This window comes from Mus caroli, unplaced genomic scaffold (genome assembly GCF_978045245.1).
Source record: "Mus caroli unplaced genomic scaffold, Mus_caroli_1 scaffold_9, whole genome shotgun sequence".
NCBI lineage: Eukaryota > Metazoa > Chordata > Mammalia > Rodentia > Muridae > Mus > Mus caroli.
In genome coordinates this window covers 69,740,412-69,812,500 of record NW_028227264.1, presented here as the reverse complement: position 1 = coordinate 69,812,500, position 72,089 = coordinate 69,740,412, and the positions used below count along the sequence as shown (strand labels likewise).

General features: G+C 43.5%; 1 pseudogene; it reads right to left on the bottom strand.

Annotated features, from left to right (window-relative positions):
• Nucleotides 1-23,836: 23,836 nt before the first annotated feature.
• LOC110302701 (proteolipid protein 2 pseudogene) lies at nt 23,837-42,618 on the bottom strand (annotated as a pseudogene).
• Between the last annotated feature and the right edge of the window lie 29,471 nt (nt 42,619-72,089).

The following is a 72,089-nucleotide window of genomic DNA, read 5'->3' as shown; positions in this document are numbered from 1 at the left end:
CAGTGAAATGACGACCAGCGAAGACTTGAGACCAACGGTGAGTTGCATGGCTATCTATGCAAGCCCCCCATCACTGTCCATTGAGTCCCACTTACACTCTCTCCAAACATGACTTGTCCTCCCACCAGCAAAACACCACAAGAGTCTGCATCACATGACACAACCAGGAACTTCCACTTGGACTGTGGGGGTGGTACAGTGTTCAAAGTGGAGGTTAGATGAGATACGATTCGTCAAGGTGCTAGATCTTCTGTCCACATTGTCAATAGAAGTCATTTTAAAATATTTAAAGGACAGATGGTTCAGTGGTTCGGAACACTGGCTGCTCTTCCAAAGGATCTGGGGTTAATTCCCAGCACCCACATCGTGGCTCACAACTGTCTGTGACTCCGGTTCCTGGGTATCTTATGGCTTTTCTGTCCCCCACAGGCCGTGCTTGCACATGGTGCGCAGACATACAAGCAGGTAAAACATCCATATACACAATCAATAAATAATGAGAGCAAAAGTTTAAAACTATATTAAATTATTGTAAATTGTGTCATTTAATGTATAAACTATATTTTTATACCCTGCTTTTTTTAAAGAAATAAAGAAAGCTAGTCTCACTTTTAATTATGTCTGTGGGGTGGGAGTGTTCTGTGTATCAGTGTATCTGTGTATGTCTGGGGGAGGTTAGTGTGTGCATGTGAATTGGGGTTTTCTGTGGGGGGAGTCTGTGTATCAATGTGTAAGTATGTGTCTGGGAGGGAGATGATTGTGTGCATGTGAATAGGGTTTGCCTAGAGCTGGAGTTACAAGAGATTTTTAGCCAGATGCTATGGGCTGAACTCAGATCCTCTTCAGGAGCTCTTTTCAAGCCAAAATGTGAGCAGCTATGATGCTCTCTGTAAGGTGAATATTCAGAATTTTCATTACAAAATAACATAGAACTTTTTAAGATATGACTTTATCCTCCTTAAAGCATTGGGGAAATTATTCAATATTCAAAAATCAACAAAGGAACAAATCTACGAGGTGGTGGTGACATATCCCTTTAATCGCAGCACCCCAGAGGCAGAGGCAGATGGATCTCTGTGAATTTGAGGCCAGCTTGGTATACAGAGTGAGTTCCAGGACAGCCAGGACTACACAGAGAAACCCTGTCTTGGAGACAGAAAAAAGAAGGAAGGAAGGAAGGAAGGAAGGAAGGAAGGAAGGAAGGAAGGAAGGGAGGGAGGGAGGGAGGGAGGGAGGGAGGGAGGGAGGGAGGGAGGAAGGAAGGAAGGAAGGAAGGAAGGAAGGAAGGAAGGAAGGAAGGAAGGAAGGAAGGAAGGAAGGAAGGAAGGAAGGAAGGAAGGGAAAGAGGAAGAGGGAGAGAGAGAGAGAGAGAGAGAGAGAGAGAGAGAGAGAGAGAGAGAGAGAAAGCTGCCACTATAGAAGAGTTCAGATAATTCTGTGAAAATCTTCACATTTGATCCTAACTAAAAGGCTCAGGTGTGATGTGGGAATCTTTAGTTTTCTGCTAAAAGGAGACAAAAACAAATATTTAGGAATGTGCTAAAAATAATGATCCTTTACTTTGGCTTGTATTCTTTAGGCTTCCGAATCTATGTCTTTCAGGGCTGTGATCCATTTGGGTGGAGGGACAGGTAAAGCTGAAAGGAGAAAAGGGTCACCATCAAGGCCAGCACAGGCAGATGCCCCTTCCTCCCATCCTCAGCTCTCAGAAAGTAATCTGAGCTCTGAGCTTATTGTCTGAGAAATGGAATGTCCATCTTCCTTTGCTTCGTTTATGAACTAAATGGATGGTTTTCAGTTGTTGATCACCCTGGGGCGGGGGGAAGCACTTTGTCCATTTTTCAGCAATTAAGAGTGGTAATTTCTCCAGGGCCATTTGTTCCCCTTTCTGTTTCTTTACTGAGAGGACAGCAATGTGACCTCACTGCCTGTGCCCTCTGTGAGTCCCTGAGGAGACAGCACACCAGGGACACGCTCCATTTTGACAGCAATTTTCTCACTGAGACTGCCTTGGCTGCAGGCTAAATTAGCCATGAGATCAATAACCCCCAAGTGACAGTCTCTTCAGAAACCCTCCTTGGAGATGTATGACAGAATTTGAGCAACAGAGACTAGAGATGGTTAGCACTGACCCATTGCCCAGACATCAGACTCCGTTCCTGGTAGGTTGGAAACCTATGCAGGGCATTGCTTAGGACTTGGGACAGAGAAAAAGGAATGAATTCTTGTCTAAAATACATGCGTGTTTAACTTAATAACACCAAGTGACAGCTTAAAATTTTATAGTAGATCTAAAGTATGGGATATGACATAGCCTCTAAAAGTGTTTATGAAAAGGTGTGCCAGTGTGTATGTTTGCAGACACACAAACCTGCATCCAAGTAGAGTCCAGAAGATGGTTTTAAGTGTCCTGCTCCATCCCTCTCCCCACTTGTTCCCTTGAGGAAAGGTCTCTCAGTGAACTTGGAGCTAGACTAGCAGCCAACAAGCCCTGATAGCCATTCTTCAGTCTCCATCTCGGATAGCTCTGGGGTTACAGGTGCACAGCCATACCCAGCCTTTTGTGTGTGTGTTGGGGATTTGAACTCAGGTCTTCTTACCCACTGAGCATCTTCCCAGCCCTTCTGTGGTGGGTTTGCATTGGTAGAGATGCACTAATGGGGTAACATTAAACAGAGAGAGCTGGGCCGGAACTCACTTTACATACTGAGAAGGAAATGTTATCAGTGAGACTAAGTGATAACATCAAGCCAAGTTTCTATTATTTCTTGAGAGTTTTGGGGGGTGGGGGGTTCCACAAAGAAAAATAATCATTTCTGTTGTAAGCCAGCTAATTCTCATAATGCACATGTATGGGCAACAGCACACATGACTCTAAGAATCACTCTTCTCTCATGAAATTTTCGCTCTCTCTCTCTCTCTCTCTGTGTGTGTGTGTGTGTGTGTGTGTGTGTGTGTGTGTGTGTGTGTGTGTGTGTGTTGGGAGGGGGGGTTCTGTCTCATTCCTCTACTGAAACAAACTAATTCACAAAGAAATTCTTTCCTTGAATGGATCTGTAGAGAAAACTAGGTCACTCACAGAAGCACTGAAGACTGAGAAGACAGGTCCTCTGTCTTAAAGAACTGAAGAAAGCCTTTCACCACTGAAGTGGGCACTTGAGAAATGACCCAGTCCCTGCTAGCTTACACATATGCTTGGACTTCACATCCAACCCTAGGGAATTAAGAGCCCACCTCAAACAAGACTTTTCTCCTTGTAACTTCAGCTTTTAAACTCTCCCTTAAGTATGTCATCCATTAGTCCCAACTGTCTTCTACTACACATCAGTAGATAGCCAGAATACCAGACAATTAGCATCCTGGGCACATTTCATGATTTTCCAATCATTCACTAGATGTGCAGAGGCTGAGATTACAGGGTGAACTTTCCAAACCAATGTTATTTGAGGAAAACAGACCTAAATAAACTCCTTCATGCTTGGCCTTCTGAGGGTCACTAATGGAAAGGGGACTAAAATATTTAACCACAAAAAGCTCTTCTCTTGAGACTCTAAAGTTCTAAGGGGACCAGTTTGGCAAATAACAACCTGAAGGGTTTCATCTGCCTGTGAGGTAGTGAAGTGACCCTCCTTCTGGCAGGTGATCAGATGTGCAATCCTATTCCAAAAGGAAGCCAGTAGCCTAGGCAACAGCACTCGGCCAGACGGGTCAGACTCCAATAGCGAAAGATCAAGCAACAGACCAAGGAGAAAGTGTCTGAGTCTCCCTTGCTATGTGTTTATATGACACGCCCCTACAGGTGAAACCCTGCAAGGGCCACAGAGATCCCATAATGCACTGCACTCTCTACCATTCCAGTGTCCCTGCTCCCCGGCCTGAGAAGATCATTGTGGTGGCTTGGGTGAGAAATGTCCCCCACAGGCTCTGGTATTTGAATACTTTATCCCCAGTTGGTGGCAATGTTTAGGGAGGAGGTACAGCCTTGCTGGAGGAAGTTATGTCACTGGGGAGTAGGCTTCCATAGCATACCCTCACTTTGAGTTTGCACCCTTCACTTCCTGCATGTGAATGGTGTTACAAGCTCTAGGCTTCCGGCAGCCATTGGACTCTCCCTCTGGAACTGTAAACCCAAATAAATTCTTCTTCTAGAAGTTGCTTCAGTCCACAGTGCTTCATCAGAACAACAGAAAAGTAACTGGTACCATTATGACAAAAGTGCTCTCAACTAAGAACTCTTGATCACTAAGAGAATCTCAGAACCCACAGGTTTGCTGGACTGGTAATATGGCCTGCTGAGGTAAGGAATTTGGGCTAACCTGCAGCAGCTGTAGCCACTCAACTGCTCCAGTAATGGCTTACATGTGAGAAGCCGTGGATTCCCACATGGCTTGGGGTTTGAAGGACAAGGGGAGTAGACTGTCACGGTGTCATGTGACACACACAGTTCTGAGCCCCACAGCTAGCCATTCACACTACCAAATTAGGCTTCTTTGACCTTTGGTTGAATTTTATTGGAATGATTACATATGAATTCCAGTGTATGTGAAGTAAAATGTATCCAAAAAATTTGTCTGCTCTCTATATTCAGCAAATGTCAGTTGGACTATGGCATTTTTAAAAAGGAAGGAATCTAAGATCTGGAAAAATGGCTCAGTGGTTAAGAGCACTGACTGCTCTTCTGAAGGTCCTGAGTTCAAATTCCAGCAACCACATGTTGGCTCACAACCACCCATAATGAGGTCTGATGCCTTCTTCTGGTTCATCTGAAGACAACTACAGTGTACTTATTTATAATAATAAATAAATCTTTGGGTCAGAGTGAGCAAGGATGGAGTGAACTGGGCCAACCAGAGCAAGTAGAGTTGACCAGAGCGAGCAGAGGTCCTAAAATCAATTCCCAACAACCACATTCATAAAGGCTCACAACTACAGTGTATACATATGAGTAGAGTACTACGGCATACTCATATACATAAAAAATAAATAAATCTTTAAGAAAAAAAGGAAGGAATCATTACATATTGTCCTTTTGATATCTTAACTGGTAGGATTGAATTGTAACACAAGGAAAAGAGTTGAGTAATACTCCAGTCACAAATTGATTAATCGCACAGCTTAAGCCAAGTTTATCTTTTTTGCGAAGAAGGAACATGAGAATCTACTAACTTTAAGGACAATTTAAGGACAATGTTAAAATGGTCAAATTAAGAGAGAGGGCAGGGAGAGAGAGAGAGAGAGAGAGAGAGAGAGAGAGAGAGAGAGAGAGAGAGAGAGAGAGAGAGAGACGTCTTTTACTGATGGAAAAGAAACAAGTCTGGTCCATCTCAACATTAACGATGCCTAAGTGGAGAAGCCATAATTAGGTGTTAGACTGTCTGCAGAACTGGTATGAGAAAGGTAGGGTTTCTATTTTCACTAGTAATTCCTGCTACCTTCCAACAGAACAGAAGGTTCTGAAACCAGCTGAGAAGTTATGCAAAATCTATAAGACACAATAAATACTTCCAAAACATTGAATTCTTCAGCAAACCTGAAACAGATGAAAATTTTCCTACAGCTTGCAATTGCCCATTCAACAGTGCCCCCAACAAGCTATGAAGGAAGGAAAGAAGGAAGGGAGAGAGGAAGGAAGAAAGGAAAGAAGGGAGGGAAGGGAGGAGGGAGGGAAGAAGCAGAAAAAAATCTAGTCTTCCTCATTAAAATATTAGCCACTAGGGCTGAGAGATGGTTCCGTGATTTAAAAACTCAGGCCATTCTTCCAGAAAACCCAGGTTAGATTCCTAGTATCCACATGGAGGCTGTCTTAGTCAGAGTTTCTATTCCTGCACAAACATGACCAAGAAGCAAGTTGGGAAGGAAAGAGTTTATTCAGCTTACACTCCCACATTGCTATTCATCACCAAAGGAAGTCACGAACTTACACAGGGCAGAAACTTGGAAGCAGGAGCTGATGCAGAGGCCCTGGAGGGGTGCTACTACTGGATGGCTTCCCCTGGCTTGCTCGGCTTGCTTTCTTATAGAACCTAGGACTATTGGCCCAGGGATGGCACCACCCACAGTAGGCTGGACCTTCACCCCTGCCCCATTAGTAATTGAGCAAATGCCTTCCAGCTGGATCTCATGGAGGCCTTTCCTCAGTGGAAGCTCCTTTCTCTGTGATAACTCCAGTTTGTGTCAAGTTGACACACAAAACAAGCCAGTACAGAGGCTCATGACTACCATATGGCACTCCTGTTCTGTGTGATCAGACATATCCTCTGGCCTCCACAGGTACCAGGCACACATGTGGCACAGGGACACACATGCAGGAAAAGGAACAGTTACATAAAAAATTCATTACATTGAAAAGTTATGGGCCACTAAGTGACACTGAAATATAACTGTCAAAAGCAGTGTGTTAGCTGACTACATCTAGGCTCTGTAATCTAGGGATTTTTAATACTAAGGCCAAGGCCAAGTAATAACCTTTGCAAAGCATGACATTAGACCTCCAAAACAGAGAACTAACTCAGATTGCTGTCCAAGCAGCAGTAAGTAACAATCCCCCCCAAAGAAAACAATTAAGGAAAGTAAATATCAAAATATTCAACCTCACCAGCCAAATATTTGGGTCATGAAAGAATTCATAGCCACCTAAGATGCAAAAAGAGATTGATTTATAAAATAAAATTCTGCATGCAAAACAAAACCCAGCTGCTTACATTGAAGGGATATTTTTATATAAACATATGATATAAGGCATAAAGTATGTGTGTAAATTTACACATGCATTCTACAAGCACATTTATATAGCTACTTCCTATAATGTACCTCAGGACTTTCCTCCTGATATTTCCCCACAAACATTGCATTGCTAAGGACCTTTAGAGTTATAAAAAGAACAAAATTTCCCACTTCTTGTTTTTCTTGCTTAAGTCTTCATTTGAAAATTTCATATGTCTGAGGGGTGAAAAAGAGCTCAAGCCAGTTCTCAATCCATGGCCATCCCTGACAGCAAACATGAGCATCTTTCTCCACGCTGTCTTTTCCATTCTTTCTCCCCCTCTGAGACTTCAAAGTGGAGAACGAAGACCAATCAAGAGCAGAAGCAACTCCTGCTTCTGCTGATCAACATGCATTCTCCATGCCCGTCATCAAGTATGCTGGACCGCAGAGACATCAAAGAGAACTCCCTGGCCTGAAAGAGATGGACATCTGTCTCCTGCTAAGGCCTCCCGAGAAGTCACATTCTTTCTGTCCTTCTCACACTGGATGACCATGGTCCCTTGAAAGTTGACAGGTGGAGTTAATGTTTCATTTCGTTTTATCCCTGGGCCCTTTTCTTCTCCATGATTCACACTGACAGTTTAAAGAGAACACGTTCTATGCAAAATTCTTTCTAGGGCAAAATTATCCATGGTTCTTAGCTAAAAAGTGAATTTTATGACAAAGTCCGATCATGCAATTTGCTCGGGTTCAAACTGGCAGCTGGATATATTTTCAGTGAGACATGCATCTGATGTCAACTGTCCCAGTCACATGACTCTAATATCACTTATGATTGGAGTGACTATACATGCCAGCACACTGATATTTTGGTCAAGCCCCTTAGAGGAGACAACAGAGATTTTGGCTCTGGTATGTGCCTATCAGACTCTAACAGGCTTCAGTCTTGAAAGTCTCAGAGTGAGCTGCTGTCTTGCTCTTGAGCAACTATGACGAATCTGTACTATATTTCTGCCCTTTTGCATTATTTAATTTATTTTCCTTTTATTTTTCTGGTAGGCTGTCTTGACCAAATGGATGTGAATAGAGGAAAGTTCACACTGAAATTCACATCCTGAAGACCTTTTTAAAATTATGTTATTTGGAAGATATGGCAAAGTATTTCAATGACCAAATACATCATGAGAAGATTGCTACTTCAAGCAAGTTAGCAATATACTTACCTCACTTAGGTGTACATGTGTGTGTGTGCATGTGTGTATGTGTATGTGTGTGTTACAAGAAACAAAGATTACTCTCAGGGAGAGACAGAGAGACAGAAGTGTGTGTGTGTGTGTGTGTGTGTGTGTGTGTGTGTGTGGTGTAAATGCACATGGAAACCAAAGAACAATCTTGACTATTGTTCCTCATGTGCCATCCACCATTTTTCTTTTCCTAGTCACTAAGTAGATTGTGCTGGCTGGCCAGCAAATTCCAGGAACCATCTTGGTTTTCCATCTTCCCAGCATGTACTACTGCACCTGGCTTTTTACAGGGGTAATGGTGACTGACTGAAGACTCAGGTCTTCATGCAAATATACCTAATACTTTACGGACAGAGCCATCGTCACGGTCCCAAATATGCATTAATCCCTTGTGTTGTGCATTATTCTCCAGATGTTTCTTGATGTAACTCTGTGCCCTTAACCCCTTCTCTGGATTTCTTCTACTCCTGCTTCACCGGCCCCTGTTCCTCTCCTTCGGGCTCCTTACATGGCTACGGCCACACTCTGTTTCTGAAGACACACATCTTGTCCTGATGACTAGGTCACACAGCATTTGTTGTTCAGTGTCTGACAGTTTCATTTACTGTAATGTTTATCCATGTTTTCACAAACAGCAGAGTCTCCTTTACCAAAGGTTAAATGACATCCATTGTGTATATTCATAACCTTTCTTTTTGTCCATTTGCCCTGCAGTGATTTTGAATAAGAACGACCCCCAGTAGGTTGCTATATTTGTGTGCTTAGTCACCAAGGAGTGGAACTCTTTTAAAGAATTAGAAGGATTATGAGAAGCTGGGCGGTGGTGGCAGCACACACCTTTAATCCCAGCACTTGGGAGGCAGAGGCAGGTGGATTTCTGAGTTCGAGGCCAGCCTGGTCTACAGAGTGAGTTCCAGGACAGCCAGGGCTACACAGAGAAACCCTGTCTCAAAAAAAGCAAAAAGAAGGAGGAGGAGGAGGAGGAGAAGGACGACGAGGAGGAGGAGGATTATGAGGTGTGGCCTTGTTTGAGGAAGTATGTCACTGGGAGTGGGCTTTGAGGTTTCAAAAGCTCATGCCAGGGCCACTCTGTCTCTTTCTACCTACAGATCAGGATGTAGCTACTGATCCAGTGCCTGCCTGTGTACCACCATACTCCTCACCATAACAATGAACTAAACTGAAACTGTAAGCAAGCCCCAATTAAATGTTTTCTTTCTTAAGAGTTGCCTTGGTCATGGTGTCTTTTCACACCAAAAGGACAGTGACTAAGACATACTCACTGGTAGTTTTATAAGTTCTTTCACACACAACTTGGCTCTGATACATAACACTACAATCAATGTGGAAAAAAGGTATCTTTACAAGGTGGCGACTTCATTTCCTTTGTGTTTATAAAGAGAAAAGGGACTCCTGGGTCTTCACCACCAAGCAAAGTGGTCAAACTGGGAAGACACGGATTCTATCTTCTTTTGCACAGAATCAGGGAGCTGGGTAGAATATCAGGCCCCCAGCACCTAGAGCTTATGCAATCAGGATCCACAAAGTAACAATTCCCCCAGAATTTCCCAGCAGAGTCAAACATGTGTTAAGTGCAAGGAATCCTATTCTCGATGCATTGATTAATAAATACATTGCTTATGTTAAACTGTTCAGGTTTTGATATTTAACAGACAGACTGTGCACCTATTTGTCTTTTACAGCATGATGCTGGGTTACATACAGTCAGGTTTGGGGATTGGAAAAGAGTTAAAGAATTCTAACTTTTGGTGTGTTTCGTTCTACCTACAGAAAACAAACAGGACAAAACTTAACCTGGATCCAGAGAAGACATCAGATTAGCTGATAGCCAACCAGTGCTTCAGCACAGAGCCAGAAAAGCCAGGCCTGCTAACTAGGTCAGGTGAAGTCTAACAATAATGCCAATTCCCACCATGTTGGCCAAAAGTGGACCCCCTATAACAGAAGCAGGGCTGACAAGGACCAAGTGATGGCTCTGTCTCGCTAACTCACTCACTCTTTGTATCTTTCCTCATTTAATCTTGACAATGGAAATGCAGTGCTAATCAGACTATTGTTCACTCTCCAAAAACTGAAGCATGAAGGAAATAATGTGTTATTTACTTCACGTGTTAAAGAGTAGCATTCCCTGCTGCAAGAGAGGCATCGGCTCCATGCCATTGATCCTGCACATTTTCTGAGATTCTTGTTCACTCTCTACTTCCCTTGAGCTACACTGTCCAGCATACTTGCTGTTAAGATCTATTATAACTTATTCTAAGGATATACATAGTTTTTCCAATGTAACATTCCCTCACAGCCTACTTCCTTTGTGATTCCTGATGGATACAAGCACCAGGGAATCGATACTGAAGTAAATTACCCTAAGGAGAGCTGCCTGTCTCGTGGATCTGTTATTCTGTATTTCTAGGCAAAGGGTCACAGAAGCCTCACTTGAAGCAATGGCTCATCACATCAGCTGTAAGCAGAAGCCATGATTATTATTTTCTTTGCGTGTCATACAAATGGAGCAGTCAACATCTGGCAACATCAAATCTGTCTTCATAGGAATTCTACTTTGTATTTAAGACTCGCATAAAACAGGCCTCAGGAGGGCCATGCAGAGGGAGGACCAGATAACTCTGGAGTACACGGAAGGGCGGAGGAGGATGTACTCCTAAATCAAATGATTCACAAGGATTTGCTCCAGGAAATATTAAGAAACAGTCTGGTAGCTGAGACATAGAAAAATGGCATCTGGTGGCAGATTTGGTATAAATCCCACATCCTAATAAAAGTCTTTGTCATACTCCCCGGATCTTTCATGAATAATCCTGACATCTATAAAAATCCACACATATCAAGTCAGGGGCTTATTTTTCAGCCTTTGAAATGTGGACTTTGGCACAAAAAAAGAGAAATGTGCAACATATTAACATCATACTATGTTCTCGAGTTCTCCAAAAACAATTACATTAAAAATTCTAAGATGGTTTTCATTATGATGTTTTTAATCATAAAATCATAAAAAGGAGTTATGCGGATTTAGAATTGAAGATTTCCAGCATGCAACTGTATCTTTCAAGGCCTAACTGGTAGTCAAAGCTCTTCTAAGTGATAAATATTTAACCCCTTCTGACTCCCAGGAGGGTTGGATCTCATTTGACTCTCACTCATCCTGATGATTAGAAAAATCTTACTGTTTGAGAAATCTCCTTTGAGGGCTGTGATCACCTGTACTATGTAAGTGGGAAGCATCCAATGGTCATGATCTTTGTTAAGACCTAAAAATCCCATGCGTTCCTTCATAGAGCATCCATGACATATCTGCATAAACAGAGAGAAAATCACTGGATGTGCAGAATGCTTGCACAAAGCCCCCTCTAGCACTGTGTAATTTTTCTCCTGCAGAAAAATAGAAACTCACTGTTGTGATTAGAAAAAGATAAAGAGGCATAGAATATGTTCTGTGGGGATGTAGTGAGGTTGGGGAAGGGGGTGTCTCAGCAGGCCCATGCTGAGGCATCCCTTCCCCCTGAGAGACCAGTCACACAACTATATAGTATAGAAAAGAGTTTATTCAGGGTATGGGGAGGGGAGTTAAGAGGGTAGTAGAGGCAGAGAAAGGCAGAGAGAGGGAAAGAACAGAGAAGTAGAGGCTGGCCATGACCACATGGAGAGAAGGGGGTAGGGGAGGGGGAATGGAAAAGCCCAAGAGGGCAAGAGAGAAGCAAGTGGGAAGCAGGAGTAAGAGAGAGAGGAGGAGGCAAGCAGCCCCTTTTATAGTGGGCCAGGCCTACCTCACTGTTGCCAGGTAACTGTGGGGAGGAGCATACCTGGCTGTTGCCAGGTAACTCTGGGGCGGGGCTTAGACAGAATGCTAAGACTCACTGTTGTAGCTCAAATGTGAAAGATCCTCTTTGGGCTCCTGAGTTTGAACTAGGTCCCTACATGGTGCTGCTATCGAGTGGGGGCTATGGATCTCTTTGAGGGGAAACCTCACTGGAAAAAGTAGATTCTAGGATAGGACCTAAAGGATATATATACACAAGCCCAAGTTCGTGCCTCAGCTCTCCCTCCAGGATGTCCCCTACCACAAGGTCTTGCCTCCAAGGACAGAGCCACAGCCATCATGCTTTCCCCACCATGATGGAGCTTTAGAACGACGAGGCAAAAGGAGAATGTTCCTTCTTTGAGCTGTCTGTCAAGCATTTGGTCAGGGCAGAAGAGAACAGAAACTAATATATTTGGGTTTCAGTTTCCCAAATAGGGCCGTGTCTGGTGGTGTTATGAGCTCCTACCTTGAGAAGGGGAAGCCAAGGTCACAATGTGTTATATGAAGAAAAAAAAATATTTTCAATTGAAAATGATAACCCAATCTTTATTCAAGGGATGGTGGTACTGGAGAACCATAAACCAGGAATAGAACACTGTATCCCAGGCAAAACATGACCCTACTAACAGAATTAAAGGAGACAAATACCACTCATTTTCTCTCATTTGTGATCCCTGGATTTTACACGGATATATAAACTCAATTATGTGAGGTAGACGTGGAAGGACATATTCAACATTATCACACAGCTATATGAAAATATCCTATGTAACACAATACCATGTACAATCATTATACACAATGACAATTTAAATATATAGATAAATAAAAGTTGGTCCCACCATAGTTTTTTTTTTTTTTTTTACAACAGTTCTTGCCAATGACACACACCTCCCTCTTCTGGTGCAGTGGTCAAAACTATATGCCTGGACTCCTCTATTTCAAGGAGGTTGTAACAAGCAACCTTCTAAATTCCAAGTTCCAGAAAATGAGAACTGGATACCACTGGGCTGGACTGATGATTGTCTCACGCCATATCTTCAAATGATTTTATATACCATCTCCACAGCCAGTAAGTTTTTTGCTTGCCCTTCCATTGGTCACCTCTATTTTATGTGCCTTTGGCCTGTATCTATAAACCCTTCTGTCTTAGCTGGAAGGGTTAGTTAGTTGCTGTGAAGAGACGCCAGGACCAAGGTAACTCTTATTAAAAAAAAAAAAAAATTTAACTGGGGTTGGCTTACAGTTCAGAGGTTCAGTCCATTATCATATTGAGAAGTATGGCAGCAGCATCCAGGCAGACATGGTGCTGGAGGAGCTGAGAATTCTACATCTTGACCCTCAAGCAGCAAGAGGAGACTGACTCCTGCAGGCAGTCAAGAGAAGAGTTGACTACAACACTGGGCAGAGTTTGAGCTTACGAGCCCTCTAAGCCCGCCTCCACAATGGTACACTTCCTCCAACAAGACCACATCCACTCCAACAAGGCCACACCTCCTAATAGTGCCACTCAGCATGGGTCAAGCATATTCAAACACATGAGCCTATGGGAGTCATATATATTCAAACCTCTATACCCTCAAAATCATATATGAATTTTGTGATGTGGACAAGGGATATATCCTCCAGAGGCACTGGACTTAGAAAATGTAAAAATCGGCGCTTTAATTCATCATCTTTTCATCTGAGGATCACTCCCAGCAATGTTAGAGTTTCATAGAAACATGAGAAGACACAACATTTTGATGATTAAAAAGTTGTGCTGGTTGGCTTTTGTCAACTTGGCACAAGCTAGAGTCATCTGGGAAGAGGGAACTCCAAGAGGGAGGAATTGCCTCCATCAGTTTGCCTGTGGGGAAGTCTGTGGGGCATTTCTTAACCAATTATTAATGTGAGAGGGCCCCAGTCTCTGTGGGTGGTACAATAGTACTGGGAGCTATAAGAAAACAAGCCAAGCAAGCCATGGAGAACAAATTAGCCGCATTCTCTCATGGTCTCTGGTTCAGTTCCTGCTTCCAGGCTCCTGTCTTGAGTTACTGTCCTGAATTCCCACAATGATTGGACTACAAGCAGTAAGTTGAAATGAACCCTCTCCTCTCCAAGCTGCTTTTGGTTATGGTCTTTATCACACTAGCAGAGAGCAAATTAGAACATTGGCCCAGCCATGGATTCATACTTCTTTATCAGTATACTGGACCACACTGACTTCATGGGTGAATACATCCCTCAAGTGTGTGCCCCTTCAACCTCTGCCAAGCCATGTATTAACAATCCTGAGCTGAGGCAAACTCTGGGATTCTTTTAGATATTTCTTAGCTACCTATTCGATGATACCTTAACACTTCAGACTCAATGTTTACATCTGTGTAAGTGATGAATGTGTACAAATATGGGGAGTGTTCCCATGTGCACAGGTACATGCGTGTGTATGCTGGAGTGCGTATGTCTGCATGTGGAGTCTAGAGGTCAATCTAAGGTGTTCCTCAGGTGCCACCCATCTTCCTTTACAGACAGGTCTCTCACTGGCCTGATACTCAACAAATAGACTAGATTGGTTCATCAGGGAGTCCCAGATGTCTGCCTGTCTCCATTTCCCTAGGGCCGGGATTACTGAACACCACACCTGAATTTTTCACATGGGGTCTACGTAGCAAACTCAGATTCTCCTGCATGCAAGGCTATCACTCTACCAATTGAGTGATCCTCCGAGCTCCATGGATAAATGATTTGCAACCTTAATTCTGTCATTATGCAGATCCTTTCCGCTCCTACTCTGAGTCGTCAAAATCAGCTACACGGACGACGAAGAAGACAGTTCAGTACAGAGGATGAAAACACACAGGGTGGAAACTTGGAGGACTCATCATCTCCCCGTTCTGCATCTCTATCAGGTGTGGCAGTATCTATGAGCATGTGTAATCCGCTAACACAGAATACTGCCCTGCCCTTCTGTTAGAGTCTCCGCGGACATGAGCCAGTGTCTGAGGCCATCCCTGAGAATCCCAATGATCACCTCAATGCAGAGTGGGTGCTTGATTTTTTTTTCTTTGTTTTGTTTATTTTTTTCTCAAAGTTCCTTCACTTAAAGTATGCTTAAATATTCTAGACACAGTTTTTATATCTTCTGTAAATTTAATCCACTTAATGACTCATAGTAATGACAAATAAAGTTCAGAGCCCCCTTGCAAATTGAGAACTATAAAATACTCAGAGTCTGCTTGAGATCATCAACTAAAGAGTGAGAAATTCCAGGTTTAAAAAAAAAAAGTCCTACTTGTTAGACTGTGAGAGCTCAGATGAGAGCATAGATTCTGACGCATGGAGAGAGGGTGATGATGTCTTCCCACTGCTGTTCCCAGTGCCCTTTAGAATCAGGGAAATAAGTCACCTCTTCCCCTTCCCTCTAGGAAGGCAGAACTCCCTCCTCTTACCAGGTATTAAAATACTCCATGAGCCACTGAATGATAATAACTGTGCAAACTTGGGTGCTGCCACCCATCAGTCCACACCATCTTGACCTGTTAGCCTCAGAAACCCTCACAAGTTTAACTGTGTGATGATTCAATGATGTTTATCTAAGGATCCAAATATTATGAGATCACAGCTCCGAAAAGAATGCAGACATCATGGTTCTTAGAACTAGTCAGCAGAAATAGAAAACGCACAGCTCTGTCGCCCTGCTTACCATGTGTGAAGTATTTATTCCAGAGACCCGAGGTTCTCAGATTAACATCTTTCAATCTTACTGCCACGGGTCTCTCCTCCCTCACTAAGGCTCACCCCAATCACATCACAGGCAGGGCTTCTGGGGGAGTTCACCAGGAGCTATTGGTTTCAAGAGCTCCCTTTCAGGTAAAAGAGGAGCATCAATTGACTTGCCACAGAACAACACAGCACACACTCTGGAGCTGAAGCAAGTAGGTGGCTTAAATGTTTTTAACAATGAACTCCATGCACAACAGTCACACAAAGCTTGTTTCTGAGCTGCCAGGACTGCCATTGATGAATGCTCCAAGGCACACAGCAGCTGACCCTAGTTTTTACTACCTTCCTTCCCCTGTCCTCTTCACTTGACTCAAGCAGCCCCTAAATAGTAAGCTCTTCAAGAGAAAAATGAACACACAGAGTACTTGGCTTTGGCTTTGGCCTGAGAACCAAGATGCTTGCCACTGGTGAGGGCTGAGAGCCATCCCTGCTCCCTCCTTAGGAGCAGTGTTACTGCTGAGAGGTATTTGCTCTTCTAGAAGTTTCTCTGAACGTTTTGTGGATGAAAACTTGAGCCACGTAGAAAGCAGTCATGGCAACATCCTCTGGGAAATAATCTCCTAGCCAATGAATCCTTCTGAACCCAAGCACCTCTTTCTAAGGAAGTGGATGATGTTGCTCATCAACCCAGGCAAGAAGGCAAGGCAGTAAAAACTCAGTCAGTGGACTGAGTTTAATCCCCAAACATACATAAATGTGGAAGGAGAAAACAAACCCTATAAAATTGTCCACTGACCTCCACATGTATACTGGCGTGACCACAAACACACATACACACATGCATACATACCACCGACACCACCATCATTAAGTATGTATGAGGGCTAGAGAAGTGGCTCAGCTGTGTACATGAGCGTTAGGACCTGAAGACACACGTCATAAGCCAGGCATCCCACACAGGCACGTATCCCAGTGCATGGATGTGGAGTGGAGACCGAATGCAGCTGGGGTTTGCTGTCTTCCATCCTAACCTTTCCAGAAAATGCAAACTCTGGGTTCTGGGACAGATCTTGCCTCGGAAAAATAGAGAATGATAAAAGAAGACATAAGACACCCTATAGCCTGTGTTCACACACCCAAACTACACAGATGTATGCACACCACACACGCACAGTTATATGGGCTAGGACTTGGAAGAAAGCAAAAATCAACAGGATGGCTCTAGAGATAGTAACAGTGAAATTATATGACTTAAGAATATTGTGTCCCTAAAATCCTTTTCCTGAGGAAAATGAATGTCTATCCCTCACCTCCTGTGATGGTTTGTGTATGTTCGGCCCAGAGAGTGGCACTATTACAGGGTGTGGCCCTGTTGGAGTAGGTGTGTCACTGTAGGTGTGAGCTTTAAGACCCTCATCCTAGCTGCCTGGAAGCCAGTCTTCCACTAGCAGCCTTCAGATGAAGATATAAAACTCTCAGCTCCTCCTGCACCATGCCTGCCTGGATACTGCCATGTTCCCGCCTTGATAATGGACTAAACCTCTGTACCTGTAAGCCAGCCCCAATGAAATGTTGTCGTTTTAAGACTTGCCTTGGTCATGGTGTCTGTTAACAGCAGTAAAACCCTAAGACATCTCCTAAGGTCCTAAAGACAAACAAAGTACAATTTCACCACAATTAACCTGGAAAATCAATACGTTTGTTGGGCATACTCAGATCCTGGATGAAAGGTTACTGACAGGATTTTGGGTGACACCCCCCCACAAAGCATACACACTGGGAAGTCTTTTCCCAGTACAGATGAAGGCATCCCCATCACCTTATAAACAGAATCTCATTCACATAGTATTCCCCAGCCCATATACTCCAGCCTGTCCCCTGGTTTCCAGGCCACATGCAATCTGCCCACAATTGGCTACTAACCTAGAAAGGGCTTATGACCTTCTCCAATGTGTCCTTCTCAGAGGAAAGTCAACAAACCACAGGCCAGATTGTGAGGGACTCTTGCAAGGAGACCCAGCTGAGCTCATGGAGGTGGCAACTGTGTTCTGGGAGTGTGCTACTATACATCACTTTTCATATTGATTTTGTTGGAGGCTTCTAAGAAGCTCTCCAGCAATATAATAGCTCTCATTCCCTCCAACAGTGCGTGAAAAGATCTTTCCATCCCCCATATAGATGATGACCTGCCCAGTGTGCCAATTTGTGATGTAGGGAGAAAAAAAAAAAGACTATTGATTTATGTTCTCATTTCCATTTCTTTAATTAAGGGTGAGCATTTTTTCCTATGTCTTATAGCTATCTATTTCACCTATTTATATGGTTTGTTAAAAAAAAAAAAAGACTGGTATACAAAGAGAATTTATGTATCCTGTTCAAATTAATTCTGAGCTGCTCAGGGCTGGATGTAGGAACTGGCTAGTGGAGCCAATGCCCCTACTACATTAGGGTAGTACACTGTGAGATAAGACGCCTCTGATGGAGGCAGAAGTTCCCAGCCAACCATTGGACTGAGAGTGGGGATCCCAGATGGAGAAGTTGGAAGGACTGAAGGAGCTGAGGGGGTTTGCAGTCCCATGGAGGGAGCAACAGTGTCAACAGGCCAGACCTCCTGGAGCTCTGGAGGACTGGACCATCAACCAAAGAGTACACATGGAGAACCCATGGCTCCAGTCACATATGTGACAGAGGATGGACATGTTGGACATCAGTGGGAGGAGAGGCCCTTGGGCAGAGGGTCTTCGATGCCCCAGTGTAGGAAAATGCCAGAGCGGGAGGACAGGAGTGGGTGGGTGGGGGAGCATCCTCATAGAGGCAGGGGGAGGGTGGATGGGATAGAGGTTTCCAAAGGAGATACCTGGAAAGGGGAAAACATTTGAAATGTAAACAAAGAAAATATTCAATTTAAAAAACAATGCCTCTGATGTAGGAATTGTCGCATGTGTGCAGTGTGCCAGAATTATAATTGAAAGTTTTAAATGTCTTGTATACACACACACACACACACACACACACACACACACCTTACCAGATATGGGAGAAAGATTTTTACATGTTTTAAATCCTGAATCCTAACCACACACATGAACCATTTCATCGCCCAGATGAGGGCAGATTCTCCCATACCCGAGACTACTGTGACGATGTTCCTCTGCAATTCATTCTGCAGATGCCCTTCTCCATTCTCTTCCTCTCTCACACACTCTGTATGCTAGCATTTCCAAAACTATGCCTCATGGAAAATTAACCCCATGACCTGTCATGGATGGAACTGCCTGGAAGAAGGAAACTTAAGAAATAACCTAGACTGAGCCTTCCTTCCCTCTGACATGAGCTAGACTACCCCAGGCAAGTGACCTACTTTCTCGGGCACATGTAAAAAGAATGTAGACCAACATCTGGCACCTGGCAAGTGACAGATGTGCTGTTGCCATGGATGTCATTTTATCAGGGACAACGGGGGGGGGGGGGTAAGCTGCAGTAGCATCCACAGGTTCAGAAAATTCTTCCACATATAAACCCACTTAACATTGCTTAACAAGGGTTCTTGTGTGTTAATTTTCTACAGCTGAGGTATCTTGCCATTCTCTGCTCATCAGATCCCTCAAACAGAAAAATTAGTCGTCATGGGAACAGGAGGAGACCATGTTCAAGGGCAATGGGAGAACCCACCCTGTGATTTGTGTGAAACCTCCAGTTATTACTAAGACCTCTCTTATGTAGTATCTAGAGCAGCTTTGAATCCATCACATACTATGTTAATATTAATAACTGTAAAAAGATGCTCTGGAAGAGAAAGAATCCTGTCCTATCTGTGCCAAACCCCACTCAAAAATCACACCTTGCCATATGCAAGTTACAGATTTGTCCTGTCAAACACCAAGTAAATGGCGGGGGGTTTCCGTAAGCATATTACACCCTACAGCCTGCAAGCACGCAGCATCAGGACCTGTGATTGCTAGTGCCAATGCTAAATTTGCCAGTAGGTGCACACTATTATATCTACATGGTTTTCCTACAAAAAAAAGAGAGAAAGAAGTTTTACATTGGATTCATTTATTAAGACTCAAAGTCACACCAATCAACAAATCACTTAACACTAATTTTCAAGAAGTATTATTCCATTTTTAAAAAATCCAGATTTTTTTTTGGCATCATTGGGCATGTTTTCTACACACCAAATAACTAGAGTTTAAGAGTAGAGCTCTGTAGTAGGGTTCTCTAGAGGAACAGAACCAATAGAATTGATGTATAGTAAAGGGGAGATTGTTAGATTGGTTTACAGCAGTGGTTCTCAACTTTCCTAACACTGTGACCCTTGAATACAGTTCCTCGTGTTGTGGTGACCCCCCCCAACCATAAAGTTATTTTGATAGCTACTTCATAACTGTAATTATGCTACTGTTATGAATCATAATGTAAATATCTGAAATGGAACGGCCATTTGTCCAAAGTGGTCATGCCCCACAGGGTGAGAACCACTGGTTTACAGGATGGGGCTGGAGAGTCCAGTGGTGACTACCCGCCTGCTGGAGAGGCTTAGAACCCTGTAGCTGCTCAGCCCACAGGGTTATGTGGATTAGCTGTTCTCATCTGTTGCTGAAGTTCCAAAAAACTCCAAAGGAATCACTGGTCCTCATCCCACATGGAAAGGCTGAATAAACTGGGCTGGATGTCAGGGAAAGACAGCAGCAGCAGGATCCAGGGAGATGCACTCACAGGCAAGAAGTGAAGGCAGGAAGGCACAGCTTTTTTTCCAGGAACTTCCTTTTTTTTTTTTTCTACACCACTACAGGAAGGTCCTGCCCATTCTGAGATCTCAACTCAGTTACTCCTTCCTGGAGAAGTCCCCATAGACCCACACAGAAGCATGTCTCTCATGCGACTGTAGATCCCATCAAGCTGACAACCAAAGTCAGCTATCCCAAGCCAGTGAGTGTTTCAAGTACCCTGAAGTGTGCTATAGTCCCTGGAATCTGTCATATGTCTCTGGCCCTGGAACTGAAGGCTGTGTGCATCTGTGGCTGTTCTGTGCCCTTCCACTGTTTATAAAACCTTCCCCATCCCTGCTACTATTTGAGTCTGTCAGCCCCCATTTTGATCAGATATGAAGCTTGATAGCTTATACACAGTGGGCTTTAATACAACAGGCAGTTCTGGAAGGGGCTCATAGGATAAACAAACACTTGCTTAAAATGTAACCTTTGGGGTGTTTCAGAAAAGAAGGATGCTATGCTGAGCGGCAGACTTGCACTGATTTCTTAGCTAGAAGAGAAGCTACTCTCTATGAAAGGATTATTTACTCAAAGCCGATCATGGCTTGAACACAAGCTGAATTTGTTCTTAGCCAGAGGGGCTCCTTTCAAACACATGCATACCTGCGTGATTGCTAGTGGAGCTTTGTTTCTGTCTTGAGATGTTGATTCATGTTGTCTGAAGTGACACAAGATGACTGGCTGGCAAGTGTGTTTTAGAAGACTTCATGTTCACCTCACCCCGGACTCCTGCTTTGACAACTACTAAGTTACAAAGGATTAGATCAAGGCAAGAGGCTGGGGTAGGGCTTTGAAATCCATGATTTTAACTCTCTCTCCCTCTCCCTCTCCCTCTCCCTCTCCCTCTCCTTCTCTTTATTCCTCTCTGTCTCTCTTGCTGTATACAAAAACAACAAAATGGAAAATTAGCAATGGAACATGGCAGCAACGACCTTTACTGAGCTCCCAATATGATTCCAAATGTTGTGCATATAAAAACACTCCACCAGACACTGCAAAGACTCTGAAGTGGGTACCATCGCCAGAGAGGCTGAATCATCTTCTTGTCTCCCAAAGCTGATGTAACTGTCTGCTTAACCAAGATTCTAGTCTAGAGAGATAGGTGGGGTACAATGTGATCTTATAAAGAAATTGAAGAATTGGAAAAGGTATAGTTGTGTTTTTCATGGCATTTGGGATCTCTCTCTCTCTCTCTCTCTCTCTCTCTCTCTCTCTCTCTCTCTCCTACCATCAGTGGTAATTTGAAATCTTTTCCCAGAGGACTAGATTTTCTGGCACTCTATTAAATGACGTGGTGCGATGGGAGCATCCTTGTCTTGTTTCAAATCTCAGGGAATATTCCACTTTCCCCCGTTCAGGACAATGTCAGCAGCTGGCTTCATAAATGGCATGTGGCATCCTGGGTATTGTCCCTTCTAATTCTTAGTTATCTCGGCACTTCTATCATGAAGCCCATGGTGACTCTCCTTCTCCCTCCTGTACATTCTTCCTCTTCCGTGGTGGCCTCTTTCTCTCTTTTCCTGGGGGGGGGGGGGGGGGCACGTGCATGCATGCATATGTATATGTGCATGTACATGTGTATGTTTGTGTGTGTGTATACGTATATATACATACATATATATGTATATATATATATATATATACACACACACATACAATTAAAAATAAATCTTTTCAATAAATAAAACAAAGCGAATCATGGAACAAACAGAACACATGAAACAGCTCCCTGAGCAACCAACCCCTTGGTCTGTGAGCCCCAGTCTTTGTGAACGAGGACAGAATGCTGTGGGAATCAGAATCGTTTCTCTGAAAAATCTTTGAAGAATCATAACTGGTAAATAGCATGCTGATAAGCTATGAGGATATTTATTTACTGTTTCTCATGCATTACACATTCACCAATAACTTCTCCTGCTCTGAATTAAACTGCAACTAGTAAGTAGTTTTATCTAGAATCAATGTAAGAAAAAAAATTTTAAAGTTCAATAAGACACGCTCGATGAAAAACTTAAAAACTCCAAGATCAATAGAATTTTTTTTTTGAGAGTTGAAAGGATCTGAGGGGAAGTTAAGCTTAACCTATTTATTTTATTTGTGGAAAGGATAGAAGCCAGAGAGGTTAAGTGGTTGATCTGATATCAAACAGGTAGCTATTAGCAGGACCACGAGGGGCCTTCTCTCTGCAAACATCTGTGAAGAAACGCAAGGTCGCCAATTGGATAATTGCAGACTTCTGAGAGTTGAAGCATAAGGCCACTCATTTGTCTCCATCCCAGCTGGACTACATCAAATGTGTACTGACCTGGGTTTCCAGTATAAATTGTTTTCTCCATTCAAATAACAGCCACATCGAAAGCCAACCTTGGGAATACAGAGTCCCTGTTAGCATTTTGTCTAAGCTCTGCCCCATGGTTACCTGGCAACAGCCAGGTGTGCCTGACTCACTGTAAAAGGGACTGCTGGCCAGCCCCCTCTGCTCTCTTGCTCTTGCTTTTCTTGCTCCCACTCTGTCCTCTTACCCCTCCCCCCACTCCCCTCCCCCCTCTCTCCTCGTGCTCATGGCTGGCCTTTACTCCTCTCTCCCTCTCCCTCTCCCTCTCCCTCTCCCTCTCCCTCTCCCTCTCCCTCTCTCTCTCCCCTCCCTTTCTCTACCTCTACTACCCTCTCAACTCCCTTCCCCATGCCCTAAATAAACTCTATTCTATACTATACCCTCTGTGACTGGTCCCTAAGGGGCACCCCCTTCCCCTACACCTGACCACACATCCACCAAACATACTCCTTCTCTCTTTATCTTTTTATAAACACAACAGTCCCCCCAAAAAATAAATTAATTAAATGTTTTGGTGAGAGCTTTCAAACATTCAAAACACTCAAAAATACTTCCCTGTGGTCCCTGATATATTTGAACATAATTTATCATTTTTTTAAAAAAAACTACATTTTTAAAAAAGGTGTCTGTTTCCTTATGTTTCCTGAATACAATGACTGAATATAGTTGCTTGAAGAAATGCCAGCTGCTTCTGAGACAAGACTTCACCATCCTGCTGTGGCCTGGTTTCTCTTGTCATCCTTCCTCTCATGACATAATTCAGACAGCAGGAAAAAAATAATAAGCACAAAAAAATTGTCTAAACATTATGGAATGTGAATGTATGTTACCACAGTATAACAAAAAATACTTGTATTTTGCCCTTGTCTCTATACAAGGAGTTCTTGCAGTTTCCCAAGTGACAGGGACATTTGATTATTCATAAGTTTGTGTCCATGAAGTGACTTAAAACAGAGTCCCTGAGAAGCTGCAGGTAAATGTGGTTATAAGGAAGAGCCAGCACACAGGGTTGGGACACCAGCCCCAGCCACTAGCCATGAAGAGGAAGGGTGTGACAATAAAGTTTGGTTGTCTGTGCAGTTGGATCTGGAGTCAAGCAAGGATGAGACCCCTGGATGACTGTTTCTAGGAGGAATTACCAGAGGGAGATTGACTCCCAAGAGGGTCAATTCCTTTGTGTGGTTTCCCAGGTAACAGAGGTCCAAGGGAGGGCAGTTCTGCTTCTGCCTGGCCACCTTCACTCCTTGTTGATGAATAGGTCTACGCTGATGATGATGATGATGATGATGATGACGATGAAATCCTTGATTGACATCAGGATCCAGCTTCTTTGGCCTTCCAACATGGACCGAAGAGCAAAAGTCCCTAAAGAATACTTCAGCACCAGATTGGGGGATCCAGCCTTGCGAACTAAGCAGATATCGGGTTGTCGGCCTCTCCAGCACACTGCTAGTCATCACTGAGCTTCTCAATTGGAAGCTAGCAAGTCCCCCCTTATAATATACATTCATTCTCCCAGTTCTGTCCCTTCAGAGCCATGGTTCTCAGCCTCCCTAAGGCTGAGACCCTTTAATATAGTTCTTCATGTTGTGGTGACCCACAACCATAAACTTATTTTGGTTGCTACTTCACAGCTGTAAGTTTGCTACTGTTATGAATCATGATGTAAATGTTGTGATCATAAAAAGATAAAGAAATAAGAATATGTTCTATCTGGGTATGGTGAGGTGTAGGGGGAGGAAGGTGCCTCGGCGGGCCCAGGCCAAGGCATCCCTTCCCCTTGAGGGACCAGCCACACGATCGTATAGTATAGAATAGAGTTTATTCAGGGCATGGGAAGGGGATTGAGACAGAGAAAGGTAGAGAGAAGGAGAGAGTAGAGAAGTAGAGGCTGGCCATGACCATGTGGAGAGAGGGAGGAAGGGAATGGGGAGAGAGGAGGCAAGCAGGAAGCAAGAGTAAGAGAGACAAAAGAGTAATACAATGAGGAGGGGGCAAGCAGCCCCTTTCTATAGTGGACCGGGCCTACCTAGCTGCTGCCAAGTAACTGTGGGGGTGGAGTCCAGACAGAATACCAACAGTAAATATCTGTTTTCTGATGGTCTTAGGCAACATCAGTGAAAGGGTTATTTGATCACCTCCCACGTGCAAAGAGGTCACAACCCACACATGGAGAACGCTGCCTTAGAGAATGCTAAAAAACAACAGGAGAAAAGAGGAAGGAGTGGGAATTCAAAAAAGGATTTGATGGATTCTTGGGTTGGTTTAAAACAACAACAACAACAAAAAAAAAAAAAAATCCACATACCAGGAAACTGGTGCAGTCCCTCTCCACAGGGGCAGAATTCCCTGCCTTGAAGATGTCCACGCTGTGACACATCTTCCTAGGCTGTCTATCTGCATCCTTAGTAACATCCTCAGCAGAAATATAGTAACTGTTCCTCTGAGGTTTATGTCTTCTCAGAGAAAATTGCTGAGGGTGTCATGGAAGCCCTGGAGACCTTGTTTTATACTACGTCTGTCTGAAGTAAAACTGGCCCATAGAAGCTGTTTCTGCCGTGACTCCATTGGAAAGCCTGGCAAGCACCTGTGGACAGAAGTTTCCAGAAAGAACCAGGCACTTTCCCTGGACAGAGGCAATCAGCTAATTAGAATGTTAATGACTGTGAAGAGTTTGAAACCTTGCAAGTCCAGAAGTGTGGAGAGCCTTTTGGGGTCGCTTGGCAGGAATCTGACTTTGGCCAAGGGCAAGGAAATGGGCTTCAAGCAGGAATCTAACATTAGGCCATGACAAGGAAGTATGTTCAGGCAAGAATCTAACTTTAGGCTAGAATAGGGAAGTAGGTTCAAGCAGGAAGCTTAATCTTAGGGTGGAACAAAAGAAGTAGGCTTCAGGCAAGAATCAGATTTTGGGCTCGGACAAGGAAGTGGGTTTGGGTACTTTGGTCATTCTGACAAGTCCTTGGAAACAACTGTCGCAGGAGTAATCACAGGACTTTGCTTACTGCCTTGCTTGTTCCTTATTGTACTGTCTGCCCTTAATACTTGCATGTAATTAAAATGGTATAAAACTGGAATGGGATTGTCTAATTGTCTCTTTCTTTTCAATCCTCACTCCTGTGCTGGAGAACCTGTTGACTGACTGAGCGGGCTTAGTCACAGAAACAAACTATCTCGGGGTATCATTAGCCCTTAGTAGCCATTTATTAATCCTCTGTCCCTGACCCACTGTCTTGCTGACCATTAATTAAATAAACCCTCTGGAATATCTGAACAGAGGACGCATTTCCAGCCAACCAAAAAGCTACGAATGTCACCAGGCAGCATCTGAGGCCAATAACAGAATTTCCAGTGCTTTGTTGTGACCTACCTGCCTGATGTGTCTTGATTTGTGTCTTTCCTCGTTCCGATATTATAAAATACATGCAGTCGCTTCCTGGTTGGAATGTGGAATTTGAAGATCCCTAAGTCTGAGTCCCTGGGCCACAGTCATGAGTATTTGGCTCCAGATCAAACTGTCTCTCAGAGGGAATCTTTGAAGTGAGAGCTGTGTTCCGATGCCAACACTCCTTCGCTTTCATGTTGTGTCAGTCCTCCTTGACTGAGGCTCAGACTCCTGCTTGACGCTGAAGAGATCTGTTAGTCGCTCCAGGAGTATGACTGACCTACCCCTTCTTCATTCAAGGCTAAAGGCACAAAGAGGCATTGCCCTAAACCTGTAGTCCTTTGGAAATCCAGGAACATAACAGCCTAGGATACACACCCACCTCCAACCCAACTCACCCAAAGGAGGGAGAAGAGATGCCACGTGCTAGAACAGACTACATCCATTTATAGGAACCTGGTTGATCTCCACATCCCATGACAGAAACAGCAGTTTCTTTGGGGACCACCTTGTGAAGCCGGGGGAAAGATCAGAGAGGCCACACCCTGGTCACCATGGCTGAACTATGCTCCTTATTTGCCACTTGCCCCAACCTCTCCTCTATTTAAACCCTAAGCTCAAATCAGGTCTCAAGTAGATGCGGCTGAGAAAGAATGTCACTGTACTTAATCTTCTTTGTGCTCACTTTCTCTCTCTTCCTAAATCACACTGATGAAATCCACCCCCCTCTGTCTTTCACCATTATGCACCGCCCCCTGCCCAGGCCACACAGCACCACCTCCCACATGTTAACTAGTGTATTGCAATGAGTGACGAAGCCTAGACTAACAGGGCTGCCAAACCATGTGGCCATATTTCACACACACACACAAAACCTGTGGTTCCATAAATAAAGGATAGAGGTAAGAACATGAGTGACCCTTGGGGTTGGGGAGATGGCTCGGTAATTAAAGGTGTGTCTGACTCTTGCAGAAATTTCTGAGTTTGTTTTACAACACCCACGTCTGCTCACAAGTGCCTGTAACTCAGCTTCAGGGAATCCGACACACATACAACACCAACATATAGACACACATACATAACGCAATTAACATAATGAGATACACTTCTGAAAGATTAGGGCACTTTGGCTTCTGAAGTGGGGGAAGGGAGGCAGGCCACTGTGAGAATGAGTCCCTTTAACCAATAGGGTTCTGATAATAAATGTCAAAATTAAATTAGAGGATACTCAGTCCTGAAAGAATCACAGAACTCATTGGTGTGGACGAAATACACGTGCACACGGACACATGCACACACATGCACACAAAATCAGACATATTAATGGAGAAAAATAGTGGCGTTTGGGATTTTGCTTTGTTTTATTTTAATTATACTTCACGCGAGAGATATTTAATGATCTCTTTTACGCACTTAAGCAAACTGGCCCCAAAAGAAAAAAAAAAAAAAAAAAAAAAAAACTTCGAAAAGAAAACACATTCCCTTAGCGTAGCTTTTTCAAATTTAAGATTCCCAACATGCTAATTAAGACTCTGTGAGGGGCCTGACCTTCCATGATGACTTGCTTTTTCAACTCCTGTGGTTTCTGCCTCTGACTGTGATCAAACTGGATAAAAAAAATCTTTCATAGATGCAAATTAGGAGCCTTTCCGGTCAAGAACTTTGATGCTCAGTGGGCCCTGCGGATGGGTGGGTCTCCCTGAGTGCATAGTTAAAAAGATGAGGTTACTTCCCTCACCTGCCTCTTCTCAAAACTAAACTTCACTAAAACTTTCATTTTCTTCAATACCGCTTCCTAATTTTTGAAAGAAAGTTGAATAAATATATCTCATAAGAGTCTTTTCCGTTTTGTTTGGTTTGGTTTGGTTTGGTTTGGTCGAGGTTTTAAATTATACAATTATAATTTAATTATACAAGTATGACCAGACCAGAACGTATGGATGGAAGCTACGTGATCAAACATCTGATTTTCTAACTGCTAAGACTCTGCTAAGATGAGGAACGTGTGACCAACTTGATAGGACTGGGCGCCTGGTTTGGACAAGATCACGCATGGGACAGTTCTCATGTGGGTGGTTTATTTTTAAAAGGGAGGGGGCACAGAAACAACCTCTGGGAAAGAGAAGAAAGAGAATGGGGGCAGGGAGACTGTTACTTTTATTGGGGCCATGGCGCATGCGCAAAGGGACTTGACGAGGCACGGTGTCACTTCTTGGGTAGCTAGAGATAATGTGTCTTGTCCTGAGGTCCCTGGAAATCTGGCTGTAAAGATGCCTGAGCACTGGTAAGGAGCACTGGTGGCTCACGCCTTTAATCCCAGCACTTGGGAGGCAGAGGCAGGAGGATTTCTGAGTTCGAGGCCAGCCTGGTCTACAGCCTGAATTTCAGGACAGCAAGGGCTACAAAGAGAAACCCTGTCTCCAAAAAACACAAAAAAAGATGCCTGCTTGTCACAGAGTCGCTTTTAGCTGTCCGTAGATATGTCTACTTGCTAATACAGCTATAATAAGTAATATTAATTATTTTCAAAATTATAAAAATTTGTAGTTAAAATTCACTATTAAAAGTGTAAAGTTCGCATGCCACAAGGTGTTGTGCGACCCTGTTAGTACTGAGTGGGGTCTGGCTGGAAGCGACACTACTATGTAAATCAAAATCGAGTCCTCTGATGTGATTCGTCTTAATCATGCAGTACTTGAAGAACAGTTTACCTAGGGCATCGGCCACCTTACAGGAGGAGACTCCTGTCTCTCTGAATACTCTGGACAGCATTTAAAGTTTCTCAGCTAATATTAACAGTGGTCATTGGGATACTGTTTTCCAGGCTATACAGTCTCTGAAATTGCCAGACAAAACCCTTATTTAACCTCTATGAACTGGTTATTCTGGGATTGACAGATCTTCGTGAACTGGGTGCTACCAGGTCTTTTTTTTTTTTTTTTTTTTTTTTTTTTTTGAGACAGACAGGTAGACTCTGTGAATGCGTTAAAGCAAACACATCCAGAGAGCTATATTCAAATGCAAAAACCTCTTAGCCAGGTCTTGTGAGGCACACCCAGTTGGAAGTAAGGAAGTTGGAGAGAAAGGAGATGGGAAATTGCCCAGGTGGCCGCTGGGTGCCAGAGTGGTGCCTCCATCCGCTCTCTTGGTGTTGCAGGGACAGGCACTGAGACAGCTGTAGCACCCGGGTTTGCTCCCATGCGAACCTGAGCGTTGCAGGCAAAGTGCTTAGATGCATAATATAAAAGTAGATTCTTTAAAAAGAAAGAAAACCTGAAGACTGCTTACATCTCAGCTATTACGGGTTCTTATTTTCTTCATAGGGGTCTCTGGGCGCCACTTTAGATGTTCATTGCAATACATTCTGAAAGCAGGTGCACCGGGAGTTTGGCGACTACCATCATAAAGGAACAGGGATCCTGGTTTGTTTGGAGGTCTGGGGTTTGAGTTTGGGTTTGGGTTTGAGTGTTGGTGTTCCTGTTGGTGTTGGTTTTGATTTTGGTTTTGGTTTTTCAAAACAGGGTTTCTCTGTAGCCTTAGCAGTCCTGGAACTTATTCTATAGACCAGGCTGGCCTCGAACTCAGAGATTTGTCTACCCCAGCCTCCTGAGTGCTGGGATTAAAAGTGTGCATCACCACCATCCAAGGAGAAGACACTGTTTTTTAAACAGGGTTTAAGAAACCTGTTTTCCAAATTAAATAGTATAATCTTTGTTTTAATAGTTTGTGCTAGCAAATAAAATTACACAGGAGAAGCAGGAAGCATACAAAATTGTTAATAAAGAGTTTACAACTAAAGTGCTTAGGACAGAAAGTTTGGGTTTTCTCACAAAAGGAGGTAAAAAGACATATGTAAGTGGTCTCCTCCAGTGAGAACATGCCATACAAGTGAGTGTTGCATATGTAGCAGAAGATGGCCTAGTCGGCATCATTGGGAAGAGAGGCCCCTAAGTCTTGCAAACTTTATATGCCCCAGTACAGGGGAATGCCAGGGCCAAGAAGTGGGAGTGGGTGGGGAGGGGAGCAGGGCGGGGGGAGGGTATAGGGAACTTTTGGGATAACATTTGGAATGTAAATAAAGAAAATATCTAATAAAATAAAATTTAAAAAAAAAGAAATCTGTTTTCCTACTTACTTAAATTTAATCTGACTCTTAAGAATTTGCCCTTGGTCTAGCAACTGTATTATACTTCAGTAACAGTCAGGAACTGGTCTATCATGTAGAGAATAATTTCAGTGATTATTATTAATAAATCCAAAACTACTAAGGTCTTCAGCTATTGTTGTTGTGTTGTATATTTTTCCCCTTGGCAATGAGAGCAAGCCAGTAAGTAACATCCCTCCATGGCCTCTGCATCAGCTCCTGCTTCCTGACCTGCTTGAGTTCCAGTCCTGACTTCCTTAGGTGATGAACAGCAGTATGGAAGTGTAAGCTGAATAAACCCTTTCCTCCGCAACTTGCTTCTTAGTCATGATGTTTTGTGCAGGAATAGAAACCCTGACTAAGACAAATTGGTATTACCTCCTTCTATTACCTATAAAAATGGAAGAAGGGCTAAGAGATGTCTTAATAAGTAAAGTACTTGTTTTGAAACCATGAGGACCAGAGATCCAGCCTCAGCACCCAAGGAAACCACCAGGCATGACAAGATTCACCTGTCATTCCTATGTTTGTGGGGCCTCAGGGTAAAAGATGAATAAATCCCTAGCTCTCACTTCCTAGCCATCTGGGCTTATTCGTGAGCCCAGGTCCTGGGATGAGCTGTGGTCCTGACGGCGGTGAGAGACAGGAGGCTTCCTCTGGCTTCTGTGTGTACCTGCACATTCACAAATGCACAGAAATGAGACATATTACAAACTTTTATTTAGCAATTATGGCAAGTGAACTATTAAGAACCTCTATGTATCCAAGTAGAGCTCCTCGGGAGACGCTTAACAAAATTAGCTTTACATTTACACCAAGAAGGAGAGGAGTAAACAGTAGCATTAATTCTATAATGTGATTTTAATATTCAAGAATAACTTAAAAAGTGTCTACTTCATCAATTTTCAGCCTCCAAACCACAATCCGTTGTTTACGGTCATTAAAAGCCCATCAGTATCTCATCCAAATTAGATTAATTTATTATCTGGGATTAAATTATAATCATTCATTTTGTTGATTTTTATCAATAAATTAAATATTGGAGGCATCACTCTTATCAGGGAAGGTATGGTTTTAATCCAGAAAAGACGCGTGGCAAAGGAGTAACTGGGCTAATTAATAATTCTTGATTAAGAGAACTGTGAATTTCTGTGATCTATCACTCTCAGGAGGTTTTTTTTACAAGAAGAAAGACTTCATGCAGGAATATTTTCTCCTCAAACAGGCACATTCTTCTTTTCTTGGAGTGAATTGAGAGCAGAAGGGGGAAAAGGTATTCTGTCATTATCTTACTTTCTGCCAAGGCTTCCCAATAGTGATAAAATTAATCCTGCAAGGATTCTGCCATCCAAATCTAGCAGCCAAGGCTATGGACTGAAAACCTTCTACCTGGTGACACTGGGTAAACTAGGCTGCCTTCAGCTTGCTCTTTCTACAGACCAACCACAATCAGGTACCATCCCATTCAGTTCTGCTAATAGTAAAAATCTCACTTGGGGTTTTAACCTCACTTGTGTGTGCTTGTTGGCTTTGGAGCCATGGTTATTGTTGGCCTCTAGTAACAGAGAAATCAGACATTAATGTGTTGTCATGTCCTGAATGGAGCTTGATTTCTGAACTTCCCTCTTGACACAGACAGATAGCAGATCTCTGACGATGCCTTAGCCAAGGTTTCTATTGCTGTGAAAAGACACCATGACCATGGCAACTCTTCTAAAGGAAAATATGTCATTGGGGCTTCCTCACAGTTTCAGAGGTTCAGCCCATTATCATCATGGCAGGAAAGCATGGTGGCATGCAGGCAGTCATGGTGCTGAAGAAGGAGCTGAGAGCTCTACATCTGGATCTGCAGGAAGAGAATGCCACACTGGGCTTGGCTTGAGCTTCTAAGACATCAAAGCCCACTCCCTAATGACACACTTCCTCCAACAAAGACACAACTACACCAACAAGGCCACCCCTCCTAACAGTGCCACTCACTATAGCCAAGCAATCAAACACATGAATCTATGAGGCCATTTCTCTTCAAACCACCACAGACAGTGTCCCTGTGCCTCATAAAAATAAGTTAGTAAGGGCTTTCTAGATAGTCTAGTTGAATTGGTGAGCTCCAGGTTCAGTGAGTGATCCTGTCTCAAATGTAAGGTAGACATTGATAGAGGAGGACGGCCATGTAGACCTCTGGCCTACATACACGCACACATACACACATGTTAATGTGTATACACACACATACATACATACATACACACAACGTGCTTATGTGCACTCACACACATACACACAAGTGCTCATGTGCACACACACACACACATATACACATGTGCTTATGTGCACTCACACATACACAGACACACACATACAAACACATATATACACACACATACACACAATTGCTCATGTATACTCACACACACACAAACACACATACACACACATATACCCATAGAGACACACATATAAACATACACACACATATATACATACAATTATAAAAGATTTATTATGAGAAAAATGTTTAATTTTATGTTAATGAATTTTACCTCAGTGATAAAACAGCAGTAAATGTTATCTCACTAATATTTAGAAAGCAATGAGATAAAAATAATAATTTGATATCTGATCTATTATGGGTTCTAAATGACCCAAAATTAATTAATCATATTGATAAAAATGACACTCCAACCCTTTATATTATAGTAAAATTAACTATACATGTAAAGTCAACAGATGCAACTGAAGCATGTACAATGTGACGGCCACTAATTTCTAATTATATAACTATATGTATAGTTATATTTAGTTATATTAGTCTGGAGAGTATATTCCACCCACCACATCTAACTAAATAACTATATATAGTTATATACTTATATAGTTTATATAATTATATATATAGTTATGTATACATATATGTGTACATGTATGTGTCATCCATAAATGTTGTAATGGTTTGCATGTGCTCTAGCCAAGGAGTGGCACTATTAGAAGCTGTGGCCCTGTTGGAGTAGGTGTGGCCTTTTTTGGAGTAGGTGTGTCACTACACCTAGGTGTGTCACTACACCTGTGGGTATGGACTTTAAGACCCTAGTCCTAGCTGCCTGGAAGTCAGTCTTCTCCTAGCTGCCTTTGGAACAAAAGGTGGAACTCTCAGCATCTCCTGCACCATGCCTGCCTGGATGCAGCCATGTTCCTGCCTTGATAATAATGGACTGAACCTCTGAACCTGTAAGCCCGCCCTAATTAAATGTTGTCCTTATAAGAGCTGCCTTGGTCATGGTGTCTGTCAAAGTAATAAAACCCTAACTAATACATATATGTACATTATACATTAAAATAAATAAGTATATATATATGTATATGTATAATTAATTATCTCAGGGACATCTGAAGCCAAAGGAGTATGTTGCCAGTCAGCCCACTTATTTTGAAGCTGCAGGTTTGTGTTGGTAAATCATGCAGTATTGGATTATTTTCCTACATGTCTAGAAACAATACAAATCTTCTGGTCTGGATAGTATATTCCACCCACTACATCTACTCCCTTGCTTAAAACAAGACATGATGAAATAAAATATGCCACTAATTTGGGATAAAATAAATAAATATCCATTCAGTCATAAACGTAGTATGGTTGTGGTTACCTACATACCATTCCTTCATGGAAGGAAAATGGGCACCTGAGCTACACACACACACACAAGCACAAGCACAAACGCAGGCACCCTGAACAACTGACTGCCAATAGTTGCTGGGGAAATAATTAAGCCACTAAATTGCCCATGCTCCAGGATATAGCCTCTCACCCAGTCTCATGCAAACAGCCCTAACTAAAGTATGGGAGTCACACACACAAAGACATAAATTGTGAGGGGTGTGTGTTAGGAGGAAAGGTTGCATCAGAAGGAGGGGTCAAAGTGGAGAGTGAGGATTGAAAGGACAGAAATCCATAACACACTGAACCTTTAATGACTTATTTAAATAAACAGCTACCCATGCAAACTCTAAAGTAAACAGGGAAGCCATCGAAATGATTGAAGTAAAAATGAAATAAAAACACAAATTAACAGTCAGTCTTGAGTGCCATATCAGACAGTAACCTGCTCAAAGGACCAGAACTCTACGTCCAAATGAAGGACCATTTTCTTGTTTGTTTTGTTTTGATTTTTACCTAGGGATTGGTTTTGAAATGTCATTGGTGGAGAGCTGGACTCTGCTTCCTGGATAAACCCCGAAGCCAGAAAGAAATCATTATTTCACAAACCAGCCTCTAAGACAACCAGCTCCTGGCTCAAAGTTTTAACTCTACAGTGCCACTTCCTAAGGTTTCGGTGAGAAGCCAATCCTGAGAAGACACACATTTTGCTCCAAATTATCACCATATTTTCTCTTGAAAGCAGGAAAATCCAAGTGGAGAGGTTAACATAGACAGGTTTCCTACCAAACTACCAAACAACAACAACAAAAAATTCCCCTGGAAGATGAGCTCACACACAAAATTAACAAAAAAAAAAATAGGAAGCCTACCACACAGAAGACAGTCAAACTGTACAATACATAAGAAAACACACACACCCAAAAGCCTTGACTATAGAACGTTTAGAGGGGTCTTGAGAACAAATGTCTTTAAAAAGAACATATCCAGACTTCCGGGGATTGATATTATAAAGAACAAATCGTGCCCAAACTATGGGGGCCAGGGTGTGATACATTCTAAAAATTAAAGAGTAACTGAGTATTTTTTAACCTTATCATAGTGGTTAAGTACTGCACTTGGCAGTTCCTAGGAGATTTTTGTATTAAAAAAAGAAAAGAATGGAACCAAGGAGCAATGCACAGAAACTAGGTGCTGTTGGTAAAGAGCAAAAGTATAGGCTGCATTAAAGATATCTAAGGAGAGAAGAGGAAAGCCAAGCTTAAAGAACAGTATCACACACACACACACACACACACAAGGCAGACTGTCCACCGAATCATAATCCCCGCGGACAGAGGAGGGGCTACAGCTGATCCCCAATAGCTCCATTTCGTCCTTGCTTTCGTGATCTCCCCACATGCTTCACCGCGCAGACTCCAGAAAACCACCCCCGCGTGTGCCCTTGCTTTGTCTCTGCTTCTCTTGGTTCTTGTCTTCCTGCTCCCGATTAATACTTTAGACTTTAGACCCATAGGCTTGAGTCACAATTGCTTAGTGGTGATCTATTCTTGTCCTTAAGTACACCTACAGAGATAGAGTTCTCATAAGCGTGTCTATAGTGCTGGGGTCAACAGTTGGATTCAATGGACCATGTCATGTCGCTGGCCTGCTGCAGCCTCAGCTGTACCAAACACAAAGAGACCTTATGAAACCAAGTTCAAAGCTACACCTGAATCAGCAGCTACACTCTCTGTCTCACGTTTGTGCTCTCTTCAAAGAGATTTAAGCTGTCCACCTAGGCTGTACTTACTTGCCTCTCTAAGAAATTCTATATTAAAGGCCATAATTTTCACAGTTCCAGGCTAGGGAGCAGAACTCTTCAGTACGTAAGTGCTTGACTTGCAAGCAAAAGTACCCAAGTTTAATCCCAGAAATGCACATAAAAGTGCCAGGCATAGTAGCACACATTTGTAACCCTAGCACCTGAGAAGGTAGAGACAAGGAGGGTCCCTGGGACTCACTGTCCACCCAGGGCAGCCTGAGTAGTGAACTCTTGGCCAATGAATGACATTGTCTCATAAAAGGTAGGTAGGCATTAGTGAAGTGTGACTCTTAAAGACATCCTCCAGTCTCTAAATGAAGATACACACATACACATATTTACCAAGAACACGTGGACAAACACAGGAGCACCCGTACACCCCCTTGTGCACATGCACACACATGTCCATACAAGCGCACACCTCTTATAAAGATTTCGCAAGACTGTCGCAATAGAAAATAACCCAAAAATTAGAGTGAGGCATTCACATCAAGAAGGACCAGTGCACACATTAGAAGGGAGAATCAAAAGAGTGGAGAAGCAGCAGCTGGTCTCTGTCAGTTTGCTTGCCAGGAGGCAGCAGGGAGCCTGTAAAGATGTTCAGACACAGGGATCATCAGCACCAGGACCAACAGCCCTGAACTGTTCTGCTCTGGAGACATTCAGAAAAAGTTAGGATGGCACTGCCACTCTCTCCCTGGGATGAGTGCCAGGTACCCAGCAGGTATGCCAATGGGTCACCCTTCCTTCATGATGATGTTTCTCAACAGTCTTGACTGGCCAGTACATAGATGCTTCAAAGAGAAGAGGGAGCCGTGGGGATGTTGTGCTGATCTCTTGTTGCTCACAATGGAACTTGAGTTCGTTCTCAACACTCTGGATAGACATCGTCAATGGTACAATAAGACAGCGCTTGGATGAGTGGTTTACTGGCCAGCATCAACTCCCAGATCAAGAAAGTAGAAAGAGAAAGGTTTTGGCTTTGGGTGGAACATCCCTTCAAAAGGGCAGAATTTCCACAATAAGCAAAGCTAGGTGGACGTAACAGTAGGCAAAGACGAACTTGGATTTAGAATGACCCCTTGTCCAGATTGAATGCTCTGACTGGCTTTCTAGAAAAATGAAGTGTTGGGTGGAGGGAACCCAAGTAAAACAGTGTTCCCACTTCAATCAGGTTTCTGCCTGGGTGTCACTGTGTGAGAGAGATGCTATGGCTTAAGACAGAGGCTGCTCCTCACCCTCTTCCCCTCACCCCACCTTCATTTGACTCTGCTGTCCAGTGTTCTTTGGTCTAGTGTAGCTACTCAGCCTCATGCTTTTCTTGGTAAAATATAACCTCCTTGCAGGTCAAGATTTTGCTATCTTCTTCACCAGTGAAACCCAAGCACCTAGAATAGAGCTTTGAGTATTGGCACATATATATGAAAAAAATGTTAGCAGAGGCCGATGGAGCTTCTCTCTATGCCAGTCTATCTTGGGCAACCTATGAGTTATCCCATCCAAAGGAACCAGACCTATGAACTGTAACAGTAAGAGATACCAGCCCACAGAGGTCAGCTTCATGCGGCCAAGACAGTTGTACCAATGTCTAAACACTAAATATCTGTTAACGGGGGCCATGGCGTTTTGTGAAGATCCACCATTTTGATGGGACTGTGACAATTCAGAAACTGAAGTAATTTGGTCTCCTGAACGACTGCAGTTCATTCCTCTAGAGTCTTGCTTTCCCTGACCTATTTGTTGGTCTCCAGTAATGGCTGACCAGGAACAATGTTTATCATCTTGAATTCTTTTTTCTTTAATTATTTCTTTATTTTTACTTTATGTGTTGCTGTTTTGCCTGCATGTGCATCTGTGTCTGAATGCCAGATCCTCTGGAACTGAAATTACGGACAGCAGTAAGCTGCCATGTGGGTGCTTGGGAATTGAACTCAGGTCCTCTGGAAGAGCAGCCAGTGCTTTCAACTGCTGATAAAAATAAAACTATTGTTTTATTTATTGGTAAAGATGTACTCTACATATGAAATTAAAGTACTTTCCCCCTCCCACTAATTTTCAAGAGGAAGGTAGTGCCAAAAAAGGTCCTATTTATGTTAGCTATGAGATCACCTCCAGCTACTAATTGGAGAATTAATGGTTGAACGTCTGTGCCATCCACCAGACATTTTAAGTACCATAGCAAGCATGGAGATGTAAGCGGGGAGACCTACTGGGCCTGAAATCCAATCACGAACAAAGGAGCAGCCTCTGCAGCACTCTGAAAGGGACTGCTGGGGTGTCTTTCTGGGGAAATAGTGCGAGCCCTGGGGAATGCTAAGGCAGTCACATTTGTTTGGTCCTCCTGAATTAAAGCAGGATAAGCACATTGTATCGGTTATTTGGATTTGTGATAGACAGCGAGACAGCTCCTGGGGAGAGCCACAAAAGAGACAAAGTTAAGTTTCTACTAGTTTCAACCGCATCATATTTTTTTTCTTTTTTTTTTTTTTTGCTGGTAGATAAGTAAATAAACTGTAATTGATAGGGAAATTGTAAAACCCTAAGCAGATCTCCATACCTTCAGAATAGCCGTCCTAAATGTATAGAAGCTAGCTGAGATGCTGACGGGCAAGCGTTTGAGTGGCTTCTTTAAACCAACTGTGTGACATTTTTACATATGAACTCATTACAATAGAGTGTTTTTTTTTAAGTAAGATAGATTTAGTTCAAAGGAAGGAGATGATAAATCAGAAGAATTTAGACATAAGTATTTTTAAACCTAGCGCTTTCTCCGCCGTAAGTGTCCACAAAGCGGCATCTAAAGCTAAGTCATTTGGGGGACACTTCAGAGCCCTTTCCTGCACGGAGTTCACCCGGGATCTCTCAGCCACGCCTGCACCTAACAGTTTCCTGCCTTAGAATGTGTTTTAGGACAACCCACAAAGTTGTACCCCAGCTCCTGGAACACCTGATCCCAAGAAAGCCACTTTGAAAGATAGCAAGGCACACATGAATTCCCCCGGGGTCTCTTTCAGTGGCAGGAAGGAGGTGGGAACACTATTTTTATTCAACAGCTTTTGCCAAAGGAAAGAGTGGCTGTCTTAAGGTAGAAATGAGATGAGAAAGTTCTTATAGGCTGTGGACGACCAGACGGAAGCAGTGTCTCATGTGACAAGACAGTCACACTCATGAACTCATGGCAGGTATGGTTGCTCGCAGAATACCTGCACAAGATCAAGCTGGTCAAGACTGCAGCATTCGGGGAGGAGGGGACACACAAGCCCCCAGTCCTGGCTGAGGAGCTATTGGCACACGGTTGCTAGAGGAGAGTTGATCCATTTTCTTCAGGCATCTGTCTCCTGATAGGCTGAGCAAGCTCCAGTGAGTCCTCCAGCATCACTCAATAAACTAATCAGTGCACGGACCCATGTCTGTGAGTCCACTGACATCACTAAATAAATTAATCAGTGCATGGACCCATGTCTGTGAGTCCACCAGCATCACTAAATAAAGAATTTACCAACTATATGAGTTAGCAAAAACTAAAAGACATGAAGTCGAAAGAGAGAAGTAGGGTCTAAGAGGAGTTGGAAGAGAAAGGGGACAGAAATGATCAAAATATATTGTATACAGGGCTGGAGAGACGGCTCAGTTGTTAAGAGCACTGACTGCTCCTTACAGAGGTCCTGAGTTCAATTCCCAGCAACCACATGGTGGCTCACAGCCCTGTAATGGGGTCTGATGCCCTCTTCTGGTGTGTCTGAAGACCGCGACAGTGTACTCATATACATAAATTAAATAAATCTTTTCTATATTTATATATATACATATATATACATGTATGAAATTCTCAAAAAATAAACCAAAATACTAAAATACTTTATAGTTTTAGAAGGAACGGGACTGTATGGATACACTCAATACTTACAGCCTTGAGTCATGCAAAGCCCAGAGTTGTGATACCAACTTCATTATTTCCTGTGTCTTGACCAAACTTAACCAATCAGACATAAATAAAAGGCAACCAGTGTTACTACTATGAAAGTCTGAACACAGAAAAGCAGAAATTATTTTAAACACCTCAGAAAATGTGTGTTGTATGGTTGGTTACATCCAGAGATAGCCTCTAGTTCTTTATCCCCAGTATGTATGTGCAATGTTTTATTTAGATGTATAATAGTAATTTTAAAACAAGTGAGCAGTTTGTGTTTTATCCTATAAATTGCACGTGGTCCTCTAAGGAGCCAAGAGTATCCAGTGCTTTCCACACCGCCCTGCTAACCAGATGGCTGACACCAAACCAACTCAATGGTATTTCATGTAGATATTTTTTTCTCAAATTACCGTGTTTGACCTTTTCTTTTTAATTTTACTTGTATATAGTGACTTCCAATTTTGTGTTCTTATGAGTTTTGTGTGTCTCTGTATGTGTATGTGCCTCTAGGTGTGTGTGTGTGTGTGTGTGTGCCTCTGTGTGTTTTTGTCTGTGTGTGTATGTCCATGTGTGCATGTCTGAGTGTCTATCTGTGAGTGTGTCGGTGTGTGTGTGTCTGTGTGTCTATCCATGAGTGTGTGCGCCTCTGTGTGTGTCTGTCAGTGTCTGTCTGTGTGTGTCTGTGTGTGTGTGTGTGTGTGCATGTGTCTGTGTTTGTCAGTGTGTGTCTGTCTGTATGTATGTCTGTCAGTGTGTCTGTGTGTATATATGTGTCAGTGTGTGTGTTTGTCAGTCTGTCTGTCTGTGATTCCTGTGCTTTTTTTGTTCTTTTTGTTTTTTCAACTCTGGTTTGTTTTCTAAAGAGAGAAAGCAGGCATGGACTTGGAAGCCTGTGGGGGTGAGGAGGACCTGAAAGCAGTCTGGGTGGGAAACTGCGATCAGAATATATTATATAAAAATATCTTTAATTACAAAAGAGACAATGTGCAGCAGCAGGAAGGATAAGTTAATGGCCGCACGCTCTGGTGAAGGTCCGTTCACCTCCTTCTGGTGGGAAGCACTCTCAGAGCTGCCGCCATCAGCCTTTATGGAACTTGGAACTTAGCTCTTTGTATTGGTGTGCTGATTTGTTGCCATGACTACCAAACCAAAGTCGTCTCTACTTCAGCTAGCTAGTGGTCATGTCAGGCCTGGAGGGAAAGTTCCACTACAACACTCTCTACGTTCATTTTTAAATTTTTGTCAGAGATAGATTATCTTATCTCCACGAACAAGAATCAGAAAGAGGGAGCCGTGTGTCCCACGGTGACAATATCATCATAGGCTTCGCTGAGATCTAGATACTAACGTCCAAGGTGCCAGGCAGCTGGTGCTCAGCACGAGTCCTCCACCCTCTATAGGAGAAAGAAAACCAGGGAGATGTGGCAAGGGATAGCTGCCTCTGTCCAGACTGCCCTGGAGATAGAATGGCCTCTCCACCCTCAACTGCAGGTGAATGCCAGAAAGAAGTCATGTGCCCTCGGATGCTCCCATGTGACAAGAGGATACAGGTAGACTTAATGGTGGCGGCAGGGGCTCAGAGGTGGTAACTGAGCAGGACACAGGATCCTGATCTTCCTTCTGGGGAGGACTTAGAGATTTAAGGTGACTGCCGGGGCCTCAGATCTAGTCCATAGATAAATGGTCAGCAGAAAAGACCAGAGGAATCTTCTGCAAGATAGCTGACCCTCAGAGGTGACCACGTGGGAGGGGCCACCCTTCCCTCAACACCATGACACCCCTCTCTTCTCTCTCCTCTGTAGCTCTGTCTCTGTCTCTCTGTCTGCCCCCTCCTCTCTCTCTCTCCTCTCTCTTCATTTCCTCTCCAAGACCTTGCCTTCCCCCTCCCCCATTCACATCCTTTCAGGCCTTTAATTCTCACAACCACTTTGAAGGAAAGAGACAATTTCTTCCAGAGCTGTGACCACCCACACACCTGGAGTCGCCAGGACTTGAGTCTTTAGTAATGAATTCTAATCCTCAGCTCCCTGACACACACCTGCCCCCGAGGAAGAATGAGTCATCCTGTAGATATGACCAGTCTTAGCATAAAACAAAGCTCCCGTCTTTTTTTTCCTTTTAGACTTTAACAATATTTTTATTATTTATTTAGCCCTTCGCAGCTCAGCCCACACAGAGAAAATGGTTATTTGTACTTCTGTAGCCTGTGTGGGTATATGAGTGAAGCAGAGCTGGCGTCAGCTGCTGGTACTGAGGAGCAAAGGGAGACCTAAGCACACTTATAAAAGTGACCACGCCCAGGAGGGTTGATTGGCAGGCTGGAAGACAAACGCCCAATAAAGGCATTTATAAGGATGTGCTTGCCTAGTTTGCACGAGACTCTAGGTTCAATCTCTTATACCATAAGCACTTTCAGTGAGGTAAGAGAATTGGCTATGAGTACTTTGGAAACAGGAGGAGTTTTTTTTATTGTTTGTTTGTTTGTTTTATTTTGTTTTGTTGTTGTTTGAGGCAGAATCTCACTGTGTAGCCATGGCCTCAAACTCACAGAGATCCACCTGCTTCTGCCTCTCAAGTGCTTGGATCAAAGGCTTGTACCACCACACCCAGCAAGAAGAGGACATGTTTGATGAAGGAGCTATTGACAGGTAGCAGAGTCGAGTGAATGAGGATCTCCAGCCATCTGTGGTGTTGGAGCGGGCTGCCGTATGCCTTTGCTGCTCTAGAGGGAAGATGAGGTACACATCATAGCCAAAGAGCAGTGTACGAGGAGGCCCAATATCCCAGCCAGAACTTTGGAGCTGCCTCTTCTTCTGTAAGGACAACGGAGGTAATCCGTAGACAACGACTGCTAAGAGGGATCGGAAGAAGCCAGTCCAAGACCAGGTGATGGTTGGTATCTTGGGGTGCAGGTCACACATAGAAGATGAATAAGACAGCAGAAAAGACCATCTCAATCACCAACAGCGAGGAGTAGGCTAATGTAAGCACACTGAAGCAAATCAAAATCACCAAGCCACAGTATAATTGCGGCAAACAGAAGTCCCTTGTTGGTGTTCAAGAAGTTGCTGCAGGCTAACCTGCAGCCAGGGATTGAGAGGCACTCAGAGTCTGCCATAGTGTGTCCTGGAGTCCCTGAGATGCAGAAGTTCTGCTTTCTGGCTCACAGGTTGAAGGCTGCTGCACACCCAGCTGTCTGTCCTGCCATCTGACCAAGGCTCACGTCTTAATGGAACTGAAAGATTGTTTATTGTTGAGCCAAGTAGGAGCCATGGTAGCCCAGGAACATTGATTGGGTTGCGCTGAATTCCGTGTTCTGGCATGGAAGCAGTTCCACGAAGCTTTTCCACTTACTGAACAAAAGCCGAATCCCTAAGTCAAGGCATTTTTTTTTTCATGTAGACCAGAAGAAATGGCAGGCAGAGAATAGCATACTGGAGAAGGTGCTGCCTTCTCATGCTGTCTGGACAGCTTGACATGCTGTCCGCTGACATGTGGGGTTGGCAAAAGGTGAACTGGTGGAAAACAGAGGTCCATTCAGACCTTCCAAAGGCATTGATCTACTCATAGTTGAAGGGGTGTTAGGTTAGACGTAAAGGTGGGCATTGAGTGGCTAAGGAGGAAACAAATGCTAGCAGGTTTACTGTTCTTGAGTTGGGGAACCTGGGAAAATGGAGCCAATAAACAAGGCAATAGCCAACTTTATTCAGATCATCAGATAATTTATATTCCAAGGGTTAAGAATCACTGGGGAGGGGGGTGCTGGAGAGATGGCTCAGCAGTTAAGAGCACTGACTGCTCTTCCAGAGGTCCTGAGTTCAATTCCCAGCAACCACATGGTGGCTCACAACCATCTGTAATGGGATCCGATGCCCTCTTCTGGTGTGTCTGAAGACAACTACAGTGTACTTGTATACATAAAATAAATAAATAAATCAAGAGGAGGAGGAGGAAGAAGAAGAGGAAGAAGAGGAAGAGGAAGAAGAAGAAGAAGAAGAAGAAGAAGAAGAAGAAGAAGAAGAAGAAGAAGAAGAAGAAGAAGAAGAAGAAGAAGAAGAAGAAGAAGAAGAAGAAGAAAAGAATTGCCCCAGTGAGGTTCTCATGGGTACCAGCTGTATACAGTCACAAGGACAAGCTGTACATGGTAGGGAGGGGGGAGTTTTTCCACAGAGGGATACAAACAAATAATATCCAGCTGTAATGAACAATCTTAAAGCAATCTCACTCCTATCTGCCACACCAGGGAGGGGCACTAGAGCACATTCCAAGAACATTTCTGTGTTTTAAAGAAACTGGGCACACAGGATTCTTGTCTTATTTTCTTGGAATGTCCATGCAGATGCTCAGAATTCCCTTCAAGTTACTCTGTTCTTAGACCGTGGTCTAGTACCAGCCCAAGATAATTTGGCTCTAGATCTACAATATTCTACCTTTCTAGAATCATGAGGTTCTTTCTAATCAGTAAATCTGCTTTACTGAATCTTTAACAAGGTATTGCTTTTCTAGAAAGTTCACATGAATTTGAATGAAATTATTAATGTTGCCAGAGTCTAAGAACTCTCTTGCTCACCATTCAATCAGAAGCCCAAGAAAATGAAATAAGTTTATCTCCAAGTCAGGTCTTAAAGAAAAGAGAGGCAAGCCTACATCTCAAATCGCTGTCTCCGGGAGTCTTGGGATACAAAGAATTTAAGGAGAGTACAGACACGCAGTAGGTGGCGAGTCCATGCACTGGGTAGGGTCTTTGTCACCCACAGGAGTGTCTTCTCACTCTACCCTGGGGAAAACCTCACAGTTTGCTCTCCTGAGCCTGGAGATGAGCCTGCCTCTCTCCTGCAGCAGAAAGGGCCAACAGCGCGAATCTGAGCTAGTTTTAAATGAACCCTTCTAATTCAGAACTCTATTCCCAAACGTCAAAAACCTTCACCCAAAGGCCACCACCTCATCTACACCTCGGCAATTTTTTCACCTATCATTGATTTTGTTTACTGCACTCATTTTGTTTCTAGGGATGCCCCTAGGACCGCCCGTGTGCTAGGCAAGGTCCCCAACGCTGAGCCCCTTTTTCACTTCACGTTTTGAGACAAGAGTCTCATTGAGCTAGCTGCTCAAGGTGCCCTTCAACTGGCTCTGCAGACCAGGTGGGCCTTGAGATTTCTGTCCTCTTGCCTCCTGTAGCTGGGATGGCAAGCTTGTGCCAGCCGACTGGTTCTCCATTCTCGAACATCAGAAACGCTGGAGCAGTTTTTATTAGAAAAATCCAGAAATCTTTCCAATTTATTTTTCCGAGCTATAATTTGTTTCCAACCCCACCCCACCACCACCACCACCACCACCCCCCCAAAAAAATACACATTTGAAGTGTTTTAAGCAGAATCTGGTCATCTCAACCCATTTTAGTATCCAGCTTTCTCCCAAAGTTTCAGCCTGAGAGACGGGCGAGACGGGAAAAACGTTGCATGCATCCAGAGTGCCACCTAGTGTCTGGAAGTGGAAATGACAGTCTCCAGTCCGCTGGGCTTAGTTTAGCTGAAAAACCAGCCAGGTGTTCTTTCCCTTGAGCAAAGCGGGCAATTAGGCGGTTAAAGCATCTGCAGGCATGGTGAACTTAAACAGTTGGGGATTTCTTGGGAATTTAGGATGGAAAAATAGAATAGCTTGAAATCCCTCTCGGTGTGTGAGAAGCTGTCCATACAGCAGAAGGAAGCTGAAAGTCCCCTGCTTAGGGTACCAGACGTGAGATGTTTTTGTTTGCATAGAGAGCCGATGGGACTCAGGGCTTTGGGTAAGGCGGAAGTGGACAAGGAATCGAGAACAACCTCCAAGTCTGTAGTCCGATTTTAGCTAAGGATTGTGTTGCCATGTAAATGTGTCCGGCCAAACTAGTGAGTCTTAGAAATCCGACACTGGCTGTGATGGTTAGTTCTTGTCGACTGACAAAAACAAGAGGCACCCGGGAAAAGAGAGTAGCAATAGGCCTGTGGACAAGTCTGTTGAACATTTTCACAATTAATGATTGATGAGGGAGGGCCCAGCCCAGGGTGGGCGGTGAGCACACCCCTGGGTCGGTGGTCCTGGGTGGTAGCTGAGCGATCCCTGGGGAGCAAGCTCATAAGCAGCATTCCTCCAATCGTCCCTTCAGTTCCTGTCGGAGTCCCCGCCCTGACTTCCCTCAGTGATGGACTGTTACCTGGAAGTATAGGATGAACTAAGCCGCTCCTTCCTCAAATTGGTTTTGGTAAGTGTTTTAGCACAGCAACAGAGAGCAAACTAGGAGACTGGCTGAATAAAGTCCTGTTTTCATGATTTGGACAGCTTGGTCAGTTTCCAGGTAGTTCTCCCTGACAGTTGCAGAGAAAATCTGCAACTGTGCAATTGGGTCAAAAGAAGCTCGTGGAGCAAGATCATAATATGCAAAGATTTTCTCCGCAACCTTAGCACAGCACTCATAAAAATACACGAATCCTGTGAAGGCTCACCCTGCGCCAAAAAATAAAAATAAAAAATTTAGCGGGACCAGTGGTTCTCAATCTGTAGGTCGAGACCCTTGGTGAGTTGAATGACCGACCCTTTTGCAAGAATCCCATGTCAGATATACTGCATATCAAATATTTACATTACAGTTCATGAAAATTACAGTTATGAACTAACAATGATATAATTTTTTTTGGTTGGGGGTCACCACAACATGAGGAACTGTATCAAAGGGTCGCAGCGTTAGGAAGGTTGAGAACCACTGACCTAGAACATAATCCAGGCCAGCTGCAGCTCCCCAGGCTTATACTACTCATTCTGAAAATTAGATTTTTCAGGTTAAATCTTGACTCAGACAATGCCAAAGAACCTGCTGGAGGAAAGCCAACTCTCCAGGGACTCCAGGAGATGAGACGGGAAGATGGCTGAAGCCTAGGAGCTCAAGACCAGGCTAGGTAACAGGAGAGAGCACACTGCAAAACAACTGTTAAATTTATGTAATTATATAATTAAAGCATATGCTTTACGTTCTAGTTAGAGCATAAGGGCTCAATAAGTATCAGGGTCATCCATAATATAACAATATAATTTATATACAGAGATAATATAACTATATAATGTCATATAATATAATTAAATTATATAGTATATGCTTTATGTTTTAGTTAGAGCGTAAGTACATGCTTTATGCTCTACTTAGAGCATAAGTGCTCAATTAATATCAGCTTCATCCATAATATAATAATATAATTTTATATATTATATAATTTATATAATATATCATATTATTAATGTTATATAATTATACAACTAAGTTATATAGAATAGCATATCGTTTATGTTCTACTTAGACCATAAGTGCTCAGTAAATATCAGCTTCATCCAAAAGGGAGTCCCAGTTGCACATATCTTACCATCATGTTAAAAGGGAAGAAGAAAGAGGATCACATCTGTCCCATCCCAATGACTCTGTCTCCTGGTCATCCACAGGGTCCAATCTTCTTCTCCTGTAGCTCCTGCTTCTTTCTGGCAGCCTAATGCTATCACTGTCTCGACAGTATCAACTGTGTCTCTTCTGAACCCTGCCCCCATCATTAACGCCCCCCCTCCCGTGACCCTTCAAGTGAGAGAGAATGGTCGTCCTGACACCCAAGATCACAGTAAAGCTGACACCTTCCCGTTCCCATGGCCCACCGCCCCTGCTCCCTGCCACCCCAACCCCAACCCCCCATCTCTCCCACTGAGTCCACAGAGACACCCAAGCTCCCAATGTCATCTGCATGCCATGGCCAGGGATCCTCTCCTGCCATTCTCTCCCTGTTTGGTTTAGTTTCATTTCTGAGACAGAGTCTCACTATGTAGCCCAGAGTCTCATTATGTAGCTAGAACCAAATTCTAAATCCTCCTGTCTCGGCCTCCAGCATGCTGATGTTACAGACAAGCCAGAGTCACCCAGCTTTCTATCCAATCTCCAAAATGTGTTTCTTCCATGACAGTGTCTTTTATTCCCCAGAGCTCATGTAGTATTTTTCTCTTTTTATTCAATGTAGACTTCTCTTGATATGCAGGTCTTCTTATCTCACCTTTCAGTTACTTAATTAGCTTCTCCTCCCCGCTCCCCACCCCCAGACTCCACATTGCTCAAGGGTGCCTGCTCATTTGCAAAGGGTGACAGAGCAGTCAGTACTTAACAGCACGGGGCTGCACGTCTAAATTGCCTGGTGTAGCTCTGCCACTCGCTGCCTGAGTGCATCTGGCAAGCCTAACTTCCTTAGGCTTTGTTTCTTGATCTGTAAATGTTCTATATTTAGAAAGGTTAACGCATGCCAATCCGAGGTCCACCTTTACCACACTGAATAACCATCCAGTTTTTGGTTGCTACTTGAAGGCAATAGACGCCATATTTCAAAGTAAAGTCATCACAGAGCTCACAAGGTGGGGGATGGGAGGTGGGGGGAGGGACGGAAACCAAACCAGCTTGGTAGCCAGAGAAATGGAAGACAAGGAAGACAGATTTTATGATGTGATAGAAATCTGTGAAACCAACCTTATCAAAAGCCTATAGCCCAGGAGGCCCCAGGAGTGAACTTAACGCTGTCATTTAGCTGACTTGTGGTGCCGAGATGTTGTCTGAATAGTTAATGTCCATCCCCACAGATGAGTGGTTCTCACAACCTTAATCAGAAAAGCTTTTCTTTGCAATGCGCGACGCTGGGTGCAGAAGCCACGCAGCTACTCAGGTGCCACAAACAAGCGAGGGCTGAGCCCCACCGCTTTATACCACCACATAGATAAAGAGAAGAGCCGATGTGGGAACGGAAAGATCGGGAGAGAGGCTTGGAAACGCTGGCTTCCGGGCATGGCACAGCCGTGTGCTCATAGCAGCTGTTGACTGTCTACAGTCGAGCCTCCCAAAACCATGTCTATGAATAATCAATCACGAAATGGGAAGGAGGCTGTCATCCCTGCTCACCCCTGCTGAAGTAGCCCCTGCGGTCCTGACTCCTCCAGGATGGCAAGCATTGCTTTAAAGAGGAAGAGGAAGGGGAGCAAGACAGGGCAGACTAACTCTGGCCTGAAGTACACTTGTGACAGAGAAACAAGTTTCTTTAGGAAGCTCCAGAGTAGACAGGCCTTCAGAACTGTCTCAGTGGGGACAGGGACCTGGCTTCTGTCCCCACCATCACTGGGAGTCTCCTCTGGGAAGGAATGACAGTGTGCCGCTGCAGTACCACTGAGGCTGGGAGACTTGAGAACAGACATTGTATCTACAATTGGACCTCAATACCCCACCTAGCCTGTGGCAGAGCCCACCTCTATTCCTCTACTGTGAATATCAAAATCTCTCCGTGAGTAAACAAGATGTTTCTCAGAAGTTGCCACACTGTCTCAGTTTCTCCAACCAGCTGGGGAGATCAAAGAAAACGCCCGCTGTGAGATGAAAGTAGCCTGCGATCAGCTTATCTATCTGCCCTGAATCCCAGTTCTGAGGACCGACCCAGGATCTGCCAGAGTAGCAGATGCTCCAAGACACCTCCAACTGCCATCAGCAGGATACCATATTATTATCTCAAATCAAGTAGGCCCCTGGATGTTTTTAAGGAGCTTTTTGAGCCAGAAAAACTCCTATTTTTACATTTTATATTTAGTCTAAACCCAGGAAATGTGCCCAGTCCCTTGGCCAAATCCATTGAGATTAAGAAAATCTGATGTCTCGAGCCTCCTCCGTGGTAAAACTATGTTTGCACTTTTTTTTTCCAAACAAACATTACCTCAGTGCCGACTTTGTGCCAGCAAATCTGGTTGGCACTGAGAACAAAGAGATAAACAAGACACAGGGCCTGCTTTCTAGGGTTTCAAAGGTTGTCATGGAAAAGGGACGGATGGGACCCAGCGCTATGGAGCAGAGCACTCTAGACTGGTTGGAAAGAAAATCCTTCACTAGACCAAGGCAATCTGCTCTTCCAACCGCTCTCTGAACTGTGCCAAATGGTGTTAATATCCATCGCCAAAATCTCAGTGGGGAAGACCATTGCCAGGCCATGCTGAGGCTCCTCGGAATCCCGGCAATATTTGAATGACTCTCTGCAGGGAGGAAGCTCATTATGAGTCCTGCAGATAGCTCTGTGATGGCAAGCTTCCCTTCTGCAAACTCTAAAATACTTTGTTTCTTTGAGCCAGGCCCTTTCATGAAAGGCCAGACCAGCCTACACAGTGGATCTGCTCCAGGCTGAGCAAAAGCTCTGGGGTTTGGCAGCATCTGCCATGGAATGCCACGGTCATTCAAACTCTGGGTCCCCAGGAGATGGAGTAAAGATGTCCAACACCCTGTTCGTCCTCTCTAATTCTGTATCAATGCTTAATTTGTAGGCCACTACTTGTGAACTACTGTAAGTCACAGAAAAGGGGTCCTATACTAACCAGCACTGCAACTCTTAAAAGCCCCCTTGTCTATGCAGGAAAATGCTTTAGAGATCCTTGGCTTCCTCGTTTCTTTATTATGAAGGAAATAAGCCCTTGGCTATCATCAGTCAAGTCTATCAATAAATGGACTCTGCAACAACTGGCTGTCTGTGAGTCAATCTGTTAGGCTCCTAGCAAGAAAAGACAACTGCTCGTTCCAATGAGACTGGCCGGCGCAAGGAATCATGGGAGCGCTGTTTGCACTTGAGTCTCACTTGCCGATGAAGACCTAATGGATCGGCCTCAGCAACAGAGAAGATCATGGGAGGTGTGATCCTGGCAAATTGTACAGACATGAGGAGTAAACTGAGGTGGAACCTGTGTGGGGGGTCCTCACTGGAACCACAGACAACAGGGTTGGCACTCGCTGAACTGGAAACAACCACATCTGGGTGCCCAAGTCTAGGAGTTTTGATCTCTGTTTTACTTCTATGCTCCTAGGTGACCTTGGGACTTCTCTGGCCCTCAGTGTTTTTATCTGTAAAGTGGGAATGCTAATAGTCCCTAACCCACAAGCCGTCATATTAGATGAGGTTAGACTGGAAGAGATTTAAAGCATAATGGAGCAAGTATGGTGGCTCACCCCTGACTTCCTGACTCTCAGAGGGCTGGGATAGGATGATCAGGAGATCTAAGCTAGATTTAACTGGTGGTTTGTCGAGACAGGCTGTGCCACATGAAAAACTATTGCCAAAACAAGAGGGGGCAGAGAAAAAGTAGGCTGGGGATATAGCTCTAAGGCAGAGTACTTGCCTAGTATGCTCAAGGCCCTGGGGTCTAACCCCAGCACCACCAAAAAGAAATCAGCAGAATGGATATTCTGATCACCGTGTATAACAAATGCTCTGTGATGCACAGGTAATCTCATTATTCACAACACAAACCGAGCAAGACTACCTGTACCAGCCCAGTAATATTCTTCCTTAGCAGTGGCTACATTGCCAAAAGTTCCAGAAGGACAGCATATTTAAACAACTGAATTTTACATGAAAGTGTCTAAGATAAAAAACAAAGACAGTAGCCTTTGGCAGGGTGGTGGGACCCAAAGACAGGTAAGCAGGGATGAGAACAGCACTAAGCCTTCTTTGGTACCCTTCACTGAGTGCCTATGATCTATTCTAGAAAATAATTTACTTTAAAAGGAGTGACCCATAGCCATGCAGCAAAGAAACCAATATTGGCTAGCTAGGTACTTTCATGGGGCGGCAAGACAGCTCAGGGCTAACTGCATGGGGCTAAGATCACATGCTTTAAGCTTTACCATGTGAACTCCTCACCATACCCTGTGAGGATAGTATGGTAGCTTGCTTGACACAGATAAGGTTGAATTTGTACGCCCAGGTTATAAAGAGGGAAGGACAAGGGTTAATAAGGTGTTCATTTACCTAGCACATCCTCAACAGAACCCTGACTGGGACTCGGGCTCTCTCACTCTGCAAGTATACAGATCTATGAATATAGTACATGGTGTGTGTGTGTGTGTGTGTGTGTGTGTGTGTGTGTGTGTGTGTGTGTGTAAATATACTTGGTTGCAGGGGTGCATGCATATGTGCATTTGGGTATGTATGCACCTGTTGTACACATGTGTGTGCACATGTGTGTGCACCTGTGTGGAAACCAGAAGTTGATGTCAGGTACCTGTATTTTTTGAGACAGGGACTCTTACTGAACCTGAAACTCCATCAACTACTCTGTCTGACTGACTGACTAATGAGCCTCCGGGATCCTCCTTTCCCAAGCTCTGGGGTTACAAAACACACCACCATGCCTGGCTTTTTCTGTAGGTTCTAGAGATCCAAAGAAAAGTCCTTAATGCCTCCATGGCAGGTGATTTCCTGACTGAGCCACCTCCCCAGCCCAGGGAGTTGGGACAAACTCACATGAACTGATGAACGGGGGTTCCCAAGTGCATGATGGGATCTTGAATTGGAACGGAAGAAGTCACGGGAAACAAGATCCGACTAAAGTCTGCTTTTGTGAAATTGATGAGTACTGTATCCATATGGCTCCCATAGTTGTATAGGCTCCCCACCTAGGAAACATAGGCTGGGGCCAGAGGGGAACCTCTATCCTATCTTTAGAACTTTTCTATACATTTAAATCACTTGAATTACTGTAAGATTCTGCACAGTCACAGCCATAAAAACGATTACAATGTGAGGCAGACACTTCTATGGGGAAAGTTTGCTGGGTTTTAAATTTAATCTCTGCCTCTGCTTGACCAAGCCCAACTCCCCATCCTAGTGTCTGGTCACATATGAACAACCTACCGATATATCAGAAAAAAACGGCTGATGGAAACCACATTTGGGGGAGAAAAAGAGGGGAAAAATCTAACTCATCCTTTCAAGCAATTAATAAATATCTCTGCTGCCAAAATACTCCAGGCTGGCGAGCTTCCTCACACCCAAGTTCAGTGCTGGGTCCAAGAGAGCAAACAGTGAGCACCTACTTGCCTGATGCTCCAGGAGGCTGCGGTCCTTTGTGAATGCGCATCTCCTCTCCGTACCTGCCAAGTGCATTATTGAATATGTGGGGGTGTAGCTGAGCCAGAGCTGCTGATCAGTGAAATTGGGTGCAACCGGGTGGAAGAGCCGTACACCGAGAACGCCAGCCAACGGCGACATCGCTCAAACCGTACAGGACTCTGCTGTGAAAACATTCCATTATGTGGATGCCTGGACACAGACAGCTCCGGATGGGGTTGGAGCAGGGCAGTATTTCAGGAGCTTCATGAAACTCGTATAGATGCTGGGTCTGTTGCTCTTGATGAAATAAGGCTAGAAAGCGCAACTGAACTGTTCTGTCTTGTCTGAGAGCTACCTAACTCACCACATTGTATTTATTCAACAGTGTAAGCAGACTCCAGAGGCAAAGCAAATGTCACAAATGTAGGTGTAAGTCTGTGGGGAGCGAGCCCAGCACCCAGTGAGAGTTAACAACACACACCGTGCGCACAGAAGGTTTCTGTTCTGCCTGAGCATCAGTCCAGTGAGCATGAACCCACAGGGCAAGAGTTTGATCCATCGTATTTGTTTTGCTATTCTATGCAGATGGTTAAAGGCATTTGTCCAGAGTTTGAGACGGCCAGTGTAGACCCTCCGTGGGACAAGTGCAGCTTTCATCTTCCTGTGTGGCTAAGGACTTTTTTTTTCTCTCCCTGATCAATAATGATGAGGTCTTAAATCGGGTCTCAGAGACGAGAACTCCTATGCCGGATTCATTTGAGAATGTCGCCAACAGCAATCAGAACGGGTGTTAGAGAGTGGGAGAGAACAGGAGAACACATGGATACCGGGATAAGATAGCAGAGAGTCCTGGAGGGCAGTTGGTCCTGATGCTGCCTAGGAACTGAGGATTATAGCTAGTGGGGTTTGTATGTTAATAGTCCCCTCAGGTTCCAGTTTGATCCTTTGCTCTTCAGTGGGTGGTGTTGCTTTGAGAGGTTATGGGACTTGGGGATGTATAACCCAGGCCCACTTTTTTTTTTCTAATTTATTTATACGAGCACACTATAGCTGTCTTCAGACACACAAGAAGAGGGCATCAGTCACAGTCAGCTATTGGATGGATCACAGGGCCCCCAATGGAGGAGCTAGAGAAAATACCCAAGGAGCTAAAGGGATCTGCAACCCTATAGGTGGAACAACATTATGAACTAACCAGTACCCCGGAGCTCTGGTCTCTAGCTTCATATGTATCAAAAGATGGCCTAGTCGGCCATCACTGGAAAGAGAGGCCCATTGGACTTGCAAGCTTTATATGCCCGAGTACAGGGGAACGCCAGGGCCAAAAAGTGGGAGTGGGTGGGTAGGGGGGTGGGAGGGAGGGTATGGGGGACTTTTGGGATAGCATTGGAAATGTAAATGAGGAAAATACCTAATAAAAATTAAAAAAAAAAAAAAGAAGAAGAAGAAGAGGGCATCAGATCCCATTACAGAGGGTTGTGAGCCACCATGTGGTTGCTGGGAATTGAACTCAGGATCTCTGGAAGAGCATTCAGTGCTCCTAACTGCTGAGCCATCTCTCTAGCCCCTAGGGGCATTCTAATTGGTTCTTTAGGAAGACCGTTTACTTATCAGTGAATACATATTGTGTGAGTTCTTACTTAGGATACCCAAGATATAAGATACAATTTGCTAAACGCATGAAACTCAAGAAGAATGAAGACCAAAGTGTGGACACTGTGCACCTTCTTAGAATTGGGAACAAAACACCCAGGGAAGGAGTTACAGAGACAAAGTTCGTAGCTGTGATGAAAGGATGGACCATTTAGAGACTGCCGTATCCAGGGATCCATCCCATAATCAGCTTCTAAACGCTGACACCATTGCATACACTAGCAAGATTTTGCTGAAAGGACCCAAATATAGCTGTCTCTTGTGAGACGATGCCGGGGCCTAGCAAACACAGGAGTGGATGTTCACAGTCAGCTATTGGATGTATCACAGGGCTCCCAATGGAGAAGCTAGAGAAAGTACCCAAGGAGCTAAAGGGATCTGCAACCCTATTGTTGGAACAACATGATGTACTAACCAGAACCCCGGAGCTCTTGTCTCTAGCTGCATATGTATCGAAAGATGGCCTAGTCGGCCATCAATGGAAAGAGAGGCCCATTGGACTTGCAAACTTTATATGCCCCAATATAGGGGAATGCCAGGGCCAAAAGAATGGGAATGGGTGGGTAGGGAAGTGGGGGGCGCTATGGGGGACTTTTGGGATAGCATTGGAAATGTAATTGAGGAAAATATGTAATAAAAATCAAAAAAAAAAAAAAAAAAAAAAAAGGAAGACCGTTTACCACTGCTACCATGAAACCGCCCGCTGCCCTGTAGTGATACACGACACCCCCTCTGGCTGTGATCCAAGAGAAGCCCTTACTTCTCCCTTTCTTCTCCGTTCCTTCCTCCTTCCTTAAGTTGCTTGGTTTGGGTGCTTTGTCACAGCAACTACAGAATTGCTGCAATGGTTTGTGCACTACAATGTGTCCTGTTTTGAGGCCGTTTCTAGGGTTTTGAGCTAACCAGACACCAGTCCGTGAGTGCATATGGATCCATAGGCTCTTCTACAAGGGCAGGCAAAGTAGTGACGGATCTCCAGTGAGACTCCCATAGGTGGGTAAAGAGAATAAAAGCATGCAGGAGTCACGCTGCACAAAGAGAGTGTGCAGATGGAAAACCAGGCACAGGGAGTCTGGGGCAGAAATGCATAGCAAGTAGACCCTGTTGCCACTTCAAAACCGGGCATTTTTAAGCCACACATGATGAGCGAATACTGAAAAGAGGAAGTCGGTAGAGCAAGAGCCTAACCAGGCACCTGTGTGTGGTTCTATTCAAGATTCTCACCAGATCCCCGTGACATCATCTCTGCTGGTTTGGGTTGTCCCTGCTTTAAATTATACATTATTATCGTGGTTTTTTTTTTTATCACTATTATAGATTCAGTTGGGGATGGAGTTTCTGACAGACATGAGCATATAGTAAACAAGGCATCCCTAGTGCTTTGAGTCAACACGTCTGTAGTATTCAAACTTCTCTAGGTTTTGTGTACAGTAGGAAGAGTGTGGTAATGCATGGACCCATTTCTGAAGTTCTTGTGACACTCCCAAGATAGGCTTGGTGCTAAGAGAACCTGGGGCCTCTTGCCGCTTGCAGTTGGGGAATCAACTCCTTACAGATGTGGGATATAATCTTCACCCCTGCCCTCCAGACTACCCATGATGTCTGTCTATCAGGAGACATCACTGAGTCAAGGGGAACCTAGAAGGGGAGGGCTAGGCTCTATTAGAACAGGAGACATGCATCCCAAAGACCAACCATAGATAACTGGTTTTCCTTTCTATTGCGTTTTCTCAATGTGAATTTTATTTTAAATGAGAAATTTCTGAAAATTCCTAAGCCAGTAAAAATTTACTCCCAACTCCCACCAAAGACACGTGAAGCATTTGTGTTTTGTATCTTCAGTTCCCAAATGTTTTTAATCTTTCTCTCTTTTTAAATTATTTATTTTTATGTATAAGAGTACACTACAAGCTGTCATCGGACACACCAGATGAAGGTATCGGATCCCACTTGATGTCCCACATGGTCCAAAGCTAATGACGTACCCCAGGCTCCACCCTTCTTTGTTCTCAACCAAGCTGCTTAGAGGCAGTGGTCTTCCATGCCAGCTACTTGCTCTCCAGGCTTTTGTGTATAAAGGAACATACTGCCTACCCCAAGGCTTATTGAGAAGAGGAAATAAAATCATGCTACACAGCAACCAGTATCTTATTGGGCCCCAGACTGGTAGTTTTTATTCACTTCCTTAACTCTGCCTTCTTTCGTGTTACCAGACGTTCATTTTCGCTCCTTCTAAGGTAGTCTCATTAAATAGATGAGCGCAGCAACTCACAGTCCAATACCTTCTCACACAGCTCTTGAGCAGAGCTCCAGCATCATCCCACAGAGCTGGAGACTGGGCACACTGATGTTACACACCTTCTGCAAGGTACTGTGTCCTAGAAAAACATACCTGGTGCACACGCAGGTCAGCATTGCATGGGCTCTTCCTGACACTTGCCTCTTTGTCTGATTTACTAAAAAACATCAGCATAGGAATTCAGTGAATGCTCTTCTGTTCTTTGGTGTCTTTTTAAGGCTATTAGACTCTTTCTGCTATTCATTTTCTCATGCTAAGGCTAATTTTTTACTTTTTTTTTTTTCGAGACAGGGTTTCTCTGTATAGGCCTGGCTGTCCTGGAACTCACTTTGTAGACCAGGCTGGCCTTGAACTCAGAAATCCACCTGCCTCTGCCTCCCGAGTGCTGGGATTAAAGGCGTGCACCACCATGTCCGGCACTAATTTTTATAAAAATCAATACTCCCTCACCCCTGCCCCATATATGTATATAACTTTTCTATTTGTTTCATACACATACACACACACCAAAAAAAAAAAAAAAAAAAAAAAAACTAAACATAGACATCTCCCAGGGTTTTGCCAGGCCCCTTATGGCTCTCAAATGCAGTGCCAGGTTGTACAAAAGAAGGTATCAAGGCCTGTCCTAGTTAGCTTTAACTTTTAAGTCATCATAGGCGAGAGCAGTGGTTCTCAACCTGTGGGTCGTGACCATCAGAAAACACATATTCCCAATGGTCTTAGGAACTGAGATACCATTCAGTAACAAAATTACAGTTTTGAAGTAGCAACGAAAAATAAGCATATGGTTGAGGGCTCCTAAGCCCGTCGGAAATAAGTGTTTTCCGGTGAGCAAGACCCATAAGTTGAGAACTGTTGGCCTAGACTCATCTAAGAAGGGTATCTCAGTGGAGTAGTTGCCCAGACCATATTCGTCTGCAAATAAATAGCACCATTTCCTGCCCAGGCTGTCTTGGGCTGTACAGGAAAGTAGCTATATGAGAGCCTTTAAGCTAGCTAGCAAGCTCTATCAGATTCTGCTTCAAGCTCCTGCTTCAGTTACTGCTCTGACTTCTCTGTTTAATGAGGGGCTATGACCTGGAAAGTCCTGGCCAACTTCACTCTTTCCTTCCCTAAGTTGCTTTATCTTATCACACCAACAGGAAGGGAACCAGAAAAACGCCCGGCGTTCACACGTATGCTACTGTCTTAGCGAACCTGTCAAGCCGTGCAATTAATGCATTAGTAACCATAGCAACGAAAGGGGTGGTGGGGGAACCAGTACTGATTTCAGCCGCATCGAGTCCGGAGATGAATGGAATGTGCCAGATTCACTTTGGCTGACCATCTAAAGCACTTCTACAACACTTAGCATGTACCACCCTGGCATCTGAATCACTCAGTCCGCACAGAAATCATAAATGATGGGGATCGTCATCAGCTTCGTTACTGATAGGGGAGAAAGGTTATGTAACTCACCCAAGGCCACCCAACTAAGATTGGGACCTTGTCCTCTACTTAAGTATCACCAAAGCATGGCAATAATTCGTCTTAGCTCTCTGACAGACACTGAAGAGATGATTAAAGAGTAAGATCATGACTGTACACCCCCCCCCATTCCACTTAACAGTTAAAGGGAGTTTACTGAACCAGCGATTCAGCCAGGTGTTGCTTGTTTGGTATTATTTCTGGTTAATTTAGCATCAAATCCTGGCCCTGTTCACTGAGTAGACCCGGAGCCTCGTGGGCTTGCACAATGGAACACCTGCATCAGGGCAGCCTCCAGTGAGCTCCCTCCATGGTGGGTTCCACATCATACATTTTTCTATAATGCACTGACAAAACCCTGCCCCAGGAGCCACGTGGCATCCCTGGAGCACCTGAGCTCTGAGTCAGACATACCTGCCAACTTTTAGACTTTGGAAGAGAGTATTTTGATCCTGGCCAGGTGAGACTTACATAATAGGAAAGTCACATACAAAGCAGAAGTCAGTGAACAGCATTAGCGATAGGAAGCCATGCATCCTCCTGCCATCTGCAGTTAAACACACATACAGCCTTTATATTTTGATATGCCTTTAATAGCTCAATGGTTGGGCCACTTCCAAACCTCCATGTGGCTAACACACCCTCCTCCCCCTATTTCTGAGTTATTACTTAATAAAATTTATATTCCATCTTTGTTGCCTTAGACCCAGTCGGGGGGAGGGGGGAGCAGGGTTTGGGCCTGCTCTTCCCTGGCTCTTAAATGCCAACTATATATCTGTCCTCTGCACCTCTCAAGGGTGATGTCTCTCTCCTCTCCAGGCATAGCGGCTGTCCCTCACTCCCTCTCCTCAGTCCCTTTGCCCAGGAATCCTAAAGTCCTGCCTCTGTCTCCCTGCCCAGCCATTGGTTGCTGACAACTTTATTTACCAATTAAAACCAACTCTGGGCAGGGTCCCCTCAGTTTCTTACATGCAGGTGTACAGAATCTTGCACAGTGTTGGGGGACCAGATTAACATCATACAAGCATCTTTAGACCAAATCCACAACAAAGGGGGGCTTTACTCCCTGGACTCAGAAACAAATCCATAAATAGATACACCATGACAACCATTTGCAGTGTATACATAACTCAGTTTACAAATTATGAGATAAATTCATTGTCGGCATTTTATATTCTCTTAATTCTACTGAATAATTAGGAAACTTCTGAGCCCTCAAGAGCCCTTTCTTGGAAAATTGACGAGTGTTCTCCTGAGTCCATAGGAATAAAGGTGTCATTGCTCAGTGATGCCACCCGCCATTGGATCCCCACTGGTCACACAGGATTTTGATTCATGCCTAACCTCAATGCCCCTTCGAGTCCTCTTGCACAGACTCTGAACTATACTTATCTTGCTTTCTAAAACTCAATCAACTCTTTGTTACAGATGAGGAGACAACAGAAGACATGGCTCCTCTCTCTCACTGTTTTTGAAGGACGGACAACAGCCTGTTCAGTGTCAGACAGTCTTCATCGGGGGGGTTGGTGGCTCCGGCTTCTGTGTTCATAATCTTCCCTATATTTCTTATGTGTTAGGGGCCTACGATATCAAACCTCAAACTTCAAGGTTCGCTTCGTTGTTACAGCACACTTCACCATCATTCCTACAAGAATAACTTAATCCAAGATCCCCTGGCAGCCCAAAAGATGAGGGGTGACAACAGGTGACATGCGGAAGGGAAATAAGAGGCATCTAATAACGTATAACATCTACTCCAGATTCACCAAGTGTGACCTGCGTAACGGGAGATTCAGGGGTGAGCATGCAGAAGTGTTTGAACCTATTGGTAGTTTCAACACTGAAAAAGTAATGATCACAAATATACTTGGTAAAATATTGTAATGACTACACTGTCCAAAGGCTGAAAAGCTACATTTATAAAGGTTGTAAGGAGACTTGTGGTCATTTCTCCTCATTGATTCCTTGAGCTACCTTTCCACAAGGGTCACCTAAGACCATTGGAAATCACGGACATTTACATTATGATTCATTAGCAGTAGCAAAATGACAGTTACAAAGTAGCAACAAAAGTAACTTCATAGTTGGGGGTCACCACAATATGAAGAACTGTATTAAAGAGTCAGAGCATTAGGAAGGCTGAGAATCACTGCTTTAACTGGAAGCACATTCCTCAAAATACAAGTGTGTGGATGGCCAGCGTGGGTTTTATCCAGTAAACTGCTGTCACATTGTCACGCTAAATTGCCCAAATGGTGATGGTTGAAGTTTCCAGATTTGGTGACATATGCACAAGCAAGGTGATACCAACAGCTTCCACCCACTTGGTGGCCCCAACACATATTGCAGATGGGTTCTGTACCCTGGTGTCCCTATTGCATAGCTACAGCTCTGTTTCGAAACTTTCCTTTCTCATCATGTTTGCCGTTTCAAAAATTTAGGTATATATGGTCTACTTTCTGGCAGCCTCAAAAACATAACTGATGGCTGAGCACTGGCTTCTCTTACAGAGGACCCAGGTTCAAGTCCCAGAGCCTGAGTCTGTAACTCCAAGTCTGAGGGAATCTAACTCCTTCTCTTCTGTACTCCTCAAGGTACAGCATACAAGTGGTACAGAGCAACATGCATGTGGGCAAACCACCGTTATATATAAATGAAAATAATTTTTTTTTTCTTTAAGCTCACATATATGCGCTTCCACGCTGGGAAAGTATCCTGAGTATCTTTGCTGAGTTAATGACTACAGAAGCTATTGCCAGTATACAGTTCAGATGCCTGTCAGCCAGATGCATAGGGACGTAACTCTAACCTTGCTCCACACTACCCAGTCTCTGGTTCATTTTTTAAAGTGCCTACAAAAGAAGAAGCGGTTAATTTGTGGCCATTTTCACCTCCTCTCGAGAAAAATCCTTACAGACTAGCACTTTGCTGGCCTGTGTGGGAGCTCTGGGCCACTCTAGGCTGTAGTCGTGGGACTTGAAATCTTAGCAGTACACAAGTGGAGATTTGGCTCTATTGCCTGAAAGCTTCCATTACCGAGTCAAGCTTCAGGATTAGATGCCCTAGAGTCTCTGCTTCATATACATAGATGGGATCTGCTCTCGGGCGTTAAATGACACTGGCAGCTTGTCACCCACAAAATCCCACAGGATCAGCCAACCAGCAAGGAGTTAGGCATCTACAAAGCTTCTGTGCTTCAGACTAAAATATCTGGATGTGAACTCCAAGGAGTCGGCGCCTTAACACCTTGGTTTGCTTAGCTTCTATGCTTTTTTTATAAGAGAACGCCCGTCTTTTATCCCCACTGAAAGACTTCGATAGCTAACTGGCTAACTAAGAAATCTCACTGACATTTCCAGAACGGCCAGTGTCGGAGCAGCAGTGGAGGAATGGAACAAAGAGATCATTACAGTCCTGGTGAAGGGTGCCCTTGTCTCTGAGGAGGAGAAGTTAATCAGCCAGTCTCAAGATAGGGAAGCCAGGAGGTCTCTGCAACTCTTGCACAAGAAACGGTAATTGGAAAAGAAAATAAAAATTAATGTGCCCCCTTTGGCTTACTGTGTACGTTTGTGCTATAGCACAAAATGCAAAAGTAGTTTTCAAAATATCAAGAGAGGTCATCTTAGGGGAATGAGCCAACACTTCCTGTCAATATTATAAACGTATAATGATTGGATTGTCTTAAGTTTAGAATAAAAGGACTAACTTAAAACACATCACTCTGTCTTCTGTGTTAGTAACACTGTCAGCAACCAAGGACTTAATAGAGACATAATGTTTTTAATCCACGCTTGCAAGTCCATTTTGAAATAGAGGATAGAAAAATAAATGAGGGTCAAGGTTTAAAAGAAGGGCAGTGCTATCTAAACACTGAGATATCCATGTGATATTAGCAGTATCTCAAGCTGGAACCATTTCCTGAAACCAACTTCAGGATGATGGAACAAACAACCTCATACAAAAGCAAGTCCTGAATTGCAGGCATAGTGCAGGAAAACTTAAGAGTCAGAGGACTGCTTTTCAAATTAAATCCTGGTGGACCCAAGTTAGCACCACTTGTTGATGCTAGGACTCAGCACAGTGTGAGAGTGGGAAGTGCTTTCTATGCAAAGGGATCTACTAAACACCTACCACAGACCAACCAGCAGGCTAGGCAAGGTGCTGTCTCTGAGTCTGGGAGAGCTTTAGAGAAGTCGAGAGGCATTGGGTCCTCTGAAGGAGGAAAGAGGGGAAGAAACCAGGCAAAGGGAAAGGAGCAGAGAGAGGCAAAGGACCAAGGAAAGAAAGAAGGAGAGGAAGAAAGAAACAGGCATAAGAGTTAGAGACGGCAGAGCAGCATCTCCATTTGTATATAGTCTAATTTTCCACAGAGTGAATTCAGGATACTCTAGTGAGCAAAATTTAAACACAGCAAGAAATTATTGAACATTTGTTGATCATAATGTCAACCAAAAGGGGAGAGGGGGCTATGAAGATCCATTCTATATATAAGCCATACTTAGAAATGGTAGGCAAGTGCTTTCATGGGTGAAGGAGGTCCACACCCTTCCCCAAGGGCTCTGTTCACAGCTAATGATGACTAAGGGATACAGAGACATTTTCCTTCATGGTATAGCCAAGGGTAAGCTGCCAGGTTCTTATTAGTAACCCTAATTAAGCTGTCAGTTCCTCCTCCCAAAAAAAGCCAATGTTTTAGAGACAGTATTTAAATTTTTTAATTTAATTTGTAGATTAATAAAATATTAATAATTTAAATACATGAATTATTTAAAAGTCACCTATAAAAAAAACAGAAATAAATCTAACAAGAAAGGGTGGCTGAATCTTGTAAGCAAAAACATAAAACTCAGTTGAAGGATTTAAAACTTCGGTATTTACGGGCAGCAACATCTGATACCTTAAGATGTCACGTAGCACCAAATTAATCCATAAATTAAATGTAATTCCAGACCAAAATCTAATAGGGTTTTTCATGGAGCCTGACAGATGCCTTCTAAAGTTTATACAGAAACAGTTACACAATTATAACCACGAAGATGACCGGGAGGAAGAGAGACAGTCTCTGATTTACTGCACATATATTGAGAGGCTCAAGTAAGAAATGCAACCTAAAAGTTAGACTCTTTGCCAAGGACAGACAATTAACACAATGGGATAGCCTGATGTAGATCTCTATGACTCTCTATTCTCTTCACCTACAAGCACTGAAACCCACACTTCTACTCCCTGTTATGGAACCCATGAACTTGATTAGAAATAAAAGGAACTGGGGCAGGTGGAAGTGGGCAAACGCACCTGCTCTCTGTTCTCTGTTCTGGTCCAGGAGACTGTGGGCTCTGAGAGGCAAGTCTACAAACTTCGGAAATCGTTCTACCCCAGCCATGTGTAGCATCATGCTAGCTCACCCACCATCCATGGCCACTAAGGACAAGAATCCAATCTTCATCATTTTAACTCCAAGACTTAAGTGTGATTACTTTTAGCATTTTAGCCAATATATCCTAATAAAATGATTATTACATAGAAAAAAATTACTCCCTACCTCAAACTGGGTAGACATTAATTTACTGTAGACCTAAAGATTTAAAAAATTAACCTTTTCTAAAATACATTTTAAAAGTAAGCCATGGTGCATGCTTGTAATTCTAACATGGGGTAAGCAAAGACAGACAGGACAGATAGATTCCTGTATCTATTAACCAAAATAGAGACAATATTCTACACAAATGAAATACGGGGTGTGGTGAGGGAGATACTTGAACGATGTGACTCAGGGCATGCTCAGCGATCTCCTTGAAGACATCACATCGCTGAACAGGGACTTCTACAGACCAACAAGCCTCTCTTATCCCATCCTTCAGTGCAATGATGTTAAAAATAAAATTAGCACTTTAACGACTCAACAGAAAATCCTGAGAGCTGATTTGGTTTGATCACCCTGACATTTCTCTATTGCCACTCTCATGTGCTGGGTGCCACCCAGAGAACTCAAGCATTTCTACAGTAAATCCCCCTGGATCCTGAGGACAACGAGACACAGAAAGTTTACGAAATAGGTCCAGTATCACACTTATCAGATGATAGAAACGTGGCTTTAGTTATAGGCACAAGAAGCCATATATATGTATTCAAATTTTATCTGTTGTATTTTCCACTGTTTGCTCCTGTCTAGTAAGTCCTCCCCATCATTTCATATGCTAATATGATTTACAGTGATGATGGTGTGGTGTGAGGCTTTGGTGGGTTGATTAGCTCACAGGGATGCAATGAGCTTATCAACACTCAGGGCATGATGCAATCTTCACCCCACAGTCCTATTGTGCCTGAAGGAATTGATGGCTCTCAGACCATGATACTTTCTCCAAATTTTATTTGAATATTCCTAAGCAATACACTGAAACCACGGACCCCATGTCTGTCTGCTGTCTTATTAGCAGGCCACAACACTGACCTGAGACCTGCCTGTCCTGTGTGGGCATCTGGGTCACACATAATTTCAGCCTACAGCATTTCTTTTTTTTTTAATTTTTAATATTTTTATTACATATTTTCCTCAGTTACATTTCCAATGCTATCCCAAAAGTCCCCCATAGCGCCCCCCACTTCCCTACCCACCCATTCCCATTCTTTTGGCCCTGGCATTCCCCTATATTGGGGCATATAAAGTTTGCAAGTCCAATGGGCCTCTCTTTCCAATGATGGCCGACTAGGCCATCTTTCGATACATATGCAGCTAGAGACAAGAGCTCCAGGGTTCTGGTTAGTACATCATGTTGTTCCAACAATAGGGTTGCAGATCCCTTTAGCTCCTTGGGTACTTTCTCTAGCTTCTCCATTGGGAGCCCTGTGATACATCCAATAGCTGACTGTGAACATCCACTCCTGTGTTTGCTAGGCCCCGGCATCGTCTCACAAGAGACAGCTATATTTGGGTCCTTTCAGCAAAATCTTGCTAGTGTATGCAATGGTATCAGCGTTTAGAAGCTGCTTATGGGAAGGATCCCTGGATACGGCAGTCTCTAAATGGTCCATCCTTTCATCACAGCTACGAACTTTGTCTCTGTAACTCCTTCCCTGGGTGTTTTGTTCCCAATTCTAAGAAGGGGCACAGTGTCCACACTTTGGTCTTCATTCTTCTTGAGTTTCATGCGTTTAGTAAATTGTATCTTATATCTTGGGTATCCTAAGTTTTGGGCTAATATCCACTTATCAGTGAATACATATTGTGTGAGTTCTTTTGTGATTGTGTTACCTCACTCAATATGATGCCCTCCAGGTCCATCCATTTGGCTAGGAATTTCATAAATTCATTCTTTTTAATAGCTGAGTAGTACTCCATTGTGTAAATGTACCATAATTTCTGTATCCATTCCTCTGTTGAGGGACATCTGGGTTCTTTCCAGCTTCTGGCTATTATAAATAGGGCTGCTATGAACATAGTGGAGCATGTGTCCTTTTTACCGGTTGGGACATCTTCTGGATATATGCCCAGGAGAGGTATTGCTGGATCCTCCGGTAGTACTATGTCCAATTTTCTGAGGAACCGCCAGACTGATTTCCAGAGTGGTTGTACAAGCTTGCAATCCCACCAACAATGGAGGAGTGTTCCTCTTTCTCCACATCCTGGCCAGCATCTGCTGTCACCTGAATTTTTGATCTTAGCCATTCTGACTGGTGTGAGGTGGAATCTCAGGGTTGTTTTGATTTGCATTTCCCTGATGATTAAGGATGTTGAACATTTTTTCAGGTGCTTCTCTGCCATTCGGTATTCCTCAGGTGAGAATTCTTTGTTCAGTTCTGAGCCCCATTTTTTAATGGGGTTATTTGACTTTCTGGTGTCCACCTTCTTGAGTTCTTTACATATATTGGATATTAGTCCCTTATCTGATTTAGGATAGGTGAAGATCCTTTCCCAATCTGTTGGTGGTTTTTTTTGTCTTATTGATGGTGTCTTTAGCCTTGCAGAAGCTTTGCAGTTTCATGAGGTCCCACTTGTCAATTCTCAATCTTACAGCACAAGCCATTACTGTTCTATTCAAGAATTTTTCCCCTGTGCCCATATCTTCAAGGCTTTTCCCCACTTTCTCCTCTATAAGTTTCTGTGTCTCTGGTTTTATGTGAAGTTCCTTGATCCACTTAGACTTGACCTTAGTACAAGGAGATAGGAATGGATCGATTCGCATTCTTCTACATGTTAACAACCAGTTGTGCCAGCACCATTTGTTGAAAATGCTGTCTTTCTTCCACTGGATGTTTTTAGCTCCCTTGTCGAAGATCAAGTGACCGTAGGTGTGTGGGTTCATTTCTGGGTCTTCAATTCTATTCCATTGGTCTATTTGTCTGTCACTATACCAGTACCATGCAGTTTTTATCACAATTGCTCTGTAGTAGAGCTTTAGGTCCGGCATGGTGATTCCACCAGAGGTTCTTTTATCCTTGAGAAGAGTTTTTGCTATCCTAGGTTTTTTGTTATTCCAGATGAATTTGCAGATTGCACTTTCTAATTCGTTGAAGAATTGAGTTGGAATTTTGATGGGGATTGCATTGAATCTGTAGATTGCTTTTGGCAAGATAGCCATTTTTACAATGTTGATCCTGGCAATCCATGAGCATGGGAGATCTTTCCATCTTCTGAGATCTTCTATAATTTCTTTCTTCAGAGACTTGAAGTTTTTATTATACAGATCTTTCACTTCCTTAGTTAGAGTCACGCCAAGATATTTTATATTATTTGTGACTATTGAGAAGGGTGTTGTTTCCCTAATTTCTTTCTCAGCCTGTTTATTCTTTGTGTAGAGAAAGGCCATTGATTTGTTTGAGTTAATTTTATATCCAGCTACTTCACCGAAGCTGTTTATCAGGCTTAGGAGTTCTCTGGTGGAATTTTTAGGGTCACTTATATATACTATCATATCATCTGCAAAAAGTGATACTTTGACTTCATCTTTTCCAATTTGTATCCCTTTGATCTCCTTTTGTTGCCGAATTGCTCTGGCTAGGACTTCAAGTACTATGTTGAATAGGTATGGAGAAAGTGGACAGCCTTGTCTAGTCCCTGATTTTAGAGGGATTGCTTCAAGCTTCTCACCGTTTACTTTGATGTTGGCTACTGGTTTGCTGTAGATTGCTTTTATCATGTTTAGGTATGGGCCTTGAATTCCAGATCTTTCCAAGACTTTTATCATGAATGGGTGTTGGATCTTGTCGAATGCTTTTTCCGCATCTAACGAGATGACCATGTGGTTTTTGTCTTTGAGTTTGTTTATATACTGGATTACGTTGATGGATTTCCGTATATTGAACCATCCCTGCATCCCTGGGATGAAACCTACTTGGTCAGGATGGATGATTGTTTTGATGTGTTCTTGGATTCGGTTAGCAAGAACTTTATTGAGGATTTTTGCATCAATATTCATAAGGGATATTGGTCTGAAGTTTTCTATCTTTGTTGGGTCTTTTTGTGGTTTAGGTATCAGAGTAATTGTGGCTTCATAGAATGAGTTGGGTAGAGTACCTTCTGTTTCTATTTTGTGGAATAGTTTGTGAAGAACTGGGATTAGATCTTCTTTGAAGGTCTGATAGAACTCTGCACTAAACCCATCTGGTCCTGGGCTTTTTTTAGTTGGGAGACTATTAATGACTGCTTCTATTTCTTTGGGGGATATAGGGCTGTTTAGATCATTAACCTGATCTTGATTCAACTTTGGTACCTGGTATCTGTCTAGGAACTTCTCCATTTCATCCAGGTTCTCCAGTTTTGTTGAGTATAGCCTTTGGTAGAAGGATCTGATGGTGTTTTGGATGTCTTCAGGATCTGTTGTTATGTCTCCTTTTTCATTTCTGATTTTGTTAATTAGGATGCTTTCCCTGTGCCCTCTGGTGAGTCTGGCTAAGGGTTTATCTATCTTGTTGATTTTCTCAAAGAACCAGCTCCTTGATTGGTTGATTCTTTGAATAGTTCTTCTTGTTTCCACTTGGTTGATTTCGCCCCTGAGTTTGATTATTTCCTGCCCTCTACGCCTCTTGGGTGAATTTGCTTCCTTTTGTTCTAGTGCTTTTAGGTATGTTGTCAAGCTGCTAATGTGTGCTCTCTCTAGTTTCCTTTTGGAGGCACTCAGAGCTATGAGTTTTCCTCTTAGAAATGCTTTCATTGCGTCCCATAAGTTTGGGTATATTGTGGCTTCATTTTCACTGAACTCTAAAAAGTCCTTAATTTCTTTCTTTATTCCTTCCTTGACCAAGGTATCATTGAGAAGAGTGTTGTTCAGTTTCCACGTGAAGGTTGGCTTTCTATTATTTATTTTGTTATTGAAGATCAGCCTTAGTCCATGGTGATCTGATAGGATGCATGGGACAATTTCAATATTTTTGTATCTGTTGAGGCCTGTTTTGTGACCAATTATGTGGTCAATTTTGGAGAAGGTACCATGAGGTGCTGAAAAGAAGGTATATCCTTTTGTTTTAGGATAGAATGTTCTGTAGATATCTGCCAGATCCATTTGATTCATAATTTCTGTTAGTTTCACTATGTCCCTGTTTAGTTTCTGTTTCCACGATCTGTCCATTGGTGAAAGTGGTGTGTTGAAGTCTCCCACTATTATTGTATGAGATGCAATGTGTGCTTTGAGATTTACTAAAGTTTCTTTAATGAATGTGGCTGCCTTTGTATTTGGAGCATAGATATTCAGGATTGATAGTTCCTCTTGGAGGATTTTACCTTTGATGAGTATGAAGTGTCCCTCCCTGTCTTTTTTAATGACTTTGGGTTGGAAGTCAATCTTATCAGATATTAGAATGGCTACTCCAGCTTGTTTCTTCATACCATTTGCTTGGAAAATTGTTTTCCAGCCTTTCATTCTGAGGTAGTGTCTATATTTTTCTCTGAGATGAGTTTCCTGTAAGCAGCAAAATGTTGGGTCTTGTTTGTGTAGCCAGTTTGTTAGTCTATGTCTTTTTATCGGGGAGTTGAGTCCATTGATATTAAGAGATATTAAGGAAAAGTAATTGTTGTTTCCTGTTATTTTTGTTGTTAAAGTTGGCATTCTGTTCTTGTGGCTGTCTTCTTTTAGGTTTGTTGAGGGATTACCTTCTTGTTGTTTCTAGGGCGTGGTTCCTGTCCTTGTATTGGTTTTTTTCTGTTATTATCCTTTGAAGGGCTGGATTCGTGGAGAGATAATGTCGTGGAATACTTTGGTTTCTCCATCTATGTTAATTGAGAGTTTGGCTGGGTATAGTAGCCTGGGCTGGAGTTTGTGTTCTTTTAGTGTCTGTATAACATCCGTCCAGGATCTTCTGGCTTTCATAGTCTCTGGTGAGAAATCTGGTGTAATTCTGATAGGCTTGCCTTTATATGTTACTTGGCCTTTTTCTCTTACTGCTTTTAGTATTCTGTCTTTATTTAGAGCATTTGTTGTTCTGATTATTATGTGTCGGGAGGTACTTCTTTTCTGGTCCAGTCTATTTGGAGTTCTGTAGGCTTCTTGTATGAAGTGTCCCTCCCTGTCTTTTTTAATGACTTTGGGTTGGAAGTCAATCTTATCAGATATTAGAATGGCTACTTCAGCTTGTTTCTTCATACCATTTGCTTGGAAAATTGTTTTCCAGCCTTTCATTCTGAGGTAGTGTCTATCTTTTTCTCTGAGATGAGTTTCCTGTAAGCAGCAAAATGTTGGGTCTTGTTTGTGTAGCCAGTTAGTTGTTGTCGTTGTCACTGTTGGGGTGCCCATGGGCATCTCTTTCTTTAGATTTGGGAAGTTTTCTTCTATAATTTTGTTGAAGATGTTTGCTGGTCCTTTGAGTTGAAAATCTTCATTCTCATCCACTCCTATTATGCATAGGTTTGGTCTTCTCATTGTGTCCTGTATTTCTTGGATGTTTTGAGTTAGGATCTTTTTGCATTTTACATTTTCCTTGATTGTTGTGCTGATGTTCTCTATGGAATCTTCTGCACCTCAGATTCTCTCTTCCATCTCTTGTATTCTGTTGCTGATGCTCGTATCTATGGTTCCAGATTTCTTTCCTAGGGTTTGTATCTCCAGTGTTGCCTCATTTTGGGTTTTCTTTATTGTGTCTACTTCCCTTTTTAGGTCTAGTATGGTTTTGTTCACTTCCATCATCTGTTTGGATGTGTTTTCCTGTTTTTCTGTAAGGACTTCTATCTGTTTGATTATGTTATCCTGTTTTTCTTTAAGGATTTGTAACTCTTTAGCAGTGTTCTCCTGCAATTCTTTAAGGGATTTTTGTGCTTCCTCTTTACTGTCTTCTGCCTGTTTAGCAGTGTTCTCCTGTATTTCTTTAAGTGTGTTATTAAAGTCCTTCTTGAAGTCTTCTACCATCATCATGAGATATGCTTTTAGATCCGTGTCTAGCTTTTCCGGTGTGTTGGGGTGCCCTGGACTGGGCAAAGTGGGAGTGCTGGGTTCTGATGATGGTGAGTGGTCTTGGTTTCTGTTAGTAAGATTATTACGTTTACCTTTCGCCATCTGGTAATCTCTGGGGTTAGTTGTTGTCGTTGTCACTGTTTAAAGATTGGAGCAGAAGCTGTGTTCCACTCACCAGCAGTCTTAAAATCCTGTGGCTGGGGTCCTGGGTAGCTGGCGGGTGTCAGCCGACCCTGCGCTCTAGCTACCCTGGTGCTGGTCCGGCCAGAAGAGGCCTGTGGTCCTACTCAGGCCGGTTTTCTGCTTCCCTAACTAATGCAGTCTCAGGTCCCGCGCGCAATTGGATTGGAGCAGAAGCTGTGTTCCACTCACCAGAAGTCTTAAGATCCTGTGGCGGGTGTTGTGGGTAGCTGGCGAGTGTCAGCCGACCCTGCGCCCTAGCTACCCCGGCGCTTTTCTGACCAGAGAGGCTTGTGGCCCTACTGAGGGCGGATTTCTGCCTCCCCAACCAAAGCAGTCTCAGGTCCCACGTGATTGGACTGGAGCAGAAGCTGTTTTCCACTCACCAGCAGTCTCAAAATCCTGTGGCGGGGGTCCTGGGTAGCTGGCGGGTGTCAGCCGACCCTGCGCTCTAGCTACCCTGGTGCTGGTCTGGCCGGAAGAGGCCTGTGGTCCTACTCAGGCCGGGTTTTCTGCTTCCCTAACTAATGCAGTCTCAGGTCCCGCGCGCAATTGGATTGGAGCAGAAGCTGTGTTCCACTCACCAGAAGTCTTTTTTTTTTTTTTTAATTTATTTGCTGGTGGGAGGGTAAAGATTATCACTGCATGGGCCTGGTGCTCACAAAGCATTAGATGACAATGTTAGAAGTCAGGGTGGTTTGAGGACACTGGTGACTTTGATTGCCAGCAGCACCTCTCTGAAAGTAAGGGAAGACAAAACAAACTCTTTCACCAGAAGTCTTAAGCTCCTGTGGCGGGTGTTGTGGGTAGCTAGCGAGTGTCAGCCGACCCTGCACCCTAGCTACCCCGGCGCTTTTCTGACCGGAGAGGCTTGTGGCCCTACTGAGGGCAGATTTCTGCCTCCCCAACTAAAGCAGTCTCAGGTCCCGCGTGATTGGACTGGAGCAGAAGCTGTGTTCCACTCACCAGCAGTCTCAAAATCCTGTGGCAGGGGTCCTGGGTAGCTGGCGGGTGTCAGCCGACCCTGCGCTCTAGCTACCCTGGTGCTGGTCCGGCCGGAAGAGCAGCCTACAGCATTTCTTAAATCAACAACTCCATAGTCCCTAACTCTCCAACAATGTGCTGTTTTCAGAAGAATACACATATGTAAAATGCAGCCACAGCTCTCCTTGACTCTCCCATAACCTCTTAGAAGCTGACATGTAAAAGTAAATTATAATATATAAGTAAACATCTCTAAGCTGATAACTGAAGTTCAACATCTTAAGCCTTCTTAATGGCAACATAACACCAGTAAACTGGAAACCCCATTTGTGATTGTATGTGGGCATTCACTATCAAAGCAAGTACCTTAAAAATATTGCATAGAATTCTCTTCAGTTTGTGTGGATAAGACCAGTATGAGACATAAGCAAGTATTATCTTTAACTTGGGTCTTAAACTCAACATAGTTCCCTATGCAAATGTTCCACAAAATGTTTTAATACATTTGTTCTGGTCCCAAACCCTTCATGTGAGAGATAATTCACCAGTAGTGAGCACAGTGCAAGCTCCAAGCACTGGGAGCAGACGGGTAAACCCAGGAGCTTAGAGACTCCTTGGAAAAGAAAGCTCCAGTAAGAAAAACAACTGTTGAAGCTGGAGAGCTGGCTCAGAGGTTAAGAGCACTGACTGCTCTTCCAGAGGTCCTGAGTTCAATTCCTAG